Raw genomic sequence first — 60,921 nt, forward strand, 5'->3', positions numbered from 1 at the left:
AGGAATCAGGAGGTTAAACCACGTTATGTTAGTGAACCAGTCAGGAATCAGGAGGTTAAACCACGTTATGTTAGTGAATCACAGTCAGGAATCAGGAGGTTAAACCACGTTATGTTAGTGAATCACAGTCAGGAATCAGGAGGTTAAACCACGTTACGTTAGTGAATCACAGTCAGGAATCAGGAGGTTAAACCACGTTATGTTAGTGAATCACAGTCAGGAATCAGGAGGTTAAACCATGTTACGTTAGTGAACCAGTCAGGAATCAGGAGGTTAAACCACGTTACGTTAGTGAACCACAGTCAGGAATCAGGAGGTTAAACCATGTTACGTTAGTGAACCAGTCAGGACTCTGTGTCATTCACTCATTTCAAGAGTTTCATGATCACTTTGGCTCTTCTTCCAAATCATTTACAGGGTGCGTTCACATTAAAGTGTGGATAACGTCAATGTACGTGTTGTTTTAATAAATGACCAAAGAGTAGGAAAAGTTCCTTTGTGAAGAGTCCTCTCTCACCTCCTCCTCTGATTGGTCGTCCTCCGCGGCGAGGCCGTTGTTCTGCGTTGGCGTCTGGCCGTTCAGGGAGGAGCCTGGCTTGGTGAAGCCCATCCCACTGTCCTGCTTCTGAACCACACTGTTAAACGTCCTGTGCTGCTGTACCTGGGTGGTGAGCACAACACAGTCACACCTCTCTCCTGCTCACAGGACGCTTCCAAAGCTTCCTAGCACAAGATCAGACATCTTTGGTCCATTTTCTCCAATAGATTTATGATGATCTTAGTGCTACAAAGCTCCAGGGGAAGCTCCAGGGGAAGCTCCCCCCCCACCCACCCCCCCAGAATAAAAAAATAAAAGAGCACAGTAAGCAGTTCATATCAACACATCACACTAAGAGCACCCCTCCCTCCCTCCCTCCGTCTCATACCCGTCTCATACCTGTCTTATACCCGTCTCATACCCGTCTCATTGCTGCCTGTTTCTATACAATAACAACAGTCTCATACCTGTTTCATGGCGGTCTCTCCGATCCTGTCCGAGTGTTTCCTGATGCTCTCCAGGAAGTCCTTGAGGTCGGACATGGAGATGTCCTTAATGTCCTCTCTGAGCTTGGGCAGGTTCTCGGCCATGATCTGACAGAAGCGGTACCGGCCGACCCGGGGGATGGAGACCTTCTCCAGCTGCTCCATGGTCTTCAACGCAGCATAGTACCTGGAAGACAGACACCTCTCTAGTCTGGAGTACCTGGAAGACAGACACCTCTCTCTAGTCTGGAGTACCTGGAAGACAGACACCTCTCTCTAGTCTGGAGTACCTGGAAGACAGACACCTCTCTCTAGTCTGGAGTACCTGGAAGACAGACACCTCTCTCTAGTCTGGAGTACCTGGAAGACAGACACCTCTCTCTAGTCTGGAGTACCTGGAAGACAGACACCTCTCTAGTCTGGAGTACCTGGAAGACAGACACCTCTCTCTAGTCTGGAGTACCTGGAAGACAGACACCTCTCTCTAGTCTGGAGTACCTGGAAGACAGACACCTCTCTCTAGTCTGGAGTACCTGGAAGACAGACACCTCTCTAGTCTGGAGTACCTGGAAGACAGACACCTCTCTCTAGTCTGGAGTACCTGGAAGACAGACACCTCTCTAGTCTGGAGTACCTGGAAGACAGACACCTCTCTCTAGTCTGGAGTACCTGGAAGACAGACACCTCTCTAGTCTGGAGTACCTGGAAGACAGACACCTCTCTCTAGTCTGGAGTACCTGGAAGACAGACACCTCTCTAGTCTGGAGTACCTGGAAGACAGACACCTCTCTCTAGTCTGGAGTACCTGGAAGACAGACACCTCTCTAGTCTGGAGTACCTGGAAGACAGACACCTCTCTAGTCTGGAGTACCTGGAAGACAGACACCTCTCTCTAGTCTGGAGTACCTGGAAGACAGACACCTCTCTCTCGTCTGGAGTACCTGGAAGACAGACACCTCTCTCTAGTCTGGAGTACCTGGAAGACAGACACCTCTCTAGTCTGGAGTACCTGGAAGACAGACACCTCTCTCTAGTCTGGAGTACCTGGAAGACAGACACCTCTCTAGTCTGGAGTACCTGGAAGACAGACACCTCTCTCTAGTCTGGAGTACCTGGAAGACAGACACCTCTCTAGTCTGGAGTACCTGGAAGACAGACACCTCTCTCTAGTCTGGAGTACCTGGAAGACAGACACCTCTCTCTAGTCTGGAGTACCTGGAAGACAGACACCTCTCTCTAGTCTGGAGTACCTGGAAGACAGACACCTCTCTCTAGTCTGGAGTACCTGGAAGACAGACACCTCTCTAGTCTGGAGTACCTGGAAGACAGACACCTCTCTCTAGTCTGGAGTACCTGGAAGACAGACACCTCTCTCTAGTCTGGAGTACCTGGAAGACAGACACCTCTCTCTAGTCTGGAGTACCTGGAAGACAGACACCTCTCTCTAGTCTGGAGTACCTGGAAGACAGACACCTCTCTCTAGTCTGGAGTACCTGGAAGACAGACACCTCTCTCTAGTCTGGAGTACCTGGAAGACAGACACCTCTCTCTAGTCTGGAGTACCTGGAAGACAGACACCTCTCTAGTCTGGAGTACCTGGAAGACAGACACCTCTCTAGTCTGGAGTACCCGGAAGACAGACACCTCTCTAGTCTGGAGTACCTGGAAGACAGACACCTCTCTAGTCTGGAGTACCTGGAAGACAGACACCTCTCTAGTCTGGAGTACCTGGAAGACAGACACCTCTCTCTAGTCTGGAGTACCTGGAAGACAGACACCTCTCTAGTCTGGAGTACCTGGAAGACAGACACCTCTCTCTAGTCTGGAGTACCTGGAAGACAGACACCTCTCTAGTCTGGAGTACCTGGAAGACAGACACCTCTCTCTAGTCTGGAGTACCTGGAAGACAGACACCTCTCTCTAGTCTGGAGTACCTGGAAGACAGACACCTCTCTCTAGTCTGGAGTATCTGAAAGACAGACACCTCTCTCTAGTCTGGAGTACCTGGAAGACAGACACCTCTCTCTAGTCTGGAGTACCTGGAAGACAGACACCTCTCTCTAGTCTGGAGTACCTGGAAGACAGACACCTCTCTCTAGTCTGGAGTACCTGGAAGACAGACACCTCTCTCTAGTCTGGAGTACCTGGAAGACAGACACCTCTCTCTAGTCTGGAGTACCTGGAAGACAGACACCTCTCTAGTCTGGAGTACCTGGAAGACAGACACCTCTCTCTAGTCTGGAGTACCTGAAAGACAGACACCACTCTCTAGTCTGGAGTACCTGGAAGACAGGCACCTCTCTCTAGTCTGGAGTACCTGGAAGACAGACACCTCTCTCTAGTCTGGAGTACCTGGAAGACACGACACCTCTCTCTAGTCTGGAGTACCTGGAAGACAGACACCTCTCTCTAGTCTGGAGTACCTGGAAGACAGACACCTCTCTCTAGTCTGGAGTACCTGGAAGACAGACACCTCTCTCTAGTCTGGAGTACCTGGAAGACACGACACCTCTCTCTAGTCTGGAGTACCTGGAAGACAGACACCTCTCTCTAGTCTGGAGTACCTGGAAGACAGACACCTCTCTAGTCTGGAGTACCTGGAAGACAGACACCTCTCTCTAGTCTGGAGTACCTGAAAGACAGACACCTCTCTCTAGTCTGGAGTACCTGGAAGACAGACACCTCTCTAGTCTGGAGTACCTGGAAGACAGACACCTCTCTCTAGTCTGGAGTACCTGGAAGACAGACACCTCTCTCTAGTCTGGAGTACCTGAAAGACAGACACCTCTCTCTAGTCTGGAGTACCTGGAAGACAGACACCTCTCTCTAGTCTGGAGTACCTGGAAGACAGACACCTCTCTCTAGTCTGGAGTACCTGGAAGACAGACACCTCTCTAGTCTGGAGTACCTGGAAGACAGACACCTCTCTCTAGTCTGGAGTACCTGGAAGACAGACACCTCTCTCTAGTCTGGAGTACCTGGAAGACAGACACCTCTCTAGTCTGGAGTACCTGGAAGACAGACACCTCTCTCTAGTCTGGAGTACCTGGAAGACAGACACCTCTCTAGTCTGGAGTACCTGGAAGACAGACACCTCTCTCTAGTCTGGAGTACCTGGAAGACAGACACCTCTCTCTAGTCTGGAGTACCTGGAAGACAGACACCTCTCTCTAGTCTGGAGTACCTGGAAGACAGACACCTCTCTCTAGTCTGGAGTACCTGGAAGACAGACACCTCTCTCTAGTCTGGAGTACCTGGAAGACAGACACCTCTCTCTAGTCTGGAGTATCTGAAAGACAGACACCTCTCTCTAGTCTGGTTGGCTTTCATACTGTTACTGTACAAATGGTTTCCATTCACTCTGTTGATCGAGGTTTTTATTACTGAAAACACTCAATCCTGTATTCGTTAAGGATGATTAGATATCGGAGGACGAATGAATACTGTATCGGTAAATAAGCTTGAAAGAGGGAAACGTGTACTAGTTGAAATATACTGGTTGTGGCGCCACACAGTAGATTGTCTTTTATCAGTGTTGCAGAGTAAAGGATTGTTTGTGTGAAAGGGCTGGGTGGTGTTTACTGTGAGTGGCATGACAGGTCACCATGTCCTAACCCACTGATGACATCACACATAATAACACCATGTCCTAACCCACTGATGACATCACACATAATAACACCATGTCCTAACCCACTGATGACATCACACATAATAACACCATGTCCTAACCCACTGATGACATCACACATAATAACACCATGTCCTAACCCACTGATGACATCACACATAATAACACCATGTCCTAACCCACTGATGACATCACACATAATAACACCATGTCCTAACCCACTGATGACATCACACATAATAACACCATGTCCTAACCCACTGATGACATCACACAATAACACCATGTCCTAACCCACTGATGACATCACACATAATAACACCATGTCCTAACCCACTGATGACATCACACATAATAACACCATGTCCTAACCCACTGATGACATCACACATAATAACACCATGTCCTAACCCACTGATGACATCACACATAATAACACCATGTCCTAACCCACTGATGACATCACACATAATAACACCATGTCCTAACCCACTGATGACATCACACAATAACACCATGTCCTAACCCACTGATGACATCACACATAATAACACCATGTCCTAACCCACTGATGACATCACACAACACCATGTCCTAACCCACTGATGACATCACACATAATAACACCATGTCCTAACCCACTGATGACATCACACATAATAACACCATGTCCTAACCCACTGATGACATCACACATAATAACACCATGTCCTAACCCACTGATGACATCACACATAATAACACCATGTCCTAACCCACTGATGACATCACACATAACCCAGCGGTTCCCAACCTTTATCATTTACTGTCCCACCAACTGAATGTAGCTCTGCCTGGATGACCCCTGAAGTACCCCCTCCTGCAGTTTACCTGTAAGTCTATGGTCTCATGGGTCTTCTCAAACACCCCATGTGGATAGGCCAAGTACCCCTAGATGGGAACCACTGTCCTAAACAGTATGAGGGCTATTTTGACCAAACCAGTCACCCCAACAGCATTTTTAAAAGGGAACCGTGTGTGCATGCTAGTCAAGTGTGTGTGTTCATCCAGTGTGTGTGTGTGTGTGTGTGTGTGTGTGTGTGTGTGTGTGTCCTGCCCAGTGTGTGTGTGTGTGTGTGTGTGTCCTGCCCAGTGTGTGTGTGTGTGTGTGTGTGTGTGTGTGTGTGTAATAATAATAATAATAATAATATAATAATAATATAATAATAATAATAATAATATAATAATAATAATAATAATAATAATAATAATAATAATAATAATAATAATAATAATATGCCATTTAGCAGACGCTTTTATCCAAAGCGACTTACAGTCATGCGTGCATACATTTTTGTGTATGGGTGGTCCCGGGGAACGAACCCACTACCTTGGCGTTACAAGCGCCGTGCTCTACCAGTTGAGCTACAGAGGACCACCGTGTGTGTGTGTGTGTGTGTGTAGGTGTTTGTTCAGTGTGTGTATGTTTGGCCCAGTTTGTCCCAGGCTGGTCATTAGTGCTGACAGGAGACCCACAGAGAAACACTGGTATAATTGACTTCATTGGGACCGAGACATAGAGTTAGATAGAGAACGCCGCCATAGAGTTAGATAGAGAACGCCTGCCACAAGCCTGTTTCAGCACGGGGAGCACCGAGCCATAGTCAGAGAGAGAACGCCTGCCATAGAGTCAGATAGAGAACGCCTGCCATAGAGTCAGAGAGAGAACGCCTGCCACAAGCCTGTTTCAGCACGGGGAGCACCGAGCCATAGAGTCAGAGAGAGAACGCCTGCCATAGAGTCAGATAGAGAACGCCTGCCATAGAGTCAGATAGAGAACGCCTGCCACAAAGCCTGTTTCAGCACGGGGAGCACCGCTGAAGGATGAAGTATTCTTACAGTAGTTAACTGGGTGTGATTTGCTATGGTTACGGAGGGATCACAGAGGGGCCAGTCAGTGAACTGTACTCCTGAGAAAACGCTCCAGCACTCCAGTACTGCAGGGGGCATTATGTCTGGTCAGACTACACACTCCAGTACTGCAGGGGGCATTATGTCTGGTCAGACTACACACTCCAGTACTGCAGGGGGCATTATGTCTGGCCAGACTACACACTCCAGTACTGCAGGGGGCATTATGTCTGGCCAGACTACACACTCCAGTACTGCAGGGGGCATTATGTCTGGTCAGACTACCCACTCCAGTACTGCAGGGGGCATTATGTCTGGTCAGACTACACACTCCAGTACTGCAGGGGGCATTATGTCTGGTCAGACTACACACTCCAGTACTGCAGGGGGCATTATGTCTGGTCAGACTACACACTCCAGTACTGCAGGGGGCATTATGTCTGGTCAGACTACACACTCCAGTACTGCAGGGGGCATTATGTCTGGCCAGACTACCCACTCCAGTACTGCAGGGGGCATTATGTCTGGTCAGACTACACACTCCAGTACTGCAGGGGGCATTATGTCTGGTCAGACTACACACTCCAGTACTGCAGGGGGCATTATGTCTGGTCAGACTACACACTCCAGTACTGCAGGGGGCATTATGTCTGGTCAGACTACACACTCCAGTACTGCAGGGGGCATTATGTCTGGTCAGACTACACACTCCAGTACTGCAGGGGGCATTATGTCTGGTCAGACTACACACTCCAGTACTGCAGGGGGCATTATGTCTGGTCAGACTACACACTCCAGTACTGCAGGTGGCATTATGTCTGGTCAGACTACACACTCCAGTACTGCAGGGGGCATTATGTCTGGTCAGACTACACACTCCAGTACTGCAGGGGGCATTATGTCTGGTCAGACTACACACTCCAGTACTGCAGGGGGCATTATGTCTGGTCAGACTACACACTCCAGTACTGCAGGGGGCATTATGTCTGGTCAGACTACACACTCCAGTACTGCAGGGGGCATTATGTCTGGTCAGACTACACACTCCAGTACTGCAGGGGGCATTATGTCTGGCCAGACTACACACTCCAGTACTGCAGGGGGCATTATGTCTGGTCAGACTACCCACTCCAGTACTGCAGGGGGCATTATGTCTGGTCAGACTACACACTCCAGTACTGCAGGGGGCATTATGTCTGGTCAGACTACACACTCCAGTACTGCAGGGGGCATTATGTCTGGTCAGACTACACACTCCAGTACTGCAGGGGGCATTATGTCTGGTCAGACTACACACTCCAGTACTGCAGGGGGCATTATGTCTGGTCAGACTACACACTCCAGTACTGCAGGGGGCATTATGTCTGGTCAGACTACACACTCCAGTACTGCAGGGGGCGGTATAGGCCTACCACTTTTCAGTTTGTCTACCAACCGTCAATAAACGTATAGAAGAAGAAGAAATGGTGGACTAGTTTAAAATGGAGAATTCCCTCAATGGCGCTGCCCATGCTGTCATAGAAGCGATCGATGGCAAAGCGAGGGTGTCTCTTTCCAACTCTCTGGCCGGCGCCTGTGACAGCAGTGTTGTCTAGGAGACCGCTGTGCTGTGAAGAAGGTTACACAATCGGTCAACTGTCCTGCGTTTGAATGGTGACCTCTCCCTATGATGTGTTATGACTGATTAAACAGACAATAAGTGACAAGGAAGGGTCATTACTGTCCGGTTCAGCGTGAGCTTCCCTTCCCCTCTGCTTGGTTCCACGGAAATAGTTTCAAATCAGATTTCTGTGAATTGTTCATAATTCTGTGAAATATGTCAAGATAGCTTGCCTTTTGTTTATGAGCTATACTGAGCCAGAGTGGGTTTCTATGAAAGAGTTAGGGTGTTACTGTCTAAAGCACCATGTTATCTAGAGAGAGTGACTTTATTGTTAATATATTGCGGTGGAGTAACATTGATGACAACAATGAACATAGTGAGGAGAGTAAGGAAGTGCAGTTACCTTTTAGATTCAAGCTGCTCCTTCAATTTACTGTACATTTCTAGGACTGCAAAGGAAGAAATAAGAGAGGAGAGTTAGCTTTTAGAACAGAAGAAGAGGGGAGAGGTAGCTTTTAGAACATAAAGAAGAAAGGAGAGGTAGCTTTTAGAACATAAAGAAGAAAGGAGAGGTAGCTTTTAGAACATAAAGAAGAAAGGAGAGGTAGCTTTTAGAAGAGGGGAGAGGTAGCTTTTAGAACAGAAAGAAGAGAGGGGAGAGGTAGCTTTTAGAACAGAAAGAAGAGAGGGGGAGAGGTAGCTTTTAGAACAGAAAGAAGAGAGGGGAGAGGTAGCTTTTAGAACAGAAAGAAGAGAGGGGAGAGGTAGCTTTTAGAACAGAAAGAAGAGAGGGGAGAGGTAGCTTTTAGAACAGAAAGAAGAGGGGAGAGGTAGCTTTTAGAACAGAAAGAAGAGAGGGGAGAGGTAGCTTTTAGAACAGAAAGAAGAGGGGAGAGGTAGCTTTTAGAACAGAAAGAAGAGAGGGGAGAGGTAGCTTTTAGAACAGAAAGAAGAGGGCAGAGGTAGCTTTTAGAACAGAAAGAAGAGAGGGGGAGAGGTAGCTTTTAGAACAGAAAGAAGAGAGGGGAGAGGTAGCTTTTAGAACAGAAAGAAGAGGGGGAGAGGTAGCTTTTAGAACAGAAAGAAGAGAGGGGAGAGGTAGCTTTTAGAACAGAAAGAAGAGAGGAGAGAGGTAGCTTTTAGAACAGAAAGAAGAGAGGGGAGAAGTAGCTTTTAAAACAGAAAGAAGAGGGGAGAGGTAGCTTTTAGAACAGAAAGAAGAGAGGGGAGAGGTAGCTTTTAGAACAGAAAGAAGAGAGGGGAGAAGTAGCTTTTAAAACAGAAAGAAGAGGGGAGAGGTAGCTTTTAGAACAGAAAGAAGAGGGGAGAGGTAGCTTTTAGAACAGAAAGAAGAGGGCAGAGGTAGCTTTTAGAACAGAAAGAAGAGAGGGGAGAGGTAGCTTTTAGAACAGAAAGAAGAGAGGGGAGAAGTAGCTTTTAAAACAGAAAGAAGAGGGGAGAGGTAGCTTTTAGAACAGAAAGAAGAGGGGAGAGGTAGCTTTTAGAACAGAAAGAAGAGGGCAGAGGTAGCTTTTAGAACAGAAAGAAGAGAGGGGAGAGGTAGCTTTTAGAACAGAAAGAAGAGAGGGGAGAGGTAGCTTTTAGAACAGAAAGAAGAGAGGGGAGAGGTAGCTTTTAGAACAGAAAGAAGAGAGGGGGAGAGGTAGCTTTTAGAACAGAAAGAAGAGGGGGAGAGGTAGCTTTTAGAACAGAAAGAAGAGAGGGGAGAGGTAGCTTTTAGAACAGAAAGAAGAGAGGGGAGAGGTAGCTTTTAGAACAGAAAGAAGAGAGGGGAGAGGTAGCTTTTAGAACAGAAAGAAGAGGGGGAGAGGTAGCTTTTAGAACAGAAAGAAGAGAGAGGAGAGGTAGCTTTTAGAACAGAAAGAAGAGAGGGGAGAGGTAGCTTTTAGAACAGAAAGAAGAGGGGAGAGGTAGCTTTTAGAACAGAAAGAAGAGAGGGGAGAGGTAGCTTTTAGAACAGAAAGAAGAGGGGAGAGGTAGCTTTTAGAACAGAAAGAAGAGGGGAGAGGTAGCTTTTAGAACAGAAAGAAGAGAGGGGAGAGGTAGCTTTTAGAACAGAAAGAAGAGAGGGGAGAGGTAGCTTTTAGAACAGAAAGAAGAGGGGAGAGGTAGCTTTTAGAACAGAAAGAAGAGAGGGGAGAGGTAGCTTTTAGAACAGAAAGAAGAGGGGACAGAGGTAGCTTTTAGAACAGAAAGAAGAGGGGAGAGGTAGCTTTTAGAACAGAAAGAAGAGAGGGGGAGAGGTAGCTTTTAGAACAGAAAGAAGAGAGGGCAGAGGTAGCTTTTAGAACAGAAAGAAGAGGGGAGAGGTAGCTTTTAGAACAGAAAGAAGAGAGGGGAGAGGTAGCTTTTAAACAGAAAGAAGAGGGGAGAGGTAGCTTTTAGAACAGAAAGAAGAGAGGGAAGAGGTAGCTTTTAGAACAGAAAGAAGAGGGGAGAGGTAGCTTTTAGAACAGAAAGAAGAGAGGGGAGAGGTAGCTTTTAGAACAGAAAAAAGAGAGGGGAGAGGTAGCTTTTAGAACAGAAAAAAGAGAGGGGAGAGGTAGCTTTTAGAACAGAAAGAAGAGGGGAGAGGTAGCTTTTAGAACAGAAAGAAGAGAGGGGAGAGGTAGCTTTTAGAACAGAAAGAAGAGAGGGGAGAGGTAGCTTTTAGAACAGAAAGAAGAGAGGGGAGAGGTAGCTTTTAGAACAGAAAGAAGAGAGGGGAGAGGTAGCTTTTAGAACAGAAAGAAGAGGGCAGAGGTAGCTTTTAGAACAGAAAGAAGAGAGGGGAGAGGTAGCTTTTAGAACAGAAAGAAGAGAGGGGAGAGGTAGCTTTTAGAACAGAAAGAAGAGAGGGGAGAGGTAGCTTTTAGAACAGAAAGAAGAGAGGGGAGAGGTAGCTTTTAGAACAGAAAGAAGAGGGGGGGAGAGGTAGCTTTTAGAACAGAAAGAAGAGAGGGGAGAGGTAGCTTTTAGAACAGAAAGAAGAGAGGGGAGAGGTAGCTTTTAGAACAGAAAGAAGAGAGGGGAGAGGTAGCTTTTAGAACAGAAAGAAGAGAGGAGAGGTAGCTTTTAGAACAGAAAGAAGAGAGGGCAGATGTAGCTTTTAGAACACACAACTATATAAAGTCAAGTTAAACATGACTCTTTCTGGAACAAAAACTTTGTTGATCGATGCGGTGATGAGAGCTTCCTGTTATTTTAGACGGACATATCAAATAATTGTAGGCTACATGCATCGGTCTGCATGTGTGTGAGATAGTCAACATGTTGCTGATGCAGCATGTCATTGTGTCTCACCCAGTGTGCGAACAATGTGTTGCATATTGAACACGTTCATATGTTATGGTATGTTATACATCATGTATTACACAGTATACACAGCTGTATTCTCTCCACAGTGGTAGCCATGTTATTAGATGTTATGTTAAATACACTGCTCAAAAAAATAAAGGGAACACTTAAACAACACATCCTACATCCACTGGCTTCCAGTTGAAGCTCGCATCCGTTACAAGACCATGGTGCTTGCCTATGGAGCAGTGAGGGGAACGGCACCTCCGTACCTTCAGGCTCTGATCAGTCCCTACACCCAAACGAGGGCATTGCGTTCATCCACCTCTGGCCTGCTGGCTCCCCTTCCTCTGCGGAAGCATAGGTCCCACTCAGCCCAGTCAAAACTGTTCGCTGCTCTGGCACCCCAATGGTGGAACAAGCTCCCTCACGACGCCAGGACAGCGGAGTCACTCACCACCTTCCGGAGACATTTGAAACCCCACAAACATTGTAAAGTGGTTATCCCACTGGCTATAAGGTGAATGCACCTATTTGTAAGTCGCTCTGGATAAGAGCGTCTGCTAAATGACGTAAATGTAATCTAAATGTAGATCTGAATGAATGAAATAATCTTATTGTGCTTATGTGCTCAATTGGATTCAGGTCTGGGGAACGGGCGGGCCAGTCCATAGCATCAATGCCTTCCTCTTGCAGGAACTGCTGACACACTCCAGCCACATGAGGACTAGCATTGTCTTGCATTAGGAGGAACCCAGGGCCAACCGCACCAGCATATGGTCTCACAAGGGGTCTGAGGATCTCATCTCGGTACCTAATGGCAGTCAGGCTACCTCTGGCGAGCACATGGAGGGCTGTGCGGCCCCCCAAAGAAATGCCACCCCACACCATGACTGACCCACCGCCAAACTGGTCATGCTGGAGGATGTTGCAGGCAGCAGAACGTTCTCCACGGCGTCTCCAGACTCTGTCACATGTGCTCAGTGTGAACCTGCTTTCATCTGTGAAGAGCATAGGGCGCCAGTGGTGAATTTGCCAATCTTGGTGTTCTCTGGCAAATGCCAAATGTCCTGCACGGTGTTGGGCTGTAAGCACAACCCCCACCTGTGGACGTCGGGCCCTCATACCACCCTCATGGAGTCTGTTTCTGACTGTTTGAGCAGACACATGCACATTTGTGGCCTGCTGGAGGTCATTTTGCAGGGCTCTGGCAGTGCTCCTCCTGCTCCTCCTTGCACAAAGGCGGAGGTAGCGGTCCTGCTGCTGGGTTGTTGCCCTCCTACGGCCTCCTCCACGTCTCCTGATGTACTGGCCTGTCTCCTGGTAGCGCCTCCATGCTCTGGACACTACGCTGACAGACACAGCAAACCTTCTTGCCACAGCTCACATTGATGTGCCATCCTGGATGAGCTGCACTACTTGAGCCACTTGTGTGGGTTGTAGACTCCGTCTCATGCTACCACTAGAGTGAAAGCACCGCCAGCATTCAAAAGTGACCAAAACATCAGCCAGGAAGCATAGGAACTGAGAAGTGGTCTGTGGTCACCACCTGCAAAACCAGTCCTTTATTGGGGGTGTCTTGCTAATTGCCTATAATTTCCACCTGTTTTCTATTCCATTTGCACAACAGCATGTGAAATGTATTGTCAATCAGTGTTGCTTCCTAAGTGGACGGTTTGATTTCACAGAAGTGTGATTGACTTGGAGTTACATTGTGTTGTTTAAGTGTTCCCTTTATTTTTTTGAGCAGTGTATATATATATATTATATATCACCAGGTATACACAGCTGTATTCTCTCCACAGTGGTAGCCATGTTATTAGATGTTATGGTATATATATATCTCACCAGGTATACACAGCTGTATTCTTTCCACAGTGGTAGTCATGTTATTAGATGTTATGGTATATATATATATATCTCACCAGGTATACACAGCTGTATTCTCTCCACAGTGGTAGCCATGTTATTAGATGTTATGGTATATATATATATATCTCACCAGGTATACACAGCTGTATTCTCTCCACAGTGGTAGTCATGTTATTAGATGTTATGGTATATTTATATATATATATCTCACCAGGTATACACAGCTGTATTCTCTCCACAGTTGTAGTCATGTTATTAGATGTTATGGTATATATATATATATATATCTCACCAGGTATACACAGCTGTATTCTCTCCACAGTGGTAGCCATGTTATTAGATGTTATGGTATATATATATATATCTCACCAGGTATACACAGCTGTATTCTCTCCACAGTGGTAGCTATGTTATTAGATGTTATGGTATATATATATATATATATATATATATCTCACCAGGTATACACAGCTGTATTCTCTCCACAGTGGTAGCTATGTTATTAGATGTTATGGTATATATATATATATCTCACCAGGTATACACAGCTGTATTCTCTCCACAGTGGTAGCCATGTTATTAGATGTTATGGTATATATATATATCTCACCAGGTATACACAGCTGTATTCTCTCCACAGTGGTAGCCATGTTATTAGATGTTATGGTATATATATATATATATCTCACCAGGTATACACAGCTGTATTCTCTCCACAGTGGTAGTCATGTTATTAGATGTTATGGTATATATATATATATCTCACCAGGTATACACAGCTGTATTCTCTCCACAGTGGTAGTCATGTTATTAGATGTTATGGTATATATATATATATCTCACCAGGTATACACAGCTGTATTCTCTCCACAGTGGTAGTCATGTTATTAGATGTTATGGTATATATATATATATCTCACCAGGTATACACAGCTGTATTCTCTCCACAGTGGTAGCCATGTTATTAGATGTTATGGTATATATATATATATATATCTCACCAGGTATACACAGCTGTATTCTCTCCACAGTGGTAGCCATGTTATTAGATGTTATGGTATATATATATACAGTGGGGAAAAAAAGTATTTAGTCAACCACCAATTGTACAAGTTCTCCCACTTAAAAAGATGAGAGAGGCCTGTAATTTTCATCATAGGTACACATCAACTATGACAGACAAAATGAGAAAATAAAATCCAGAAAATCACATTGTAGGATTTGTAATGAATTTATTTGCAAATTATGGTGGAAAATAAGTATTTGGTCAATAACAAAAGTTTCTCAATACTTTGTTATATACCCTCTGTTGACAATGACACAGGTCAAACGTTTTCTGTAAGTCTTCACAAGGTTTTCACACACTGTTGCTGGTATTTTGGCCCATTCCTCCATGCAGATCTCCTCTAGAGCAGTGATGTTTTGGGGCTGTCGCTGGGCAACACAGACTTTCAACTCCCTCCAAAGATTTTCTATGGGGTTGAGATCTGGAGACTGGCTAGGCCACTCCAGGACCTTGAAATGCTTCTTACGAAGCCACGCCTTCGTTGCCCGGGCGGTGTGTTTGGGATCATTGTCATGCTGAAAGACCCAGCCACGTTTCATCTTCAATGCCCTTGCTGATGGAAGGAGGTTTTCACTCAAAATCTCACGATACATGGCCCCATTCATTCTTTCCTTTACACGGATCAGTCGTCCTGGTCCCTTTGCAGAAAAACAGCCCCAAAGCATGATGTTTCCACCCCCATGCTTCACAGTAGGTATGGTGTTCTTTGGATGCAACTCAGCATTCTTTGCCCTCCAAACACGACGAGTTGAGTTTTTACCAAAAAGTTATATTTTGGTTTCATCTGACCATATGACATTCTCCCAATCCTCTTCTGGATCATCCAAATGCACTCTAGCAAACTTCAGATGGGCCTGGACAAGCAGGGGGACACGTCTTGCAGTGCAGGATTTGAGTCCCTGGCTGCGTAGTGTGTTACTGATGGTAGGCTTTGTTACTTTGGTCCCAGCTCTCTGCAGGTCATTCACTAGGTCCCCCCGTGTGGTTCTGGGATTTTTGCTCACCGTTCTTGTGATCATTTTGACCCCACGGGGTGAGATCTTGCGTGGAGCCCCAGATCGAGGGAGATTATCAGTGGTCTTGTATGTCTTCCATTTCCTAATAATTGCTCCCACAGTTGATTTCTTCAAACCAAGCTGCTTACCTATTGCAGATTCAATCTTCCCAGCCTGGTGCAGGTCTACAATTTTGTTTCTGGTGTCCTTTGACAGCTCTTTGGTCTTGGCCATAGTGGAGTTTGGAGTGTGACTCTTTGAGGTTGTGGACAGGTGTCTTTTATACTGATAACAAGTTCAAACAGGTGCCATTAATACAGGTAACGAGTGGAGGACAGAGGAGCCTCTCAAAGAAGAAGTTACAGGTCTGTGAGAGCCAGAAATCTTGCTTGTTTGTAGGTGACCAAATACTTATTTTCCACCATAATTTGCAAATAAATTCATAAAAAATCCTACAATGTGATTTTCTGGATTTTCTTTTCTGAATTTGTCTGACATAGTTGACGTGTACCTATGATGAAAATTACAGGCCTCTCTCATCTTTTTAAGTGGGAGAACTTGCACAATTGGTGGCTGACTAAATACTTTTTTTCCCCACTGTATATCTCACCAGGTATACACAGCTGTATTCTCTCCACAGTGGTAGCCATGTTATTAGATGTTATGGTATATATATATATATCTCACCAGGTATACACAGCTGTATTCTCTCCACAGTGGTAGTCATGTTCCTCTGCTGTATCCGACAGCGAATCACCTCCTCCGTTTGGGCTGTCACCTTACGTAAGAGAGGTCAAAGAGTGTAAGAACTCCCCAATTACCCAGAGAGGTCAGTCAGAGGTGCTTTCTGTCTCAATCTGTACCCCTCTGTCCTCTAACTTGACCACAGGCAACACTGACACGGGGACACTGACACTGGGACACGGGGACACTGACACGGGGACACGGGGACACGGGGACACTGACACGGGGACACGGGGACACTGACACGGGGACACTGACACGGGGACACGGGGACACAGGGACACGGGGACACAGGGACACGGGGACACGGGGACACGGGGACACGGGGACACGGGGACACAGGGACACAGGGACACGGGGACACGGGGACACAGGGGACACGGGGACACAGGGACACGGGGACACGGGGACACAGGGACACAGGCAACACTGACACAGGGACACAGGCAACACTGACACAGGGACACGGGGACACGGGGACACAGGGACACAGGGACACAGGGACACAGGGACACAGGCAACACTGACACGGGGACACAGGGACACAGGGACACAGGGACACGGGGACACGGGGACATGGGGACACAGGGACACGGGGACACGGGGACACTGACACGGGGACACGGGGACACTGACACGGGGACACGGGGACACTGACACGGGGACACTGACACGGGGACACGGGGACACTGACACGGGGACACGGGGACACTGACACGGGGACACGGGGACACTGACACGGGGACACAGGGACACGGGGACACTGACACAGGGACACGGGGACACAGGGACACGGGGACACAGGGACAGACTCTTACCTCTCTGCCAGCGTCTTGCAGTCTTCTGTTTGTGTCAGTAACCTGGCCCTTAAAAAAAACAAGATGACTAATGGTTAGACAACCCCCTGTTGTAGCTGCTCACCTTGTCATCAGATCATCCTCCACGAGGACACAGTTAGACAACGGCAGGCACATTCTGATTCAATCTGCGACGGGAACTTGAACTTTTGGTCGGCGTAGAAAGCTTTTATGCGCAGGTAATAGCTTGACAGCCCTTTCCAACAGATTCTGTGACAAACTTCTCAATTCTACATTGAGGATTTTTGAACTCTACTTGTCTCTGCAGGTCTTGTCAAACAAATTCAATGACCCAATTGACCAGTGGTCCCTTCCTGATAACCTCAATGAGCTCTCTGTACCATTCATTGTCTAGAGTGAAAGGCCCACTGCATTTTGTGGGTAATTAAACATTGGGTTTCAGAGCCTAATACAAACAGTCACTAGCTGGTTGATTCACAGAGTGGAGGGGTCCTGTGGTAACTCAGGCTGGGGTTAGGAGGGCGACAGTAGGGATAGCAGGACCACAGAGAGAGCTTCCCACATCGCTCCCCACGTCTCATTAGCTCACGGTAATCAGGAAGCCATTTATTCTGGGTTTTTTTTTTTTAAGTCTCATTCATCTGTGGGAGAAAGAGGGTCAGTGAGGTAGTTGATCTGCTGCCCTGTTAGCTGAACATGCTTCATACAGGCCAGTGGCTGGTCCAGTTCCAACCATCTGCTCACCTAAAGACCACGTTCAGCTGGGAAAGAGAGCTAAAGAGATCTGGCCTGTGCCTCCAACCATCTGCTCACCTAAAGACCACGTTCAGCTGGGAAAGAGAGCTAAAGAGATCTGGCCTGTGCCTCCAACCATCTGCTCACCTAAAGACCACGTTCAGCTGGGGAAGAGAGCTAAAGAGATCTGGCCTGTGCCTCCAACCATCTGCTCACCTAAAGACCACGTTCAGCTGGGGAAGAGAGCTAAAGAGATCTGGCCTGTGCCTCCAACCATCTGCTCACCTAAAGACCACGTTCAGCTGGGAAAGAGAGCTAAAGAGATCTGGCCTGTGCTTCCAACCATCTGCTCACCTAAAGACCACGTTCAGCTGGGAAAGAGAGCTAAAGAGATCTGGCCTGTGCCTCCAACCATCTGCTCACCTAAAGACCACGTTCAGCTGGGGAAGAGAGCTAAAGAGATCTGGCCTGTGCCTCCAACCATCTGCTCACCTAAAGACCACGTTCAGCTGGGGAAGAGAGCTAAAGAGATCTGGCCTGTGCCTCGGTGCAGCTGGGCTGGGGAACTTCTGCTCCTGATGTAATGCATCTCATTAGGTTACCTTAGACTGGCTCAGTCCTGGGGAGGGATCATTAGGTTACCTTAGACTGGCTCAGTCCTGGGGAGGGATCATTAGGTTACCTTAGACTGGCTCAGTCCTGGGGAGGGATCATTAGGTTACCTTAGACTGGCTCAGTCCTGGGGAGGGATCATTAGGTTACCTTAGACTGGCTCAGTCCTGGGGAGGGATCATTAGGTTACCTTAGACTGGCTCAGTCCTGGGGGAGGGATCATTAGGTTACCTTAGACTGGCTCAGTCCTGGGGGAGGGATCATTAGGTTACCTTAGACTGGCTCAGTCCTGGGGAGGGATCATTAGGTTACCTTAGACTGGCTCAGTCCTGGGGAGGGATCATTAGGTTACCTTAGACTGGCTCAGTACTGGGGAAGGATCATTAGGTTAACTTAGACTGGCTCCGGACCAGGTCCTAACCCCCAGGACTAGAACGAGGAAGAGACGGTGCAGGAGAGCCAAACGAGAGGTCTCCATGACGAGACTACGTTGGGGGGGGGCAAATAAACTGCCTCTACGCTCCGTTCTATTGGCCAACGTACAATCACTAGAAAACAAACTGGACTGGTGGCTGAACAAAGACATGGATAATATAGATCTAGCTGGTTTTTCTCTGCATCGCCACCGAACGGCAGCTTAGGGTAAGGTTAAGGGGGAGGGGTGTCTCCTTGTTAACAACAGCTGGTTTTTCTCTGCATCGTCACCGAACGGCAGCTTAGGGTAAGGTTAAGGGGGAGGTGTGTCTCCTTGTTAACAACAGCTGGTTTTTCTCTGCATCGTCACCGAACGGCAGCTTAGGGTAAGGTTAAGGGGGAGGTGTGTGTCTCCTTGTTAACAACAGCTGGTTTTTCTCTGCATCGCCACCGAACGGCAGCTTAGGGTAAGGTTAAGGGGGAGGGGTGTGTCTCCTTGTTAACAACAGCTGGTTTTTCTCTGCATCGTCACCGAACGGCAGCTTAGGGTAAGGTTAAGGGGGAGGTGTGTCTCCTTGTTAACAACAGCTGGTTTTTCTCTGCATCGTCACCGAACGGCAGCTTAGGTTAAGGGGGAGGGGTGTGTCTCCTTGTTAACAAGAGCTGGTTTTTCTCTGCATCGCCACCGAACGGCAGCTTAGGGTAAGGTTAAGGGGGAGGTGTGTGTCTCCTTGTTAACAACAGCTGGTTTTTCTCTGCATCGTCACCGAACGGCAGCTTAGGGTAAGGTTAAGGGGGAGGTGTGTGTCTCCTTGTTAACAACAGCTGGTTTTTCTCTGCATCGTCACCGAACGGCAGCTTAGGGTAAGGTTAAGGGGGAGGGGTGTGTCTCCTTGTTAACAACAGCTGGTTTTTCTCTGCATCGTCACCGAACGGCAGCTTAGGGTAAGGTTAAGGGGGAGGGGTGTGTCTCCTTGTTAACAACAGCTGGTTTTTCTCTGCATCGTCACCGAACGGCAGCTTAGGGTAAGGTTAAGGGGGAGGGGTGTGTCTCCTTGTTAACAACAGCTGGTTTTTCTCTGCATCGCCACCGAACGGCAGCTTAGGGTAAGGTTAAGGGGGAGGGGTGTGTCTCCTTGTTAACAACAGCTGGTTTTTCTCTGCATCGTCACCGAACGGCAGCTTAGGGTAAGGTTAAGGGGGAGGTGTGTGTCTCCTTGTTAACAACAGCTGGTTTTTCTCTGCATCGTCACCGAACGGCAGCTTAGGGTAAGGTTAAGGGGGAGGGGTGTGTCTCCTTGTTAACAACAGCTGGTGGGCGAACTCTAATGTTAACGGTGCACTATGCAGAAATCGCTACGCCATTTCCTGGTTGCTAAAATTCAAATAGTTGGCCTAATTTCAGTTTATGTGACAAAACAAGCAGGTATAGTATAGAGCAGGGATCATCAACTAGATTCAGTCGCGGGCCGTTTTTTCTTGAGCGGATGGTCGGGGGGCCGGAACATAACTACAAATAATTTGTAGACTGCAAATTGACCACAAGAAGCCCAAACAGATATGTTTGACTAAAACATAATAATTTCAAACCTTGCTTACATTTGTATACGATCACGTGTCTCTCTATTATGCGTGGGAATACTTGGGAACAGATTTCCAAAATGTAAATCACTTGGAACTGATTTCCTGTCGTTTTTACAGTCAGTCATGTCCAACAATGAAAATAAAAAATAAATATTTTGTTTTATTATAATTCTTTGCTCAGAAAACTTGGGCGGCCAAATAAAACCACCAGCCGCCAGTTGGGGAACCCTGGTAAAGAAAATCATTGTACCATCTAAAACGCTGTCAAATATATTTTCCATAACCAAAAACATTGTATTTTCAGCTGTTTGACGCTGGTGTAAAAAACGACCTAAACTGAGTATACAAAACATTAAGAACACCTTCCTAATATTGAGTTGCACCCCCTTTTGCCCTCAGAACAGCCTCAATTCGTCGGGGCGTGGACTCTACAAGGTGTCGAAAGCGTTCCACAGGGATGCTGGCCCATGTTGACTCCAATGCTTCCCACAGTTGTGTCAAGTTGGCTGGATGTCCTTTGGGTGGTGGACCATTCTTGATACACAAAGGAAACGGTTGAGCGTGAAAAACCCAGCAGCGTTGCAGTTCTTGACACAAACCGGTGCGCCTGGCACCTACTACCGTACCCGTTTACAGGCACTTAAATCTTTTGTCTTTCCCATTCACCCTCTGAATGGCGCACATACACAATCCATGTCTCAATTGTCTCAAGGCTTAAAAACCCTTCTTTAACCTGTCTCCTCCCTTTATCTATACTGATTGAAGTGGATTTAACAAGTGACATCCATAAGGGATCATAGCTTTCACCTGGATTCCCCTGGTCAGTCTGTCATGGAAAGAGCACAGCTGTGTTCGAATACTCATACTAACCGCACTAACCGTACTATTTGTGACGTAAATTGAGTATGTAGTGTGCTTATTGGTCATAGTATGGATATAGTTAGAATGCCAAAAGTTCCCGGATGTCGTACTACATTCGCCAAAATTCAAAGTATACAAGCAGTGGACACTATTTCCGTGCTTTTAAGGCCCATAATGCAATTCTTCAGAAAATGGGCGTGGCTTCACAACATTTTCAGATTTGACGAAAATGGCGGAAAATATGCAGCCGAAGTCCGACGAGAGCGGATACAAATGTAAGTCCAAAAAGTAAATAAATATGAATTAATTGCTTTAACTGATAATGACAAAGGGAGTTTTTCCAAGCCACTGTGCTTCTACATCTGCATTGCTTGCCGTTTGGGGTTTTAGGCTGGGTTTCTGTATAGCACTGCTAAAAAGGGCTTTATAAATACATTTGATTGATTGATTGATTGATGTTGAAAAATGTAATGACTTTTCAAATAAGTTATGTTACACGTTACGTTGGCTGACAATTTGTTAGCTACACTAGCCTTACGAACCGCATATCATTATAGCAGTTGCTTGTACAGTGGGGAGAACAAGTATTTGATACACTGCCGATTTTGCAGGTTTTCCTACTTACAAAGCATGTAGAGGTCTGTCATTTTTATCATAGGTACACTTCAACTGTGAGAGATGGAATCTAAAACAAAAATCCAGAAAATCACATTGTATGATTTTTAAGTAATTAATTTGCATTGTATTGCATGACATAAGTATTTGATCACCTACCAACCAGTAAGAATTCCGGCTCTCACAGACCTGTTAGTTTTTCTTTAAGAAGCCCTCCTGTTCTCCACTCATTACCTGTATTAACTACACCTGTTTTAACTCGTTACCTGTATAAAAGACACCTGTCCACACACTCAATCAAACAGACTCCAACCTCTCCACAATGGCAAAGACCAGAGAGCTGTGTAAGGACATCAGGGATACAATTGTAGACCTGCACAAGGCTGGGATGGGCTACAGGACAATAGGCAAGCAGGTTGGTGAGAAGGCAACAACTGTTGGCGCAATTATTAGAAAATGGAAGAAGTTCAAGATGATGGTCAATCACCCTCGGTCTGGGGCTCCATGCAAGATCTCACCTCGTGGGGCATCAATGATCATGAGGAAGGTGAAGGATCAGCCCAGAACTACATGGCAGGAACTGGTCAATGACCTGAAGAGAGCTGGGACCACAGTCTCAAAGAAAAACATTAGTAACACACTACGCCGTCATGGATTAAAATACTGCAGTGCACGCAAGGTCCCCCTGCTCAAGCCAGCGCATGTCCAGGCCCGTCTGAAGTTTGCCAATGACCATCTGGATGATCCAGAGGAGGAATAGGAGAAGGTCATGTGGTCTGATGAGACAAAAATAGAGCTTTTTGGTCTAAACTCCACTCGCCGTGTTTGGAGGAAGAAGAAGGATGAGTACAACCCCAAGAACACCATCTCAACCGTGAAGAATGGAGGTGGAAACATCATTCTTTGGGAATGCTTTTCTGCAAAGGGGACAGGACGACTGCACCGTATTGAGGGGAGGATGGATGGGGCCATGTATCGCAAGATCTTGGCCAACAACCTCCTTCTCTCAGTAAGAGCATTGAAGATGGGTCGTGGCTGGGTCTTCCAGCATGACACGACCCGAAACACACAGCCAAGGCAACTAAGGAGTGGCTCCGTAAGAAGCATCTCAAGGTCCTGGAGTGGCCTAGCCAGTCTCCAGACCTGAACCCAATAGAAAATCTTTCGAGGGAGCTGAAATCCAGGCTCTGTCGTAGCCGGCCGCGACCGGGAGACCCATGGGGCGGCGCACAATTGGCCCAGCGTCGTCCAGGGTAGGGGAGGGAATGGCCGGCAGGGATGTAGCTCAGTTGGTAGAGCATGGCATTTGCAACGCCAGGGTTGTGGGTTCGATTCCAGTATAAAAAAATAAAAAAATGTATGCACTCACTAACTGTAAGTCGCTCTGGATAAGAGCGTCTGCTAAATGACTAAAATGTAAATGTAAAATGTATCAAATACTTGTTCTCCCCACTGTATGTACCGGTATGTTAGCTAGCTACCTGACGTTAGTTGGCTCCTAATACATCGAACTTGCCAGTATATGAACTATATGCTATCTAACTAAACGGCCCAACGTTTATTGACTTGATTATTCACATCATTCTTAGCTTAGCTAAGTGGTATAGTCGTTGAGCATTCTCAATGGACATTGATAATGAAGTCGTAAGATGTCTAGCTAGTAATTTGTTATGCTAACAAGCTAGCAATAAGTTGCATAGCAACAGCATCAACTTCCGGTAGACAGGCAAAGCGCTAGTACACCAAATGAAAGGATACCGTTCGTTTACAGCATACTAAAATTAACTAATAGTATGTACTCATTAAGTATGTAGTATACAGTATGTTAGTATGGGTATTCGAACACAGCTCAGGTGTCCTTAATGTTTTGTACACTGAGTGTGAGAAGGGGACAGGGCCTGGGGGGGGACAGGGCCTGGGGGGGGGACTGGGCCTGGGGGGGGACAGGGCCTGGGGGGGGACAGGGCCTGGGGGGGGGGACTGGGCGTACGTGACCAGAGAACATTAAATCTTTGCATAGACATTAAGTGGGAAATTATGCACTGCTATCCCTGGTTGAACAAAGAGGTAGACTAGATTGATCCACTGCGATCCCTGGTTGAACAAAGAGGTAGACTAGATTGATCCACTGCTATCCCTGGTTGAACAAAGAGGTAGACTAGATTGATCCACTGCGATCCCTGGTTGAACAAAGAGGTAGACTAGATTGATCCACTGCGATCCCTGGTTGAACAAAGAGGTAGACTAGATTGATCCACTGCTATCCCTGGTTGAACAAAGAGGTAGACTAGATTGATCCACTGCGATCCCTGGTTGAACAAAGAGGTAGACTAGATTGATCCACTGCTATCCCTGGTTGAACAAAGAGGTAGACTAGATTGGACTCTAACCTCAACACATAATAACTTCTGAGCGGACCTGGATCCTGTTTGATGTGTTATTTCACTTATGGTATTATAGAAATGTTTCTAACTGCTCAGAATCATATCAACCATGTACTGACCGTGCCTGTGATATCTGGTTGTCTCACCTAGCTAGAAGATGAATGCTGGATAACAGCTAAATGATTGAAATGTAAAATGTATGTTTAGTGAGATAGTTTCCATTTCTTTATCTCTGGGTCTCCTTCTTTCTCACCATCAGTTTCTCTGCGTCAGCGCGGACTTTGAGCAGCTCAGTGATGGCATCCACAAACCCCTGGTGGTGGAAGTTACACATCTTCTCAATCTCTCGGTCATGGTTTCGGATCCTGACCTCAAGCTTCTCCATAAACCTCTTGTGGGCATTGGGCTGGTCATCGTACACAGATCTGAAACAGAAGATCAGGGAACAGCGGAGTTAGATCTGAAACAGAAGATCAGGGAACAGCGGAGTTAGGATTGGGGTTACAGACAGACATTCCTGGACAAAAACACAGCAATGAGCCAACAGCAAGGCTGTGAAGACACACACCTAGTCATGGTTGATTATGGAATAAGTTTACCTAATTCAGGGTTCTCCCCAGGATTATATATATATTTTTTTACAAGGTGGTGCTGCAGAGTCCAGTGGGGGGAGGCCCGGTGGGGAGGTCCTGTAATCTAGAGTGGTGCTGCTGAGTCCAGCGGGGGGAGGCCCGGTGGGGAGGCCCGGTGGGGAGGTCCTGTAATCTAGAGTGGTGCTGCTGAGTCCAGTGGGGGGAGGCCCGGTGGGGAGGTCCTGTAATCTAGAGTGGTGCTGCTGAGTCCAGTGGGGGGAGGCCCGGTGGGGAGGTCCTGTAATCTAGAGTGGTGCTGCTGAGTTCAGTGGGGGGAGGCCCGGTGGGGAGTGGAGCAAAAAATGGCCTTAAATTACCAATAAAGTAAAAAATAATAAAATCAACATGTCTTATTTTTTGGTACATATTGGAGCAGCCAGTCCACAAGGTGGCGCAGCACCCCTCTTATATTATTTGGGGAGAAGCCTGCTAATTGATTATGAGGCTAAAGCTTGACTAATAGTAGGCCACATCAGCCGTTACACTGAGCCATCAATCAGTGCTTGACCCTCTTTCCTTCATACTCTCTCTGGTGGTCCCAGATACCTGTCATAACTCATAGGAACCCTCTCTGGTGGTCCCAGATACCTGTCATAACTCATAGGAACCCTCTCTGGTGGTCCCAGATACCTGTCATAACTCATAGGCACTCTCTCTGGTGGTCCCAGATACCTGTCATAACTCATAGGAACTCTCTCTGGTGGTCCCAGATACCTGTCATAACTCATAGGAACCCTCTCTGGTGGTCCCAGATACCTGTCATAACTCATAGGAACTCTCTGATGGTCCCAGATACCTGTCATAACTCATAGGAACTCTCTCTGGTGGTCCCAGATACCTGTCATAACTCATAGGAACCCTCTCTGGTGGTCCCAGATACCTGTCATAACTCATAGGAACCCTCTCTGGTGGTCCCAGATACCTGTCATAACTCATAGGAACCCTCTCTGGTGGTCCCAGATACCTGTCATAACTCATAGGAACCCTCTCTGGTGGTCCCAGATACCTGTCATAACTCATAGGAACCCTCTCTGGTGGTCCCAGATACCTGTCATAACTCATAGGAACCCTCTCTGGTGGTCCCAGATACCTGTCATAACTCATAGGAACCCTCTCTGGTGGTCCCAGATACCTGTCATAACTCATAGGAACCCTCTCTGGTGGTCCCAGATACCTGTCATAACTCATAGGAACCCTCTCTGGTGGTCCCAGATACCTGTCATAACTCATAGGAACCCTCTCTGGTGGTCCCAGATACCTGTCATAACTCATAGGAACCATCTCTGGTGGTCCCAGATACCTGTCATAACTCATAGGAACTACAGTGCATTCGGAAAGTATTCAGACCCCTTGACTTTTTCCACATTTTGTTACGTTACAGCCTTATTCTAAAATGGATTAAATAGTTTTTCCCCACTCATCAATCTACACACAATACCCCATAATGGCAAAGCAAAAACAGATTTTTAGAAATCTGTCTGAGGTCCTGAGCGCTCTGGAGCAGGTTTTCATCGAGCCAACAGTGTGGGATGGGCTGGGCTGAGATATCACCTAACCAACAGTGTGGGCTGGGCTGAGATATCACCTAACCAACAGTGTGGGATGGGCTGGGCTGAGATATCACCTAACCAACAGTGTGGGCTGGGCTGAGATATCACCTAACCAACAGTGTGGGATGGGCTGAGATATCACCTAACCAACAGTGTGGGCTGGGCTGGGCTGAGATATCACCTAACCAACAGTGTGGGCTGGGCTGAGATATCACCTAACCAACAGTGTGGGCTGGGCTGGACTGAGATATCACCTAACCAACAGTGTGGGCTGGGCTGAGATATCACCTAACCAACAGTGTGGGATGGGCTGAGATATCACCTAACCAACAGTGTGGGATGGGCTGGGCTGAGATATCACCTAACCAACAGTGTGGGCTGGGCTGGGCTGAGATATCACCTAACCAACAGTGTGGGCTGGGCTGAGATATCACCTAACCAACAGTGTGGACTGGGCTGAGATATCACCTAACCAACAGTGTGGGATGGGCTGGGCTGAGATATCACCTAACCAACAGTGTGGGCTGGGCTGAGATATCACCTAACCAACAGTGTGGGCTGGGCTGGGCTGAGATATCACCTAACCAACAGTGTGGGCTGGGCTGAGATATCACCTAACCAACAGTGTGGGCTGGGCTGGGCTGAGATATCACCTAACCAACAGTGTGGGCTGGGCTGGAGGGCTCTGATAGCCAGTTCACTACTTTGCACACAAAGCCTAAAGTTAGTCGTTTAAAGTCAGCGGGCGGCAGAAGTACTGGGTCACTATAAGAGACTGAAGCTACATGATCCTTCTACCAGAGAGTCATAAGGCCGTCTGATGGCTGAACAAACACCAAGCAGGGGATGGTGTGTGGCCTGGGAAACTAAAGAATAGGCTTGGAAGAGCTGTCCAGTTTGTCAACCTAGGACTCCCCCTACTGGACAGAACGCAGAACAGCCACAGCAGAACCAGGAAGAGAAAAAGGACTAGTCAGTCTAGATAACCGTGTAGGAAGGAGCAACCGGGGCTACGAACGGGCAAACGCTTAAAACAAAATTGGGATCCTTAACGATGACAAAAATCCCTAACCAAAAAACTACATTTAAGTCACAGTGCAGTAAATCACAAACCCTTATTTTCTGTGTTATAGCCTAACTAGACTATAGGCTGTAAAGGCCTGAGGAAGTTGTCATTTAAATGAAGACAGCCATACGAAGTAGACGCAGACAGTAAAACAGCATAGTGGCTCCATTTCCACAACAACTAAGAGCGTTGAAGCGCGAGGCTCAACTTCTCCTCTGTTTTGGTGCCCTGGCTACCACCATGATCAGCGTGAAGCCAACCCGTGCACACGAACAGATACTGTGTGTGACTGAAGTGTTGCCTCTCACTCATCCCAATATTCTGGACTATTCATTGATGACAGGCCCTGCTTCACTGAAGTTGCGAGATACAGCTTTTGTCTGTCTGGTGGCTGACCTGCCTATACTGATAGATAGGCCTAGTGTATGGTTCTGACTGTCTGGTGGCCGACCTGCCTATACTGATAGATAGGCCTAGTGCAGGGTTCTGACTATCTGTCTGGTGGCTGACCTGCCTATACTGATAGATAGGCCTAGTGCAGGGTTCTGACTGTCTGTCTGGTGGCTGACCTGCCTATACTGATAGATAGGCCTAGTGCAGGGTTATGTCTGTCTGGTGGCTGACCTGCCTATACTGATAGATAGGCCTAGTGCAGGGTTCTGTCTGTCTGGTGGCTGACCTGCCTATACTGATAGATAGGCCTAGTGCAGGGTTCTGACTGTCTGGTGGCTGACCTGCCTATACTGATAGATAGGCCTAGTGCAGGGTTCTGTCTGTCTGGTGGCTGACCTGCCTATACTGATAGATAGGCCTAGTGCACGGTTCTGACTGTCTGGTGGCTGACCTGCCTATACTGATAGATAGGCCTAGTGCAGGGTTCTGTCTGTCTGGTGGCTGACCTGCCTATACTGATAGATAGGCCTAGTGCAGGGTTCTGACTGTCTGGTGGCTGACCTGCCTATACTGATAGATAGGCCTAGTGCAGGGTTCTGACTGTCTGGTGGCTGACCTGCCTATACTGATAGATAGGCCTAGTGCACGGTTCTGACTGTCTGGTGGCTGACCTGCCTATACTGATAGATAGGCCTAGTGCAGGGTTCTGTCTGTCTGGTGGCTGACCTGCCTATACTGATAGATAGGCCTAGTGCACGGTTCTGACTGTCTGGTGGCTGACCTGCCTATACTGATAGATAGGCCTAGTGCACGGTTCTGTCTGTCTGGTGGCTGACCTGCCTATACTGATAGATAGGCCTAGTGCACGGTTCTGACTGTCTGGTGGCTGACCTGCCTATACTGATAGATAGGCCTAGTGCACGGTTCTGACTGTCTGGTGGCTGACCTGCCTATACTGATAGATAGGCCTAGTGCAGGGTTCTGTCTGTCTGGTGGCTGACCTGCCTATACTGATAGATAGGCCTAGTGCAGGGTTCTGACTGTCTGGTGGCTGACCTGCCTATACTGATAGATAGGCCTAGTGCAGGGTTCTGTCTGTCTTGTGGCTGACCTGCCTATACTGATAGATAGGCCTAGTGCACGGTTCTGACTGTCTGGTGGCTGACCTGCCTATACTGATAGATAGGCCTAGTGCACGGTTCTGTCTGTCTGGTGGCTGACCTGCCTATACTGATAGATAGGCCTAGTGCAGGGTTCTGTCTGTCTGGTGGCTGACCTGCCTATACTGATAGATAGGCCTAGTGCAGGGTTCTGACTGTCTGGTGGCTGACCTGCCTATACTGATAGATAGGCCTAGTGCAGGGTTCTGACTGTCTGTCTGGTGGCTGACCTGCCTATACTGATAGATAGGCCTAGTGCAGGGTTCTGACTGTCTGTCTGGTGGCTGACCTGCCTATACTGATAGATAGGCCTAGTGCAGGGTTCTGTCTGTCTGGTGGCTGACCTGCCTATACTGATAGATAGGCCTAGTGCAGGGTTCTGACTGTCTGGTGGCTGACCTGCCTATACTGATAGATAGGCCTAGTGCAGGGTTCTGTCTGTCTGGTGGCTGACCTGCCTATACTGATAGATAGGCCTAGTGCACGGTTCTGACTGACTGTCTGGTGGCTGACCTGCCGATACTGTGCCCCTCCCCTCGCGCCTCACCCTTCGCTAGCTCGGTATGAAAGATGCGAGTGTTTGTGTTCTCGGAAGTACGGCAACTAATCAGTCTCCTCCGTTCCAAATATATTGAATCTTTGGAGTCGATTCATAATGGAATCAAAATGTCGACACTCAGAAATGGGAGTCGACACTGGGAGTCGATATGCAAGGAGTCAAGGAATCAATTATTTTGGAGTTGACTCTCCACCACTACGTCCTCGTCGACTCTCCACCACTACGTCCTCGTCGACTCTCCACCACTACGTCCTCGTCGACTCTCCACCACTACGTCCTCGTCGACTCTCCACCACTACGTCCTCGTCGACTCTCCACCACTACGTCCTCGTCGACTCTCCACCACTACGTCCTCGTCGACTCTCCACCACTACGTCCTCGTCGACTCTCCACCACTACGTCCTCGTCGACTCTCCACCACTACGTCCTCGTCGTAAACATTTGGAAAAATGCGACAGCAGTGAAGTCCTGTATGACAATACTTTGACAAGTTAAATGAGAAGGAAATGCAAACATTGCGAGGTGGAATCGAGGTACAGTAATGGTAGTACAGGTGCAATGCTTCACCATCTGAAAGGGGACACACCGTGAGACCCAACCCGTCTGAAAGGGGACACACCGTGAGACCCAACCCGTCTGAAAGGGGACACACCGTGAGACCCAACCCGTCTGAAAGGGGAGGCACCGTGAGACCCAACCCGTCTGAAAGGGGAGGCACCGTGAGACCCAACCCGTTGCTGGCAGCAGCGCAGCTGCACTGTGAATTCACATGGACATTTTAATTATCATTTTAAATGGAAAAACGATTAAAAAAAATAATAATCTGTTTAAACGTTACGAAAATGTTTCCATTTGTCACATCCCTATAAACTTCACCACCTCAATGACCTCTACCAGACAAAACCTACCACCTGCTGCAACACCACACCTGATTGGTGGATTCCCAGAGACAATAAAGGCCATAAAGAAAGCCTATTTGGTTCATTATCTATAACTGACTATTCCTTTATGGAAATTCAGAGCAACAGAAACTACGCTCACAGTGCTTTCCATAACAGCCAAGTATTATTCATCAATCATGTGTTTGACTTTTACCCTAAACTATAGACAGGGAATGCTGCTGGGAGCAGACTACACAGAGACAGCAACCTAGCAAACACATTGTGCCAACAGATTGGCTCATCGCGCTCTAGTGACTCCTTGTGGCGGGTCGGGTGCCTGCAGGCTGACTTCGGTCGTCAGTTGAACGGTGTTTCCTCCAACACATTGGTCCGGCTGGCTTCCGGGTTAAGCGAGCGGCTGTTAAGAAGCGAGGCTTGGCGGGTCATGTTTCGGAGGACGCATGACTCGACCTTCGCCTCTCCCGAGCCCGTCGGGGAGTTGCAGCGATGAGACAAGATCCCAATTGGATAGCACGAAATTGGGAAGAATTAGAACGCTGACTGCGAGCCAGGCTTAAATCACCCAGCATCAGTGTCCAACCTCACTAATGCTTGTGGCTGAATGGAAGCAAGTCCTCGCTGCAATGTTCCAACATCTAGTGGAAACCTTCCCAGAAGAGTGGAGGCTGTTATAGCAGCAAAGGGGGGACCAACTCCATATTAATGCCCATGGTTTTGGAATGAGATATTCAACGAGCAGGTGTCCATATAATTTTGGTCATGTAGTGTATCTCATTAAGTTATGGTTGAACAATCTCAACTCTCTGTGGTGTTGTGTAGCACTTGTCAGCTTCTCTCTCATTTGTCTCTAGTATGGTGTTTAGTCTACTACAGCAGTGGGGTATTCTAGATGATATCCTGCCATTAAGCAACACATACAGAATAGTGCACTATATAGGGAACAGAGTGCCATTTGGGGCAGGCAGACTTAGTTCACCAAAGCCATAAACCAGGCCATTATGGAAAACAAAACAGTTTTAGATTGTGGACTGGACTTTATCTTGGCCAGGTCGCAGTTGGAAATGAGAAGTTGTTCTCAACTGGCTTCTTACCTGGTTAAATAAAGGTGGAGGAGAAATAAAATAAAAATAATCATAAATGTGGACTGGAAGCTTATTTTCTCTAGTATGGTCTGCAGTCTAATATAGCCTGGGTATTCTAGATGTGGACTGGAAGCTTATTTTCTCTGGTATGGTCTGCAGTCTAATATAGCCTGGGTATTCTAGATGTGGACTGGAAGCTTATTTTCTCTGGTATGGTCTGCAGTCTAATATAGCCTGGGTATTCTAGATGTGGACTGGAAGCTTATTTTCTCTAGTATGGTCTGCAGTCTAATATAGCCTGGGTATTCTAGATGTGGACTGGAAGCTTATTTTCTCTAGTATGGTCTGCAGTCTAATATAGCCTGGGTATTCTAGATGTGGACTGGAAGCTTATTTTCTCTGGTATGGTCTGCAGTCTAATATAGCCTGGGTATTCTAGATGTGGACTGGAAGCTTATTTTCTCTAGTATGGTCTGCAGTCTAATATAGCCTGGGTATTCTAGATGTGGACTGGAAGCTTATTTTCTCTAGTATGGTCTGCAGTCTAATATAGCCTGGGTATTCTAGATGTGGACTGGAAGCTTATTTTCTCTGGTATGGTCTGCAGTCTAATATAGCCTGGGTATTCGAGTTGATCTCCTGCCATAAAGCAACATAATGCCTGGACTGGGAATCCAGTGGATCACTCACTCCAACTAGCTCCAGTCTGTTTTAGAGGGAATCCTCTGTATAGCCCTTTAGAATCTGCCTCCTAAAGGGGCACTCTAATTCCCTATACACTGACAATGCAAAACATTAACAACACCTGCTCTTTCCATGACATAGACTGACCAGGTGAAAGTTATGATCCCTTATGGATGTCACTTGTTAAATCCACTTCAATCAGTGTAGATGAAAGGGAGGAGACAGGTTAAAGGATTTTTAAGCCTCGAGACAATTGATACATGGATTGTGTATGTGTGCCATTCAGAGGGTGAATGGGCAAGACTAAATATTTAAGTGCCTTTGAACGGGGTGTGGTAGTAGGTGCCAGGCGCACCGGTTTGTGTCAAGAACTGCAACGCTGCTGGGTTTTTCACGCTCAACAGTTTCCTGTGTGTATCAAGAATGGTCCACCACCCAAAGAACATCCAACCAACTTGACACAACTGTAGGAAGCATTGGGAGTCGACATGGGCCAGCATCCCTGTGGAACGCTTTTGACACCTTGTAGAGTCCGTGCCCCGATTTAATTGAGGCTGTTCTGAGGGGGAAAGGTGGTGCAACTCAATATTAAGGTGTTTCTAAAGGTTTTGCATACTCAGTGTAGATTTGCACATTTTAGTAATTTAGCAGACGCTCTTATCAAGAGCCACTTAGTTAGTGAGGGCATACATTCGCATACTTTCTTTTTTTCCATACTGGTCCCCCGTGGGAATCGAACACGCAACCCTGGCGTTGCAAGCGCCATGCTCTACCAACTGAGCTACACAGGATAGAGCCCTAGAGCCCTGGTCAGAAGTAGTGCACTACATAGGGAATAGGGTGCCATTTGGGACACATAGATTTAGCCAAAGCCTATAAACAAGTCCATTATGAAAAACAAAACCGTTTTTATACTGAACAAAAATATAAAAACGCAACATGCAACAATTTCAAACACTTTACTGAGTTTACAGTTCATATAAGAAAATAAGGAAATTGAAATAAATGAGGCCCTAATCGATGGATTTCACATGACTGGGAATACAGACATGAATCTGTTGGTCACAGATACCTTAAAAAAAAATGAGGCTTGGATCAGAAAACCAGTCAGTGTCTGGTGTGACCACTATTTGCCGCCTCATGCAGGGCGACATCTACTTCGCATAGAGTTGATCAGGCTGTTGATTATGGCCTGTGGAATGTTGTCCCACTCCTCTTCAATGGCTGTGCGAAGTCACTGGATATTGGGAGGAACTGGAACACGATGTCGTACACGTCGATCCAGAGCATCCCAAACATGCTCAATGGGTGACATGGCTGGTGGGTATGCAGGCCATGGAAGAACTGGGACATTTTCAGCTTCCAGGGCTTGTGTACAGATCCTTGCGACATGGGGCCGTGTATTTTCATGCTGAAACATGAGGTGATGGCAGCGGATGAATGGCACGACAATGGGCCTCAGGATCTCGTCACGGTATCTCTGTGCATTCAAAGTCATCGATAAAATTAAATTGTGTTCGTTGTCCGTAGCTTATGCCTGCCCATACCATAACCCCACCGCCACCATGGGGCACTCTGTTCACAACGTTGACATCAGCAAACCGCTCGCCCACACGATGCCACCATACACGTGGTCTGCGGTTGTGAGGCCGGGCCAGTAGAAATTCTGGATTTAATTTTTTTTTCTCAGCAATCTACACACAATAACGACAAAGCAAAAACAGGTTTTTCGATATTTTTGCAAATGTATAAAAAAACAAAATATGACATTTACATTAGTATTCAGACCCTTTACTCAGTACTTTGTTGAAGCACCTTTGGCAGCGATTACAGCCTCGAGTCTTCTTGGGTATGACGCTACAAGCTTGGCACACCTGTATTTGAGGAGTTTCTCCCATTCTTCTCTGCAGATCCTCTCAAGCTCTGTCAGGTTGGATGGGGAGCGTCGCTGCACAGCTATTTCCAGGTCTCTCCAGAGATGTTCGATCGGGTTCAAGTCCAGGCTCTGGCTGGGCCACTCAAGGACATTCAGAGACTTGTCCCAAAGCCACTCCTGTGTTGACTTGGCTGTGTGCGTAGGGTCGTTGTCCTGTTGGAAGGTGAACCTTCACCCCAGTCTGAGGTCCTGAGCGCTCTGGAGCAGGTTTTCATCAAGGATCCTGCTGTACTTTGCTCTGTTCATCTTTCCCTCGAACATGACTAGTCTCAGTCCCTGCCACTGAAAAACATCCCCACAGCATGATGCTGCCACCACCATGCTTCACCGTAGGGATGGTGCCAGGTTTCCTCCAGACGTGATGCTCGGCATTCAGGCCAAAGAGTTAAATCTTGTTTCTCATGGTCTGAGAGTCTTTAGGTGCCTTTTAGCAAACTCCAAGCAGGCTGTCAAGTGCCTTTTACTGACGAGTGACTTCTGTCTGGCCACTCTACCATAAAGGCCTGATTGGTGGAGTGCTGCAAAGATGGTTGTCCTTCTGGAAGGTTCTCCCATCTCCACAGAGGAACTCTGGAGCTCTGTCAGAGTGACCATCAGGTTCTTGGTCACCTCCCTGACCAAGGCCCTTCTCCCCGATTGCTCAGTTTGGCCGGGCGGCCAGCTCTAGGAAGAGTCTTGGTGGTTCCAAACTTCTTCCATTTAAGAATGATGGAGGCCACTGTGTTCTTGGGGACCTTCAATGCTGCAGAAATGTTTTGGTACCCTTCCCCAGATCTGTACCTCGACACAATCCTGTCTCTGAGCTCTACGGACAATTCCTTCGACCTCATAGCTTGGTTTCTTCTCTGACATGCACTGTCAACTTTGGGACCTTATATAGACAGGGGTGTGCCTTTCCAAATCATGTCCAATCAATTGAATCTACCACAGGTGGACTCCAATCAAGTTGTAGAAACATCTCAAGGATGATCAATGGAAACAGGGTGCAGCTGAGCTCAAATTTTCATAGCAAAGGGTCTGAATACTTATGTAAAAAAATCTCAAAATCTGTTTTAACTTTGTCATTATGGGGTATTGTGTGTGTAGAGTGATGAGGAACGTTTTATATTTAATCCATTTTAAAATAAGGCTGTAACGTAACAAAATGTGGAAGAAGTCAAGGTGTCTGAATACTTTCCGAATGCACTGTACATGACCATCCGGTAAGTAAACTTAAAGTCTTGTTTGTATTTTCAATATGATCCATTAGTGATGTTAAAGGGACTCGTCAGTCGCCTACTGAATGGCATCGTTAAGAGAGACCATTCATTTGATTCCCTGTTTTGCATACCGGTAGACTTTTCAGCGATTATCTTCAGATAAATGATGAAGACATTCGATGAAGATGGTGACTCCTCGTCACAGCAGGAACAATAGGTTGGCTAGTGGAGAGAGTCTCTCTCTGGTCCACAATATGATCAAATAAAACACATCTAATTGTTTTAAAAGCTAATGACACCTATATGGTATTTTCAAAGATATTGATATAGGCCTACTGATTTAATCAAAGTGTTGACAATGGAGTAGTCGACGGCTGCTTTCTGTGTAGCAAAGCCCATGTTTAACACCTGCTTCATTCTTCAATCATACCTGTATTGCAGATAGCTGACAAAATGCCTCTTAAAAAGGGAAGCTTGAAGCCTGTGAAAGTCAGCTCTTACAGGATCTTTTTAAAAAAGGGCCCAGTGTAGTCAAAATTACATTTTTTCCTGTGTTTTATATCATATTGTACAACGGATGATGAAACTAACACTGTAAAAGTGTGAACAACGTTGATCAGTGTCCATTCCTGATGTTCATTCCAATCTAGCTTTAGAATGTACCAGAGGCCACCAGAATAGAGCTTGTTGTTGCAAAAATGTCTTATGCAAAAATGTCTTAGCACCGGCTGGCTACTCTTTCTATTTGTCTGGCTACTCCATGTGCTTGTGGAAAACACTGGTTTCATTGCAAATCCTGCAAATCACCAGCAGAGGGAGACCTATTTATAATTCAATTTTCACATTCACTCCGTTGGTAATAGCAGAGATCCCACACTGGAACTTTGATATGCCCGTAGAGTATATTAATGTTCAACAATATATTGAAAGATTAGCCAAATAAAATAAAAATATATTAATGTTCATATTTTTTAATATTCATAAATGAATGTAAGGAAATTGTTATAGAAATCATAATACTCATTAAAAAGAGCAAGCAGTAAGGCTTCATATGACACCAATTTTTTTGCTTTGTAGCAGCTACAGATGAAACCTTTGGGAGTCTTAAAGGCCCAGTGCAGTCTTAAAGGCCCAGTGCAGTCTTAAAGGCCCAGTGCAGTCTTAAAGGCCCAGTGCAGTCTTAAAGGCCCAGTGCAGTCTTAAAGGCCCAGTGCAGTCTTAAAGGCCCATTGCAGTTATAAAGGCCCAGTGCAGTCTTAAAGGCCCAGTCCAGTCAACAACGTGTTTTCCCCTGTGTTTAATGTTCCACATTATGAGGTTGGAATAAAACTGTGAAATAGTGTAAATGATGATAATGTCATTTTAGTGTAAGAGCTGTTTGAAAAGACCACCTGCAATGTCAGCCTGTGTTGGTGGGATGGAGTTGTGGCCTCCCTGGTGACATTAAGACCAATGACAAAGAGCGTTCCAAACCTCTACCAATAACAGCTACTTTCCCCACTCAGACCACTCCCAGACAGTCCCAGCAAAAATTATTGCTTAAGAAATTGCGCTTTGCTGAGAAGCTATTTATGTTAATTTTTGACCATTTTAATTTAAAAACAAATCACAGTAAGGTACTTAATTGTTACCCAGAAATTATTTGATATAAAAAAGGTAAAAATGTCTGTATTGGACCTTTAAAGCTGAAATCCTCAATGGTGAAACAGCCACATCCATTACAACATTACAGAAAATAAGGTAGTTACACCAACGAGCAGAGTTTCTTTCCCCTCGGACATCCTTGCTCGTGCGATAGAAGAGCACAATATGTACAGACATTTATTTGACCATGCTGCGCGACGCTCCTCTGTACACGCCTATGGTGGATTCATCTTTAAAAGTAGGCCTGGGTAAGGCCAAAATGTCAAATATTCCAACTTTAAATTACTTCTCATTATATGTCAACAATCCTTCCTGCAAAAGGACCCTCTATGGATTACATCTGGTGGAAATCCTGCCCTTTGTTGTTCTACATTTACATTTACATTTTAGTCATTTAGCAGACGCTCTTATCCAGAGCGACTTACAGTTAGTGATTACATATTTTTTTTATACTGGCCCCCCGTGGGAATCGAACCCACAACCCTGGCGTTGCAAACGCCATGCTCTATCAACTGAGCTACATCCCTGCCGGCCATTCCCTCCCCTACCCTAGACGACGCTGGGCCAATTGTGCGCCGCCCATGAGTCTCCCGGTCGCGGCCGGCTGCGACAGAGCCTGGATTCGAACCAGGATCTCTAGTGGCACAGTTAGCACTGCGATGCAGTGCCTTAGACCACTGCGCCACTCAGTTCTAGTCTGGTGAGGAATCACCCCAACAGCATTTCACTGTAATGGTCAGAAACAACTAGGCTAATAAAAAGCTATTATTTGTACAGGACAATCATCTTCCAAAATATTCAAATGATATGGCCTCACCCTACGTTAAATAAACTCGAGTGGAGAGTGTAGATATCACAATGTGGCCTGAACGACAGGGTCTTAACGGCCGTATCTCTCTGTAATATAGGCCTGGGTAACGACAGGGTCTTAATATAGGCCTGGGTAACGACAGGGTCTTAACGGCCGTATCTCTCTGTAATATAGGCCTAGGTAACGACAGGGTCTTAACGGCCGTATCTCTCTGTAATATAGGCCTAGGTAACGACAGGGTCTTAACGGCCGTATCTCTCTGTAATATAGGCCTGGGTAACGACAGGGTCTTAACGGCCGTATCTCTCTGTAATATAGGCCTGGGAAACGACAGGGTCTTAACGGCCGTATCTCTCTGTAATATAGGCCTGGGTAACGACAGGGTCTTAACGGCCGTATCTCTCTGTAATATAGGCCTGGGTAACGACAGGGTCTTAACGGCCGTATCTCTCTGTAATATAGGCCTGGGTTACGACAGGGTCTTAACGGCCGTATCTCTCTGTAATATAGGCCTGGGTAACGACAGGGTCTTAACGGCCGTATCTCTCTGTAATATAGGCCTAGGTAACGACAGGGTCTTAACGGCCGTATCTCTCTGTAATATAGGCCTGGGTAACGACAGGGTCTTAACGGCTGTATCTCTCTGTAATATAGGCCTGGGTAACGACAGGGTCTTAACGGCCGTATCTCTCTGTAATATAGGCCTAGGTAACGACAGAGTCTTAACGGCCGTATCTCTCTGTAATATAGGCCTGGGTAACGACAGGGTCTTAACGGCCGTATCTCTCTGTAATATAGGCCTAGGTAACGACAGGGTCTTAACGGCCGTATCTCTCTGTAATATAGGCCTAGGTAACGACAGGGTCTTAACGGCCGTATCTCTCTGTAATATAGGCCTGGGTAACGACAGGGTCTTAACGGCCGTATCTCTCTGTAATATAGGCCTAGGTAACGACAGGGTCTTAATGGCCGTATCTCTCTGTAATATAGGCCTAGGTAATGACAGGGTCTTAACGGCCGTATCTCTCTGTAATATAGGCCTAGGTAACGACAGGGTCTTAACGGCCGTATCTCTCTGTAATACAGGCCTAGGTAACGACAGGGTCTTAACGGCCGTATCTCTCTGTAATATAGGCCTGGGAAACGACAGGGTCTTAACGGCCGTATCTCTCTGTAATATAGGCCTGGGTAACGACAGGGTCTTAACGGCCGTATCTCTCTGTAATATAGGCCTGGGTAACGACAGGGTCTTAACGGCCGTATCTCTCTGTAATATAGGCCTGGGTTACGACAGGGTCTTAACGGCCGTATCTCTCTGTAATATAGGCCTGGGTAACGACAGGGTCTTAACGGCCGTATCTCTCTGTAATATAGGCCTGGGTAACGACAGGGTCTTAACGGCCGTATCTCTCTGTAATATAGGCCTAGGTAACGACAGGGTCTTAACGGCCGTATCTCTCTGTAATATAGGCCTGGGTAACGACAGGGTCTTAATGGCCGTATCTCTCTGTAATATAGGCCTGGGTAACGACAGGGTCTTAACGGCCGTATCTCTCTGTAATATAGGCCTGGGTAATGACAGGGTCTTAACGGCCGTATCTCTCTGTAATATAGGCCTGGGTAACGACAGGGTCTTAACGGCCGTATCTCTCTGTAATATAGGCCTGGGTAATGACAGGGTCTTAACGGCCGTATCTCTCTGTAATATAGGCCTGGGTAACGACAGGGTCTTAACGGCCGTATCTCTCTGTAATATAGGCCTGGGTAACGACAGGGTCTTAACGGCCGTATCTCTCTGTAATATAGGCCTGGGTAACGACAGGGTCTTAACGGCCGTATCTCTCTGTAATATAGGCCTGGGTAACGACAGGGTCTTAACGGCCGTATCTCTCTGTAATATAGGCCTGGGTAACGACAGGGTCTTAACGGCCGTATCTCTCTGTAATATAGGCCTGGGTAATGACAGGGTCTTAACGGCCGTATCTCTCTGTAATATAGGCCTGGGAAACGACAGGGTCTTAACGGCCATATCTCTCTGTAATATAGGCCTGGGTAATGACAGGGTCTTAACGGCCGTATCTCTCTGTAATATAGGCCTGGGTAACGACAGGGTCTTAACGGCCGTATCTCTCTGTAATATAGGCCTGGGTAATGACAGGGTCTTAACGGCCGTATCTCTCTGTAATATAGGCCTGGGAAACGACAGGGTCTTAACGGCCGTATCTCTCTGTAATATAGGCCTGGGTAACGACAGGGTCTTAACGGCCGTATCTCTCTGTAATATAGGCCTGGGTAACGACAGGGTCTTAACGGCCGTATCTCTCTGTAATATAGGCCTGGGTAATGACAGGGTCTTAACGGCCGTATCTCTCTGTAATATAGGCCTGGGTAATGACAGGGTCTTAACGGCCATATCTCTCTGTAATATAGGCCTGGGTAACGACAGGGTCTTAACGGCCGTATCTCTCTGTAATATAGGCCTAGGTAACGACAAGGTCAGAGACCTGGCCGTGTGGTGCCAGGATAACAACCTCTCCCTCAACGTGACCAAGACAAAGGAGATGATTGTGGACTACAGGAAAAAGAAGAGGACTGAGCACGCCCCCATTCTCATTGACGGGGCTGTAGTGGAACAGGTTGAGAGCTTCAAGTTCCTTGGTGTCCACATCACCAACAAACTATCATGGTCCAAACACACCAAGACAGTCGTGAAGAGGGCACGACAAAGCCTATTCCCCCTCAGGAGACTGAAAAGATTTGACATGGGTCCTCAGATCCTCAAGAAATTCTACAGCTGCACCATCGAGAGCATCCTGACTGGTTGCATCACCGCCTGATATGGCAACTGCTTGGCCTCCGACCGCAAGGCACTACAGAGGGTAGTGCGTACGACCCAGTACATCACTGGGGCCAAGCTTCCTGCCATCCAGGACCTCTATACCAGGCGGTGTCAGAGGAAGGCCCTCAAAATTGTCAAAGACTCCAGCCACCCTAATCATAGACTGTTCTCTCTGCTACCGCACGGCAAGCGGTACCGGAGTGCCAAGTCTAGGTCCAAAAGACTTCTCAACAGCTTCTATCCCCAAGCCATAAGACTCCTGAACAGCTAATCATGGCTACCCGGACTATTTGCACTGCCCCCCCACCCCATCTTTTTACGCTGCTGCTACTCTGTTAATTATTTATGCATAGTCACTTTAACTCTACCCACATGTACATATTACTTCAACTACCTCAACTAGCCGGTGCCCCCGCACATTGACTCTGCAACGGTACCCCCCTGTATATATAGCCTCCCTACTGTTATTTTATTTTACATCTGCTCTTTTTTTTCTCAACACTTTTTTTGTTGTTGTTTTATTTTTATATTTTTATTTAAAAATAAATGCACTGTTGGTTAAGGGCTGTAAGTAAGCATTTCACTGTAATGTCTGCACCTGTTGTATTTGGCGCATGTTGCCAATAAAATTTGATTTGATTTGATTTGATAGAGAAATGCTGATTCTCTGCTCTTAAAACAGAACAGCGTGACCTGACCATGCTACTTCCCTATGACCTTGTCCAAGAGCAGTTTAACCTCATTATGCCACCTATATTTATTCTCACTAATCAACATGAGGCTGAAACAAAGAGTGAACGTGTGCCAGGTGATAAAAACGTCCGAGCTACAGATGTTTTCCTCTGGTCACAATGCAGGAGGATGACCGCTCGCTTCAGCCCCAAAAACGGCCTCGGAAAACAGACCGTCTTTCAAACGGCTGTGGCCCCCAGCCCCCCGTGCTCCCTGTCATGCAGTGATATCCTGACTGGCTGTGGCAGTTAGAGAGAGAACCAGGCTGCAGGTGCTTCCTGTGGAGCTACAGTGGAGGGGGGAGGTTGAGGGCAGAGAGAGGGGGAGAGGACATGGGAGGGGAAGGCCCTTCTGAGGCTTCCTTTGAGCCACAGAACACCCAACCTGGCACCCCTGTGCTCCCCCTCCACTCCCCAGGACGCTGGCCGTGCACAACCACAACGAGACAAACCAACTGCTCCGTCACGGACATCCGTGGGCCAGGAGAAGCAAAATCAGGGAATAACTAATCTAAATGGAACTGTGGGCGTGTGGAGTACACTGCACTGACGGCCTCAGATATAGCCTTGGCTCCTAACTGCTCGCCTTGGCTCCTAACTGCTCGCCTTGGCTCCTAACTGCTCGCCTTGGCTCCTAACTGCTCGCTTTGGCTCCTAACTGCTCGCCTTGGCTCCTAACTGCTCGCCTTGGCTCCTAACTGCTCGCCTTGGCTCCTAACTGCTCGCCTTGGCTCCTAACTGCTCGCCTTGGCTCCTAACTGCTCGCCTTGGCTCCTAACTGCTCGCCTTGGCTCCTAACTGCTCGCTTTGGCTCCTAACTGCTCGCCAGCGCTGATTTGTGAAAAGGACCCTTGTGACAGAGCATGATGCCATTAGCAACAGTCTGTCCAAGCTATCCACACACTAATAGGTTTTATAATTAGGCTCCAGAATCCTGCATCGATGTCCTGATCTTGATTCACAAAAACATGCGACTCACACCATTAAGAAATGGTCATACGCTGAAGAACTGACTTCCGGTGGCATGCAGTGAACAAGCTTAGTTCGAATCACAGAATTCCCCCAAATGAAGACTATCCACGACAGATCTATCGTTATTTTTCAAGATTAGGAATTGAAACCGTATTGGCGTCACATAATGCTGTATAACACACGCAGCACTCCAATGGATCCCAACGCTCTTGCAAGTATGATCAGAGATATTGTCCGCGAGGAAATACCCTCCGCTCTTGACAGCGAGCTGAGTTAAATCCATGACACAGTGGAGAAATGGTGGAGAAGAACTATGGTAAGCTGTTGGAGGAAAATACACTCTCTGGTGAACACCGCTCATCACACCGGACCTATGACAAATGGAAACCGGTGTGTGATAACACGGCTACATAGCTTCGAGGCTAAACAAATGATACTTCGCCTGGCAGGAGAGATGGGGATAGTACCAGGGACAGAGGATCAGCATCTACCCCGATATGACTGCAGAGCTACGCAACACAAGCTACCTGCATTGAGGTGAGAGGAAAAACCAACCTGAGGTACGGCGTGGTTCACCCCAGCAAAGCAGCTGATCACCTTCAGCAACAAGACCCACACTTTCACGGACCCACACTTTCACAGACCCACACTTTCACAGACCCACACTTTCACAGACCCAGACTTTCACAGACCCACACTTTCACAGACCCAGACTTTCACGGAGGCAACGGACTTCTACGAGAGGCGAGTCAAGCCAACGCTGGATCCAACTCCCCCCGACCACGGTCCCGTAGGCCCCATAGGCTTTCTGATCCTGTGGGCACGGGACCATGAACATGCCCATAATATGGTCGAACACACACAAATATCCCAGGTACACAGAATATGATTTGTACGATCTGCCATAGACTTTACAATTCATAATTGATTTGCTTCTATCAAGACTAACTGTGTGTAGGTCTTACGAATACCTGGGACGTAAAACAGATCTATAAAATGGAGGCTGTATAGACTTACTTTGAACTACGGATGCCTTTTCCCCCTCACCTTCGGTTACGTGGTTGGGCATTATCACATCTTTCTGATTGTGCGTTGTCTCATACAGACAAATCAATACTGGATATACTGTAAACCGAACCAAGTGAGACATTATTTCACTTCAGAATATGATTTACTCTCGTGTGTGACAGCGCATGGCTTTCTGGACTGAATAATTATTTATATCCAACCCCTGTCTGTCTGTGGCCGGGTGTTCCATTCACTTAGTTTAGATTCTGCCACTAATAGAACATCCCAGAGGAAACTCAACAGTAATGACCAACTCATGATCTGTTGAATGGTTTATACTGTGTCCCTATCAAACAGTGACTTGGACAAACATTATTTGGTTTATTTGGCTATTTCAGCCACACCCGTTGCTGACAGGGGTATAAAATCAAGCACACCGCCATGCAATCGCCACAGACAAACATTGGCAGTAGAATGGCCCGTACTGAAGAGCTCAGTGACTTTTAACGTGACACCGTCATAGGATGCCACCTTTCCAACAAGTCAGTTTGTCAAATTTGTGCCCTACTAGAGATGTCCCAGTCAACTGTAAGTGCTGTTATTGTGAAGTGGAAATATCTAGGAGCAACAACGTCTCAGCCACAAAAATGGTAGGCCACACAAGCTCACAGAACGGGACCGCCGAGTCCTGAAACACGTGGCGCGTAAAAATATTCTGTCCTCGGTTGCAACACTCACTACCGAGTTCCAAACTGCTTCTGGAAGCAACGTCAGCACAAGAACTGTTAGTCGGGATCTTCATTAAATGGGTTTCCATGGCTGAGCAGCAGCACACAAGCCTAAGACCACCATGCGCAATGCCAAGCGTTGTCTGGAGTGGTGTAAAGCTTGCCGCCATTGGACTCTGGAGCAGTGGAAATAGGTTCTCTGGAGTGATGAATCACACTTCACCATCTGGCAGTCCGACGAACGAATCTGGGTTTGGCGGATGCCAGAAAAACGCTAACTGCACCAATGCATACTGACAACTGTAAAGTTTGGTTGAGGAGGAATAATGGTCTGGGGCTGTTTTTCATGGTTCGGGCTAGGCCCCTTAGTTCCAGTGAAGGGAAATCTTAACGCTACAGCATACAATGACATTCGAGACGATTCTGTGTTTCCAACTTCGTGGCAACAGTTTGGGGAAGGCTCTTTCCTGTTTCAGCATGACAATGCCCCCGTTCACAAAGCGAGGTCCATTCAGAAATGGTTTGTCGAGATCAGTGTGGAAGAACTTGAATGGCCTGCACAGAGCCCTGACCTCAACCCCATCTAACACCTTTGGGATGAATTGGAACGCCGACTGCGAGCCAGGCCTAATCGCCCAACATCAGTGCCCGACCTCACTAATGTCCGTGGCTGAATGGAAGCAAGTCCCCGCAGCAATGTTCCAACATCTAGTGGAAAGCCTTCCCAGAAGAGTGGAGGCTGTTATAGCAGCAAAGGGGGGGACCAACTCCATACTAATGCCCATGATTTTGGAATGGGATGTTGGACGAGCAGGTGTCCACATACTTTTGTATTATTGTACCTTGACAATGTACCACAATCCCTCCCTAATGTATTAAGTATATTCAGACAATTCAGCTGTATATCACGCTACAAGATCAACCTCCCTAAATCATCCCTGCTTCCACTTAACAAAACAATGTTCAATCTCAATATAGAATCGAAGACACCAATCGTGACCGATTTTAAATACCTGGGCATTTACATTTTTTCCTCTCTAGATAAAATGGTTTCTTAGAACTGCAATAACAGCAGATCTCGACAGATGGTTTAATCCAACTAACTTTATCAGGTCGAATTCCGATACTCAAAATGAATGTCTTGCCTAGACTACATTTTTTTGTTTCATTTTGTGTTAGAGGAGAGGAGAGGTTTTGGCTAGAGCTAGAGAGGAGCTTTCGTGTTTTGCTGATGAAGTCTAAAATCAAACGGAATTAAACCAAACGGTTGGCGGTTGGCGAACGTGGCGGTTGGCGAATGTACAGTCACTAGAGAACAAACTGGATGATCTCCGTTGGAGACTATCCTATCGTAGAACTGTAATATTCTGTGTTTCTCAGAGTCGTGGCTGAACAAGGACTTGGATAATATAGATCTAGCTTGTTTTTCTATGCATCAGCAGGACAGAACGGCAGCTTTAGGTAAGGTTAAGGGTGTGTGTCTTTGTTAACAACAGCGATCTCTAATATTAAGGAAGTCTCAAGGTTTTGCTCGCCTAAGTTAGAATACCTCACGATAAACTGTAGACCATACTATTTACCAAGAGACTTGTCTATAGTGTTCGTAGAGGTCGATTTACCACCACAAACCGATGCTGGCATTAAGACCTCAACGAGCTGTAGCAGGGCCTTAAGCAAACAAGGAAATGCTTATCCAGAGGTGGCGCCCTTAGTGGCCGGTGATTTTTATGCAGGTAAACTTCAATCTTAAAACTTCAATACCTAATTTCTACACGTCACCTTTACTCTACACACAGAAACGCAGACAAAGCTCTCCCTCACCCTCCATTTGGCAAATACGACCATCATTCTATCCTCCAGATTCCTGCCTACAAGCAAAAAACAAACAGGAAGTACCAGTGGCCCACTGGAAGTGGTCTGATGAAGCGGATGCTAAGCTACAGGACTGTTTCTCTAACACAGACTGGAATATGTTCTGGGATTCTTCCGATAGCATTGCGGAGTACACCACATCAGTCACTGGCTTCATCAATAAGTGCATTGATGACGTCGTCCCCACAGTGACCGTACGTACATACCCCAACCAGAAGCCATGGATTAAAGGCAACATCCGCACTGAGCTAAAGGCTAGAGCTGCTGCTTTCAAGGTGCGGGACACTAATCCGGACGCTTATGAGAAATCCCGCTACGACCTCCGACGAGCCATCAAACAGGCAAAGCGTCAATACAGGACTAAGATGGAATCCTACTACGAGCTGCTCAGTGCCACGAAAATACCAGATGAGCTAAATGCCTTCTATGCTCGCTTGAGAGTACCAGCTGTTCCGGACAACTGTGTGATCACGCTCTCCATAGCCAATGGAGGACCTTTAAACAGGTTAACAATCACAGACAGATTACCAGGACACGTACTCAGAGCATGCGCTGACCAACTGGCAAGTGTCTTCACTGACATGTTCAACCTCTCCCTGACCCAGTCTGTAATACCTACATGTTTAAAGCAGACCACCATAGTCCCTGTAGACAAGAACACCAAGGCAACCTGTCTAAATGACTATCGCCCGTAGCACTCACATCTGTAGCTATGAAATGCTTTGAAAGGCTGTTCACGGCTCACATCAACACCATCATCCCAGACACCCTGGACCCACTCCAATTAACAACAACTGGATCCTGGCATTCCTGAAGGGCCGCCCCCAGGTGGTGAGGGTAAGCAACAACACATCCGCCACGCTGGTCCTCAACACAGGGGCCCCTCAGGGGTGCGTGCTTAGTCCCCTCCTGTACTCCCTGTTCACCCACGACTGCGTGGCCGCGCACGACTCCAACATCATCATTATATGTACACATCTACCTCAATTACCTGGTACCCCTGCACATGGACTCGGTACTGGTACCCTGTGTATATAGCCATGTTATTACCTGGTACCCCTGCACATTGACTCAGTACTGGTACCCTGTCTATATAACCTTGTTATTACCTGGTACCCCTGCACATTGACTCAGTACTGGTACCCTGTGTATATAGCCATGTTATTACCTGGTACCCCTGCACATTGAATCAGTACTGGTACCCTGTGTATATAGCCAAGTTATTACCTGGTACCCCTGCACATCAACTCAGTACTTGTACTCCCTGTATATAGCCATGTTATTACCTGGTACCCCTGCACATGGACTCAGTACTGGTACCCTGTGTATATAGCCATGTTATTACCTGGTACCACTGCACATTGACTCAGTACTGGTCCCCTGTGTATATAGCCATGTTATTACCTGGTACCCCTGGACATGGACTCAGTACTGGTACTTCCTGTATATAGCCATGTTATTACCTGGTACCCCTGGACATGGACTCAGTACTGGTACTTCCTGTATATAGCCATGTTATTACCTCGTACCCCTGGACATGGACTCAGTACTGGTACTTCCTGTATATAGCCATGTTATTACCTGGTACCCCTGCACATTGACTCAGTACTGGTACTTCCTGTATATAGCCATGTTATTACCTGGTACTTCCTGTATATAGCCATGTTATTACCTGGTACTTCCTGTATATAGCCATGTTATTACCTGGTACTTCCTGTATATAGCCATGTTATTAACTGGTACTTCCTGTATATAGCCATGTTATTACCTGGTACTTCCTGTATATAGCCAAGTTATTACCTGGTTCTTCCTGTATATAGCCATGTTATTACCTGGTACTTCCTGTATATAGCCAAGTTATTACTCATTGTGTATTTATACCATTTCTATTATTTCTCTCTGTGTTGTTGGGAAGGGACCGTCAGTAAGTATTTCACTGTTAGTCTACACGTTGTTTACGAAGCATGTGATGGTGCTAATGGGTCCTTTTAGATGGAAAGGCCCGTATTTGTCCTCTATAAACAAACACACACTGGTCTGCCCTAGAAAGCCTACGCAAATTACAATTGCCAGAACGGCCCCAAAAAATTACATTTGTTTATTAGTTTGATTCCCACAATGAATTCCTTTAAAGTCTGCTACAAATAGATATATTTAATTAAATAGAGATCCATTCTGACTACAACATATACAGTGGGGAAAAAAAGTATTTAGTCAGCCACCAATTGTGCAAGTTCTCCCACTTAAAAAGAGGCCTGTAATTTTCATCATAGGTACACGTCAACTATGTCAGACAAAATGAGAATTTTTTTTATAGAAAACCACATTGTAGGATTTTTTATGAATTTATTTGCAAATTATGGTGGAAAATAAGTATTTGGTCAATAACAAAAGTTTCTCAATACTTTGTTATATACCCTTTGTTGGCAATGACACAGGTCAAACGTTTTCTGTAAGTCTTCACAAGGTTTTCACACACTGTTGCTGGTATTTTGGCCCATTCCTCCATGCAGATCTCCTCTAGAGCTGTGATGTTTTGGGGCTGTCGCTGGGCAACACGGACTTTCAACTCCCTCCAAAGATTTTCTATGGGGTTGAGATCTGGAGACTGGCTAGGCCACTCCAGGACCTTGAAATGCTTCTTACGAAGCCACTCCTTCGTTGCCCGGGCGGTGTGTTTGGGATCATTGTCATGCTGAAAGACCCAGCCACGTTTCATCTTCAATGCCCTTGCTGATGGAAGGAGGTTTTCACTCAAAATCTCACGATACATGGCCCCATTCATTCTTTCCTTTACACGGATCAGTCGTCCTGGTCCCTTTGCAGAAAAACAGCCCCAAAGCATGTTGTTTCCACCCCCATGCTTCACAGTAGGTATGGTGTTCTTTGGATGCAACTCAGCATTCTTTGTCCTCCAAACACGACGAGTTGAGTTTTTACCAAAAAGTTATATTTTGGTTTCATCTGACCATATGACATTCTCCCAATCCTCTTCTGGTCATCCAAATGCACTCTAGCAAACTTCAGACGGGCCTGGACATGTACTGGCTTAAGCAGGGGGACACGTCTGGCACTGCAGGATTTGAGTCCCTGGCGGCGTAGTGTGTTACTGATGGTAGGCTTTGTTACTTTGGTCCCAGCTCTCTGCAGGTCATTCACTAGGTCTCCCCGTGTGGTTCTGGGATTTTTGCTCACCGTTCTTGTGATCATTTTGACCCCACGGGGTGAGATCTTGCGTGGAGCCCCAGATCGAGGGAGATTATCAGTGGTCTTGTATGTCTTCCATTTCCTAATAATTGCTCCCACAGTTGATTTCTTCAAACCAAGCTGCTTACCTATTGCAGATTCAGTCTTCCCAGCCTGGTGCAGGTCTACAATTTTGTTTCTGGTGTCCTTTGACAGCTCTTTGGTCTTGGCCATAGTGGAGTTTGGAATGTGACTGTTTGAGGTTGTGGACAGGTATCTTTTATACTGATAACAAGTTCAAACAGGTGCCATTAATACAGGTAACGAGTGGAGGACAGAGGAGCCTCTTAAAGAAGAAGTTACAGGTCTGTGAGAGCCAGAAATCTTGCTTGTTTGTAGGTGACCAAATACTTATTTCCACCGTAATTTGCAAATAAATTCATTAAAAATCCTACAATGTGATATTCTGGATTTTTTTTCTCAATTTGTCAGTCATAGTTGACGTGTACCTATGATGAAAATTACAGGCCTCTCTCATCTTTATAAGTGGGAGAACTTGCACAATTGGTGGCTGACTAAATACTTTTTTTCCCCACTGTATAATTAAATAGTGATCCATTCTGACTACTACATATTTAATTAAATAGTGATCCATTCTGACTACAACATATATAATTAAATAGTGATCGATTGACTACTACATATCTAATTAAATAGAGATCCATTCTGACTACAACATATATAATTAAATAGTGATCCATTCTGACTACAACATATATAATTAAATAGTGATCCATTCTGACTACAACATATATAATTAAATAGTGATCCATTCTGACTATAACATATATAATTAAATAGTGATCCATTCTGACTACAACATATATAATTAAATAGTGATCCATTCTGACTACAACATATATAATTAAATAGTGATCCATTCTGACTACTACATATCTAATTAAATAGTGATCCATTCTGACTACTACATATCTAATTAAATAGTGATCCATTCTGACTACAACATTTGTCGTCACACAGGATCACATGCTGACACAGACCAATCACAGGCCAGCAGGCTACGAGGAGGCTCCCGGTTGACTCTCTCAGGCCAGATGAAAACAACTACATCGACCATGATCCTTTGCTAGTTTCGGCCACTTTCACCATGATCCCTAGCGATTTTTTTGTGCTATTCAGCCCCATTCAGCAATATGGCGCGCTTCAAATTCAAATACTTCCGGCTTCATGCTCCATCGGGAGTTTTCCATAGGAACACGTGCATGACGTGAGCGCAATCACTATCTACTGGTTTTAATGTCTATCCCACCCACCTTGCCCACGCCACAGTTCAGCACCCCAGTCCCCCAGCCCAGTCCCCCAGCCCAGCCCCCCAGCCCAGTCCCCCAGCCCAGTCCCCCAGCCCAGTCCCCTAGCCCAGCCCAGTCCCCCAGCCCAGTCCCCCAGCCCAGTCCCCCAGCCCAGCCCCCCAGCCCAGTCCCCTAGCCCAGCCCAGTCCCCCAGTCCAGTCCCCCAGTCCAGCCCCCCAGCCCCCCAGTCCAGCCCCCCAGCCCCCCAGTCCAGCCCCCCAGCCCAGCCCCCCAGCCCCACCCCCTAGGCCCCACGCTCAGGCGCCTGTCAGTTGAGATGAAGGGGGAACTCGTGTTGAAAGAGCCAACAATAAGAACCCAATCTGTAGGCCCAGAGTCTGAGTCCCAAATGGCACCCTATTCCCTACACATAGTGCAGTACTTTTGAACAGAGCCCTATGGGCCCCAGTGCACTATATATGGAGTCATTTGGAAAGCAGATCAGGATGCGCTGAGGAAGTCTGATAACCAAAGGACAACTGACCGATTCAAACAGACGACAGGCAGGATGGACAAAACAATGAGCCTTGAAGTTGTCGGCACTGTGACTGGACACACACACACACACACACACACACACACACACACACAAACACACACACACACACACACACACACACACACACACAAACACACACACACACACACACACACACACACTTCAATAAGAGGAAGACTGGAGGTTAACTTCCGAAAGATAAAACACACCTTGTTTGCCCTTTGAACAGAAAATCATTAACACACTTTTAGGCCCTACTGCAATGTTTCAAGTACAGTGAAATGACTTTCTTGCCTACAGCTGGAATGTTAAGCTCCCAATGCTATGATGAACCTACTCTAAGTGATGTATTATGACTTGTGTTAACAGTAAACTGACACGCACAAAGGAAGTAGCCTAGCTTAACCTCTATGCCTCAAAGAGACAATACAATAGCCAGGCTGAAACTGGCTGAACAAGGAAACATAACGGTCATAGGTTTGACCGAAGCAGCAATGACAGAGTAGCTAGACAAGTGGCCCCAGGTCATAACAGGCCAAGCCCTTGATCATGACTCTCAGTTCCATTCCATTACACATAAGAGTTTTCTGTACGTGGTAGTTTTGTTAAGAGCCCCGACTCTCGGTCAGAACACGCATCACTTGCAGTACGGTTTTGGAAGCATAAGGACCATCCATATCTTTCATATCTGCCAGAAATAATAATAATAAAAAAGGTTAAATTGATACACACCTCTATAGGGTTAGTGTTCCCACACGGTCGGTCATATCTCCATGTTACAGCGCGTGGTCACGGAAAACAGATGGAAGACAGAGCCGACTACCTGTGCTAACTAGCTATCTGCTAATTAGCTATTTACGTCATTTAGCAGACGCTCTTATCCAGAGCCACTTACAAATTGGTGCATTCACCTTATAGCCAGTGGGATAACCACTTTACAATATTATTATTTTTTTTTTGGGGGGGGGGGGTAAGGGGGGGGTAGAAGGATTACTTTATCCTATCCCAGGTATTCCTTAAAGAGGCGGGGTTTCAAGTGTCTCCGGAAAACACCTGTGGGTACACGGAAGACACGGACCCCACAACCGTGTTATCACTGAAAAATACTGTCGGCTGCAACTGTGTTAAAACCGTCTTTGTGAAATTACTTTGATGTGATATGAAAGTAGAGGGCTTCATGTTTCTAGAACCGTACCGCAATTGAGAATCAATTCACGTTTAGATGTGGAGTATTTGGCTGTTTTGGCTTCCAGAACCAATTAGCCCTTAAACAGAACATGTAAGGTCCTTGGACTATAAGAAGTAAAGTCAGGATCCTTTAGTCCATTATCAGTCTATAACAGACCATATCACTTTCCTCTGGCTGGCTGGCATGCTGCTGGCAGGCTTTCTTTCTGTTCTGGAGGGATGGGGCTGGCTGGCATGCTGCTGGCAGGCTTTCTGTTCTGGAGGGATGGGGCTGGAGGGTCATTCATTCAAATCCACCCATGCTACAATGGCCCCAGCTGTTTTTGATGTGGAGTATCTAGTTAGTCATGGATAATTAGTAGCTAACTTACCTAACTATATTAGGATACTTTTCTGCTGAATAGACAGCTAGCTGATGACTGATTGCATTATGGATTTCAAGCTATGGCTATAACATTAGCTCGCTAACAGTACTTAGCTATTGATAAATATAGCTATGGCTATAACGTTAGCTAGCTAACAGTACTTAGCTAATGATAAATATAGCTATGGCTGTAACGTTAGCTAGCTACTTAGCTAATGATACATTTAGCTATGCTGTAACGTTAGCTAGTTAGCTACTTAGTTAATGATAAATATAGCTATAGCTGTAACGTTAGCTAGCTAGCTAGCTACATAGCTAGTTATTAAATAGCTATGGCTATAACTTTAGCTATGTGATTAATAAGTGACCCAGTTTGTTTGCTAGCTAGTTAGTTACCAACCTAACTATACAGAAATCTGACGATGGTGGTGACGTTTAAGATCATATTAATATAAACAAGACTCAGTATTATCAAATGAAGCTACGTAAGTTAGTGGCCTGCTAATGCAACTAGCTAACGTTAGCTACCTGATAGCTGGCCAACTAGCTAGCTAGCTAACAACCTTGGGCATAACGAGCCACACCCACTTATTGATGTTTCCAGTTCTGACATGTCACCCTGACTGACGTTACAATCATCATATAACGTTACAACACATCATAACACAGCAACATGATGCTTGACGTGTAAACACCGGTTTGCCTAAAGCTACCTAACCCTTCTCACAGTAGCGTAGCAACAACGGTCTGTAAGATAGCCAGCTAACGTTAGCTAGCTACATCGGAGGCTAACAAAGGTCTTTCAATGTACTGTTCTACTTCACCACCAACGATAAGATAATAAAAATACATTTTCTTTAAAAGACATATTTCCGTACCGAAGTGTCGGACCGACACAAGCTGTGTCGGTGCTCTCAATCTCTTGCAAAATCCGTTCGTGCTCGGTTATACACTCGACGGTTTCATTGTCCGCCATGTTGGTGGTAATCATGACAGTGGCGAGCGGTGACACTGCGGGGAAACCGGGCTAGTACCAGACTCCGTCGGTAAGCGGCGTACGGTTCCCTGTGTGTGATGTCGCAGTGGCAGCCTTGCGCCAGACAGATGTTTACCCTGCTACTACCCTAACCCACCAGTGTAGAATCTTATTTATTCATCCACACAGTAAACTGACCTTAGATCAGTAGAGAGGGGGAGCTATGAATGAATAGTCCCTACTTATAAATTGCTATTAATAGTAACAGAATGAACACCACCACCAAATAGCATTATGTCCGTGTAATAGCTCCAAAACATACATGCATGCTGAAAGCTAGTTGTATTACTGGTGCATCAATAATAACTCCTATAAGTCTGGGCTAGATATAGTGACACATTTAGTGCTACATTTCATTTAAAACTGCACTGCCAATGTTCAATTAATTACAAAAGTGCCATAGCCAGTTATACAGAGCACTGTTTCCTGCTGAGAATAAGTCCAAAGGATTAAATTGATTATAATCACAATTAGCTATTATGAATAGATTAAAACGTCCCACATTTGACTAATGAATCTGTTCTATAGTTTTGCCCTTTTTTTTCATATTTTGATTAAATTGAAAGTACCTTAAGGTGGTTCCCAGCGGCAAGTCCACTGATTCAAGTTCAGCAAAAACATTTCCAAAGCCCTTCTCATCTCTACTAAGGTCATCTTCAGGAATATCTGGTAAAGGTTTCTCCGGTCTATCGCTGGACATTTCACAATTTCTAGCTTTGTGGAGACAGTGATCGGAGATTTGTGCAGTAGGATATGGCTTTGGAGAATTCCTGGCCACACACCTACTGGGGTCAATCAGGCTGTCAGCAAAAGAAAAGCAACCAAGGGGAAAACGATAACCTTGTGATCCGAGGAACTTTGAATCCAACAAAACAGAGTTAATTGCTTTTTTTGTTAAATATTGCCACGAATAACCCCATTTGACATAGAATGTTTATAAGATGTACGTAAGGAGTTTATTTCTGGTTAAGTCAATTCTCCATGGGGTTTTGAACAACACCCCTTCATAAATTCCTTTTAATATATTTAGGTGAACTTGTTACATTTTAGGCCACGTGTCAAACTCATTCCACGGAGGGCCGAGTGGCTGTGGGTTTTCACTCCTCCCTAGTACTTGATTGATGAATTAAGGTCACTAATTAGTAAGGAACTCCCCTCACCTGGTTGTCTAGGTCTTAATTGAAATGAAAAACCAAAAACCCTACGGACACTAGGCCCTCCACGGAATGAGTTTGACACCCCTGTTTTAGGCTATAGTATTATATTATTTGATAGATGTTTTAAGAATAAAACATATATTACATCATATAAAGACTGACTGACTTACTAATTGTCATGATTATATCTGATCAAATTCCTATATATATATTTTTTAACCCAATTTAACTTTTAAACAATCCTCTTTCCCAGCCATGAAATGGATTGCCCCATTAGAGGTTGGTTGGGTGTAGTATTGGACAGTAACTTCTTTAAACAACAGAAGCCCTGACTAGGGGTTTCCTTATTGCTCTGGCAAAAACAAGAAGTGGGCTGATGATTGCAGCAACAGGTCAGAGCAGGAAACACCGCCTCGACTCCCAAATGGCACCCTATTCCCTATATAGGGCACTACTTTAGATCAGGGCCCAATAGGGTCTCTGGTTAAAACTGGTGCACTATATAGGGAATGGGGTGCCATTTGGGAGTCGCAGACACTGTCTGAGGCACAGGAACAGACGGCTGCATGGTATTGTTCCAACGCTGTAGAGACACTGTTTTGCTGACATCTCTGTCCAAGGCTAGTTTATCAGCCAGATCCAGTGTCAGCACTGATCTTACATCATACAACACCCTGACCACAGGAGGATGGTAGCACCTTAATTGGGGAGGACGGGCTCGTGGTAATGGCTGGAGCGGTATATAGGTGGAACGGTATCAAATGCATCAAACACATGGTTTCCATGGTTTCCATGTGTTTGATGCCATTCCATTCGCTCCGTGCCAGCTATTATTATGAGCCGTCCTCCCCTCAGCAGCCTCCACTGACCCTGACCGATAGATAACTGGCCCAGTGCTGGAATCCTGATCCGGCCTCCACACCAGAAATGTGTCCCAAATGCCACCCTAAACCCCCTATTCCCTATATAGTTCACTACTATTGAACAGAGCCCTATTTCTCTTTCTCTTTCTCTTTCTCTTTCTCTTTCTCTGTCTCTCTCTCTCTCTCTCTCTCTCTGTCTCTCTCTCTCTCTCTGTCTCTCTCTCTCTCTCTCTCTCTCTCTCTCTCTCTCTCTCTCTCTCTCTCTCTCTCTCTCTCTCTCTCTCTCTCTCTCTCTCTCTCTCTCTCTCTCTCTCTCTCTCTCTCTCTCTCTCTCTCTCTCTCTCTCTCTCTCTCTCTCTCTCTCCCCATCCCCCTATGGACCCTGGTCAAAGGTAGTGCACTATATAGGGAATAGGGTGCCATTTGGGACTTTGTCAGTGTACTTGAAGTGGTCAGGCTGTACCATTCTTTCCTCCATGTGTTCTTCCTGTCCTTGTTCTAACAGCTTCCTGTGTCTTCTTCCCTCTGCAGAGAGAGAAGGGCTTTCAACAGGTCCTGGAACTGCTGACCTCGTGTCTTCTTCCCTCTGCAGAGAGAGAAGGGCTTTCAACAGGTCCTGGAACTACTGACCTCGTGTCAATTCAACTCCAACCTACACCAACGCCAACAACCATAGGGAATGTGTTCATACCAAAGTTTGGAGATATGCCCCTTGCATTCCCTGTGGGTAATACAGTATATATGTGACAAACATTTAACCTAATGTTTCTTGCTGTTCTCTTTGATGTCATACATATAGGAAATTATGTTTCCAGAGCTGTGAATCATCTTATAAACCTCATATTGTTCCAGGTAAAACACTGACTCCACTCCTCCTGTAATGAGTGTCCTCTACAGGTAAAACACTGACTCCACTCCTCCTGTAATGAGTGTCCTCTACAGGTAAAACACTGACTCCACTCCTCCTGTAATGAGTGTCCTCTACAGGTAAAACACTGACTCCATCCTCCTGTAATGTGTGTCCTCTACAGGTAAAACACTGACTCCACTCCTCCTGTAATGAGTGTCCTCTACAGGTAAAACACTGACTCCATCCTCCTGTACTGAGTGTCCTCTACAGGTAAAACACTGACTCCATCCTCCTGTAATGAGTGTTCTCTACAGGTAAAACACTGACTCCACTCCTCCTGTAATGAGTGTCCTCTACAGGTAAAACACTGACTCCATCCTCCTGTAATGAGTGTCCTCTACAGGTAAAACACTGACTCCATTCCTCCTGTAATGAGTGTCCACTACAGGTAAAACACTGACTCCATCCTCCTGTAATGAGTGTTCTCTACAGGTAAAACACTGAGTCCACTCCTCCTGTAATGAGTGTCCACTACAGGTAAAACACTGACTCCACTCCTCCTGTAATGAGTGTTCTCTACAGGTAAAACACTGACTCCACTCCTCCTGTACTGAGTGTCCTCTACAGGTAAAACACTGACTCCATCCTCCTGTAATGAGTGTCCTCTACAGGTAAAACACTGACTCCACTCCTCCTGTAATGAGTGTCCACTACAGGTAAAACACTGACTCCACTCCTCCTGTAATGAGTGTCCTCTACAGGTAAAACACTGACTCCACTCCTCCTGTAATGAGTGTCCTCTACAGGTAAAACACTGACTCCACTCCTCCTGTAATGAGTGTCCACTACAGGTAAAACACTGACTCCATCCTCCTGTACTGAGTGTCCTCTACAGGTAAAACACTGACTCCACTCCTCCTGTAATGAGTGTCCACTACAGGTAAAACACTGACTCCACTCCTCCTGTAATGAGTGTCCTCTACAGGTAAAACACTGACTCCACTCCTCCTGTAATGAGTGTCCACTACAGGTAAAACACTGACTCCATCCTCCTGTAATGAGTGTCCACTACAGGTAAAACATTGACTCCATCCTCCTGTAATGAGTGTCCTCTACAGGTAAAACACTGACTCCATCCTCCTGTAATGAGTGTCCACTACAGGTAAAACACTGACTCCATCCTCCTGTAATGAGTGTCCTCTACAGGTAAAACACTGACTCCATCCTCCTGTAATGAGTGTCCACTACAGGTAAAACACTGACTCCACTCCTCCTGTAATGAGTGTCCTCTACAGGTAAAACACTGACTCCACTCCTCCTGTAATGAGTGTCCTCTACAGGTAAAACACTGACTCCATCCTCCTGTAATGAGTGTCCACTACAGGTAAAACACTGACTCCATCCTCCTGTAATGAGTGTCCTCTACAGGTAAAACACTGACTCCACTCCTCCTGTAATGAGTGTCCACTACAGGTAAAACACTGACTCCAGTCCTCCTGTAATGAGTGTCCTCTACAGGTAAAACACTGAGTCCACTCCTCCTGTAATGAGTGTCCTCTACAGGTAAAACACTGACTCCACTCCTCCTGTAATGAGTGTCCTCTACAGGTAAAACACTGACTCCATCCTCCTGTAATGAGTGTCCACTACAGGTAAAACACTGACTCCATCCTCCTGTAATGAGTGTCCTCTACAGGTAAAACACTGACTCCATCCTCCTGTAATGAGTGTCCTCTACAGGTAAAACACTGACTCCACTCCTCCTGTAATGAGTGTCCTCTACAGGTAAAACACTGACTCCATCCTCCTGTAATGAGTGTCCACTACAGGTAAAACACTGACTCCATCCTCCTGTAATGAGTGTCCACTACAGGTAAAACACTGACTCCATTCCTCCTGTAATGAGTGTCCACTACAGGTAAAACACTGACTCCATCCTCCTGTAATGAGTGTCCTCTACAGGTAAAACACTGACTCCATCCTCCTGTAATGAGTGTCCTCTACAGGTAAAACACTGACTCCACTCCTCCTGTAATGAGTGTCCTCTACAGGTAAAACACTGACTCCATCCTCCATTCCTCCACTCCCAAAACCAACCCACAATTCATTAGACACAAGATGAAAAATACCTTGGCTGTGCTGGAAATGGCACCCTATTCCCTATATAGTACCCAAAAGTAGTGCACTAAATAGAGGAATAGGGTACCATTTGGGATGCACACAAGGTGTTCTGGACAAGGCTGGTACACCAATCAGCCCTGTTCATTGGCATGGCTGAGATAAGGCTCAGCCTTCTGTTAGCAGAGACGTTAGTTCTCCTCTTCTTGTGTTTCCTGTCAATGCTGTAGATTAGATTAGTTGGGTAGAGGCATCGATGGAGGCAGACTGCTGTTTACTCACTGGAATCGATGGCTCAGCTTTGAAAAGTACAAAGAAGGCCCAGGTAATGAGGATAGAATGGTCTGGAATAGCTGATAAATGTCTCAGCATGGTGCGTTTGAACCTTGGACTGCGACACCTGGGTTTGTCCTGCAGAGGGCACCTGAGGAAGCATGTCTCTCTCTCTCTCTCTCTCTCTCTCTCTCTCTCTCTCTCTCTCTCTCTCTCTCTCTCTCTCTCTCTCTCTCTCTCTCTCTCTCTCTCTCTCTCTCTCCCTCTCTCTCTCTCCCTCCATCCCCCTCTCTCTCTACTTCCATCTCTCTGATAGGAGATGTAATGTTTTTTAAGATCTCTCTGATAGGAGATGTAATGTTCTTTTAGATCTCTCTGAGAGGAGCTGTAATGTTCTTTAAGATCTCTCTGAGAGGAGATGTAATGTTCTTTTAGATCTCTCTGAGAGGAGATGTAATGTTCTTTAAGATCTCTCTGAGAGGAGATGTAATGTCCTTTAAGATCTCTCTGAGAGGAGATGTAATGTTCTTTAAGATCTCTCTGCGAGGAGATGTAATGTTCTTTAAGTGGCCCTTGCCTTGTCTACCATCTGACATGGATGTCTATTGCTCTGCACACAAAACCCTTTCAGAGGCTGTTGTCTCTCTTGAGACGATGGTAAGCGGGGACATGTTCTGGGAGCAGGACATGTTAAGATGGATGTGAACATATCTTCCTCTCTCTGTCACATCTTACAGGGGTCAAACAGGGGTCAAGGTGGGAGCAGTCAGACTGAAAAGGATAGTGCCAGAGCCAAATGGCACCGTGCTCCCTACATAGTGTACTGCTTTGACCAGAGCCAAATGGCACCGTGCTCCCTACATAGTGTACTGCTTTGACCAGAGCCAAATGGCACCGTGCTCCCTACATAGTGTACTGCTTTGACCAGAGCCAAATGGCACCGTGCTCCCTACATAGTGTACTGCTTTGACCAGAGCCAAATGGCACCGTGCTCCCTACATAGTGTACTGCTTTGACCAGAGCCAAATGGCACCGTGCTCCCTACATAGTGTACTGCTTTGACCAGAGCCAAATGGCACCGTGCTCCCTACATAGTGTACTGCTTTGACCAGAGCCAAATGGCACCGTGCTCCCTACATAGTGTACTGCTTTGACCAGAGCCCACGGATAGTGCTCCCTACATAGTGTACTGCTTTGACCAGAGCCCACGGATAGGGCCAGTCCCAAATGGCACCGTGCTCCCTACATAGTGTACTGCTTTGACCAGAGCCAAATGGCACCGTGCTCCCTACATAGTGTACTGCTTTGACCAGAGCCCACGGATAGTGCTCCCTACATAGTGTACTGCTTTGACCAGAGCCCACGGATAGTGCTCCCTACACAGTGTACTGCTTTGACCAGAGCCCACGGACCGTGCTCCCTACATAGTGTACAGCTTTGACCAGAGCCCACGGGGAGGCCATGGACCATGTGATCAACAAAGGAAGAAGTAAAGGGGTAGGTTCAGAGTTACATTCATTCTGATACTAGATACACACACAGTCAGCCAGCTGAAATAGGCAACATTACTAGATACACACACAGTCAGCCAGCTGAAAGAGGCAACATTACTAGATACACACACAGTCAGCCAGCTGAAAGAGGCAACATTACTAGATACACACACAGTCAGCCAGCTGAAAGAGGCAACATTACTAGATACACACAGTCAGCCAGCTGAAAGAGGCAACATTACTAGACACACACAGTCAGCCAGCTGAAAGAGGCAACATTACTAGACACACACAGTCAGCCAGCTGAAAGAGGCAACATTACTAGATACACACAGTCAGCCAGCTGAAAGAGGCAACATTACTAGATACACACAGTCAGCCAGCTGAAAGAGGCAACATTACTAGATACACACAGTCAGCCAGCTGAAGAGGCAACATTACTAGATACACACAGTCAGCCAGCTGAAAGAGGCAACATTACTAGATCACACACAGTCAGTCCAGCTGAAAGAGGCAACATTACTAGATACACACACAGTCAGCCAGCTGAAAGAGGCAACATTACTAGATACACACAGTCAGCCAGCTGAAAGAGGCAACATTACTAGATAC

At 46.4% G+C, this 60,921-nt stretch overlaps 1 protein-coding gene and 1 long non-coding RNA gene across 7 annotated transcripts; both read right to left on the reverse strand.

The window, feature by feature from the left end:
• Positions 1-517: 517 nt before the first annotated feature.
• On the reverse strand, positions 518-53,583 carry LOC311122335 (exocyst complex component 6-like; the record flags this gene model as incomplete). Its single annotated transcript, XM_084196710.1, has 7 exons — positions 53,398-53,583; positions 24,398-24,569; positions 16,940-16,987; positions 16,065-16,155; positions 8,551-8,596; positions 1,006-1,210; positions 518-661 (listed from the first exon to the last, which is right to left on the reverse strand). Coding segments are annotated over exons 1-7 (819 nt in total), but the record flags the coding sequence as incomplete, so codon positions are not given.
• LOC311122336 lies at positions 1,874-4,745 on the reverse strand. 6 transcript variants are annotated; one of them, XR_014612412.1, is made up of 4 exons: positions 4,070-4,745; positions 3,321-4,034; positions 1,965-3,250; positions 1,874-1,894 (listed from the first exon to the last, which is right to left on the reverse strand). It is a non-coding gene; the product is annotated as an uncharacterized lncRNA (long non-coding RNA). The 6 variants fall into 6 exon arrangements; XR_014612413.1 differs by having other exon boundaries at positions 3,321-3,723; positions 3,899-4,745; XR_014612414.1 differs by having other exon boundaries at positions 3,321-3,569; positions 3,603-4,745.
• Positions 53,584-60,921: the final 7,338 nt, after the last annotated feature.

Source organism: Coregonus lavaretus, assembly GCF_964263955.1.
Source record: "Coregonus lavaretus genome assembly, contig: HAP1_SCAFFOLD_3598, whole genome shotgun sequence".
Lineage (NCBI taxonomy): Eukaryota > Metazoa > Chordata > Actinopteri > Salmoniformes > Salmonidae > Coregonus > Coregonus lavaretus.